General features: G+C 55.3%; 3 protein-coding genes across 7 annotated transcripts in view; 2 read left to right on the top strand and 1 right to left on the bottom strand.

The window, feature by feature from the left end:
* Positions 1-8,611, bottom strand: part of RNF13 (ring finger protein 13) — a 21,588-nt gene extending 12,977 nt beyond the window's left edge. The window contains exons 1-3 of the mRNA XM_082055805.1: positions 8,512-8,611; positions 4,163-4,290; positions 816-896 (exon numbers count right to left, since the gene is read on the bottom strand). Of these exons, the coding sequence (XP_081911931.1) occupies positions 816-896; positions 4,163-4,276 (195 nt within the window). The 5' untranslated portion in view covers positions 4,277-4,290; positions 8,512-8,611. The remainder of the gene's footprint in view (positions 1-815; positions 897-4,162; positions 4,291-8,511) is intronic.
* Positions 8,612-10,141: 1,530 nt separating this feature from the next.
* On the top strand, positions 10,142-13,911 carry COMMD2 (COMM domain containing 2). Its single transcript, XM_082056340.1, has 5 exons — positions 10,142-10,303; positions 10,430-10,507; positions 11,317-11,399; positions 12,609-12,782; positions 13,288-13,911. The coding sequence occupies exons 1-5, from the start codon at positions 10,237-10,239 to the stop codon at positions 13,483-13,485; spliced, it is 600 nt and encodes a 199-aa protein (XP_081912466.1). The 5' UTR covers positions 10,142-10,236; the 3' UTR covers positions 13,486-13,911.
* An 8,321-nt stretch (positions 13,912-22,232) lies between these two features.
* On the top strand, positions 22,233-66,953 carry WWTR1 (WW domain containing transcription regulator 1). Of its 5 annotated transcripts, none has more exons than XR_014184501.1 (7): positions 22,233-22,851; positions 44,276-44,436; positions 55,982-56,127; positions 60,704-60,837; positions 61,353-61,465; positions 63,219-65,588; positions 65,677-66,953. XR_014184501.1 is itself a non-coding variant. In XM_082057218.1 (6 exons), the coding sequence occupies exons 1-6, from the start codon at positions 22,472-22,474 to the stop codon at positions 63,401-63,403; spliced, it is 1,119 nt and encodes a 372-aa protein (XP_081913344.1). In that variant the 5' UTR covers positions 22,233-22,471; the 3' UTR covers positions 63,404-66,953. The 5 variants fall into 5 exon arrangements, 2 of the variants coding, with proteins under 2 accessions (XP_081913344.1, XP_081913345.1); XR_014184502.1 differs by lacking the exon at positions 65,677-66,953 and adding an exon at positions 56,296-56,369 and having other exon boundaries at positions 63,219-63,358; XR_014184503.1 differs by lacking the exons at positions 60,704-60,837; positions 61,353-61,465; positions 63,219-65,588; positions 65,677-66,953 and adding exons at positions 56,296-56,369; positions 57,338-57,831; positions 57,946-58,162.
* Positions 66,954-68,889: the final 1,936 nt, after the last annotated feature.

The following is a 68,889-nucleotide window of genomic DNA, read 5'->3' as shown; positions in this document are numbered from 1 at the left end:
AGCCAAATCACTTAATCGCCCTCTGCTTCTCAAGATAGTCAGAGAACAACTACCCAGCTCTAACGCCACTTCTGCCCATGACGAAACTCATGGTGTGAAAACAAATTCTTCCTGAGGCCCCGTGTGCAGAGGAGATTCGGAGCTACAGGGGCGCTCCCCGCGGCTCGTGGGGGCGCTCCCCGCGGCTCGTGGGGGCGCTCCCCGCGGCTCGTGGGGGCGCTCCCCGCGGCTCAGGCCCTTCTGGGCCGAGTGGGACGCCCTGCGGCCCAAGTGATCCCGCCCTGCACCTCCACAGCAGCAACCCCATCCCAGCAGGACTTCATTTGGAGCACAAGACACCGTAACCGATAACTGACAAAAACCGTGTGTATGTGCTACCTGCACCTTCCCCGCTAATGACACAGGCTAAACTAAAACCACGTTAGTGCATCTGGCATCAGTACTGGCACAAGGTACCGACATCTCATGACATCAACACGGAGAAAGCAACAGTCTGTCAAACTCACTTTGCCTTCGACTCCCAGTCATGCAGCTATTTTAAATGTATTTATTTATTAGAAATGTTCAGCAACTTGTCTCTTACATACAAAAGGTCAGATTACTAAAACTCTCTTCATTCACAGGCAACAGTTCATACCAGATCCTGCCCACATTTGTCTTGCTCGAGCAGTAGATTCATCAGTTCTGTATTTATTTTTCCTCCGTACTAGATTAATTTGACTTTTATCTTTATTATCTCACAGAAGAAGTGTTGAGAAGATACAGTCCTCTCTATATATTCAGGAGATATCTCTCTAATTTATTACTATTTTTACCTTCAGGCCTTCCGCTGGCAGTCTGTACCCAAATCTAGCAGGCAGATCGTCAAAGGTCTGGGTTCCATTCTCAAGGTTATACTAAGAAAAATAAATTTTAAAGAAAATTCAGGTTTGCAACAAGAGAGAAATAAACCACAAGTATAAACAGAAGTGAAATAACATCGTGTAATTTTTTAGACTAAAATCTATATCAGACATAGGACCTAGGTGACCATGCCAATGAAACCACAAAATCGCTTCTTCCACTTGTCTCCCACTCACATGGCGACACATTCTCCTCTTGTCTAGTTCTCAAAACGAGAAGGTAACAGATCTTTCGTTAAGTCATCTATATGTTAGATCTTTCTTTCTACTGTCTACAATTCAAATACCACAATATTTGCAGAAGAGAAAAACAAACAACCAAAAAAGCAAAAATCTGAAGAGCAGAGGGTTTTGGGTGTGGGTTGCTTGTTTTTCAGGTGATGTTTTTTGCCTCAAATTCAGTTGTGTACAGGAAGAACAGCTTTCAAATGGTGGGTTACTGTAGGCAAAGAACAGTCTCCATATGTTAACCCTGCTCAATTCCTGCGATCTCTTCAGTTTTGTTTCGTACTCTGAGCTTTCATTTCGGAACAGAGGAGCCCTGTCAAGACGCTGTACGTGCGCAAGCCTTGCTTCCCCTCGCCGAGTCTGCCTGTCACAGCTCTACACCACGCAGAGTCGACGGACAATCCCCACAATCACAACTGCAAACTGTGTGTGTGCTAACATTTCTCCCATTAAAATTTTAAAAAAAGTCAGTTTTCTGCAAAAGTTGTGAATTATACAGTAACCGACGCAAACGCATACCAGTTGGTAAGTTCTGTTAAATAGTTTAATGACTCAGAAATATTTGTCTATTCATTGTATCATCCGATTGTCCTACACAACAGTGAAGCCAGACACACGTTTGTCTCGGAGGGATAAGACGTTTCCTCACTGCCAGACTCAGAGGGCAGCTCGAACTACAGCACGACGAAAAACACCATCACGAGTTCCCTCGGCTCCTGAGGAGCAGCATGCACAGGAGCTTCCTCCGCAGGGGCTCTCCAGAACGGAGGGCAGGCAGCAAGGGAGCGCCCTCGTCCCGGCAGCCCCTCTGCGCCGCCCCGGTGTGCTCCGCTCTCCGCTCTGGGTCACCCGCGCGGCCGGTGCCGCTCGCTGCCGCCCCCGGTGTGCTCCGCTCTCCGCTCTGGGTCACCCGCGCGGCCGGTGCCGCTCGCTGCCGCCCCCGGTGTGCTCCACTCTCCGCTCTGGGTCACCCGCGCGGCCGGTGCCGCTCGCTGCCGCCCCCGGTGTGCTCCGCTCTCCACTCTGGGTCACCCGCACGGCCGGTGCCGCTCGCTGCCGCCCCCGGTGTGCTCCGCTCTGGGTCACCCGCGCGGCCGGTGCCGCTCGCTGCCACCCCCGGTGTGCTCCGCTCTCCGCTCTGGGTCACCCGCGCGGCCGGTGCCGCTCGCTGCCGCCCCACGCGTCCCGAGCCCCCGCTGCGCGGCTCCTGCCGTCCCCGAGCCCAGCCCGGGCAAGACTCGGCATACACAGACGTGGTGTTAGCCCTATTTAAAGAATAACCAACTGCGCTTCACATACATGTGACAGTACTCCACGCAAACGCAACGCTCCTTTGAGGCTGCAACTACCTGAGAACACAAAAGCATAAAAATACACCCAAGTCACTAACGAAGAAATTCCTTTGTTGGTGAACCAAAGACTTGTGCTGGAATTTTGCTCCCCAAACAGGCAATGATTAAACCATGAAATCGCGCAAGGTCTGAGCTGTCTGCACAGCTCATGCTCCATGCAACGCAGTGTGCAAACAGCCGCTCCTGAGTGTGTCCTGTGCGTCACTCCAGCTCATCCCCAGCAGAGCCCGTGTCTGGTCAGCTCTGCTCCCCATTTCAGTGTGCAAACGCCCGCTCCCCATTTCAGTGTGCAAACACCCGCTCACACCCAGCAGAGCCCGTGTCTGGTCAGCTCTGCTCCCCATTTCAGTGTGCAAACACCCGCTCACCCCCAGTGTGCAAACACCCGCTCACCCCCAGCAGTGCCAGCGAGCGCCTGGTTCAGCTCTTTGCTCCCCACTTCTGAGAGATTCTCAGAATACACCCGGAACCTCCAAATACCCAAGAATAAAAGACATTCTTTTTTCAGCAGATTTTAGAATACTGCACACTGATGCTTAAACACAAAAAATAAACAAAAGTTCCAAAATGCCCTTTTTTTCCCTTCAGGTTAGCGGAGGTTTTTGGTTTGGGTGTTTTTGTTCTCTCTTGTTTTGTGTTTTCGCTCGTTTGTTTGTTTGTTTCCAGTCTTTTCTAAGGGAGGAAGTAGGTTTGTACGAAAAGAGGAAGAATGGGGTTGCTGAGAGAGGAAGGGGAGCAAACCAGGTTACAGCAGAAAAACAGTTCAAAATGTCACAACAGAACAGTGATGTCAGCTCCACAAAGCAATTATCTAGCTGCATTGCTTCTTCACATTTTTATCTACAAAATTAATAACAGAAGAACCCAAAGATCCAAGTAACATAATTCAGCATTCATCAACCCCACATTACGACAAACTTAAGTATTTTTATTTTAACGCTTAGTTCAAATATTTTTCACTTTGTTCTCCTAAATTAATTGATATGACACTAACAGCTCTCCTGGATATCACTGCGACTAGCAGAGAATATGGAGACTACAGTTTATTTCAGTGGCTTAAGCTCTAGAACATCCTCCATCCAACTACACAATATATAAACTTGGTAATAAATAGCCCAGCAACAACATTGCCCCTACTATGTTCATTATACTGCTTATGAGCCTGAAAACTTAAAATTCTACACACTAATAAAATTATTCTTAATGACAGCAGAGATGATCAGCTATTAAATATATATATATAGGCATAACATATACAAAAACTTTACTGACAAGGCTTCTAGCACACACACAAATTATACTACTCACAAAAGACTATTTTACTTGATTTTTATACAATTAACCTACAAAATGGCATCCATCAGCAGAACTTCAGTTGCTGTCTAACCCAAATAACCACGAAATGCTCAGCCAGGTCAGCGTGTGCTCTGGGATGCCTGGCCAGACTGGGCCTGTTTGAGTGACCACGAGATGAATTGGGCGCTTTCCCTGCCGTGGTACCCGAGCTCACACGGTGCATCTGTGAGCTCACCTGAAAACCTGCAATTTAGTTTTTTATGGAGCTACACTGTTAAAGCAAGTCCATCCCAAGCAGACTGGACTGATTCATTAATAGATTAGTTTAAAAGAAGATTCAATTTCACAGAGATTTAATCTATATAGAAAAATATTTATACTTACTGCTAAAATATCTGCCTCCACAGGTAAAAGATTCAGGAAAGCAAATAACTGAACAGTCAAAATAGTGTATATCTGAGTGGCAGACAACATCAGCATTCCTATTGACAACAGCATATTTTATTTAATACCTAAAAAAAAAAAAAGAAAAGAGTCAGGGCACACAGCAAATCTTTTCCTCTGTCGTTTTACTGGGCTAAAACTTACCTTCCAAAGAATCTGCAAAACTGACTTTTGAGAAACTTCTATCTTTAATTCATACCATTATTTTAGAGACAGAAGTCCCTTTTGCTAAGAGCACATAACCGCCATGGAAATACACACACAACACACGAAGATTCAAACAGTAACACCTCACACTTTTGGCAAGCAACAGCAATGCAAGCAGTATACAGGGATGAACATTCCCATTATCTTAATCATCTTTAGACATGCTTAATTGTAATATTCCCAGGCCCCCGGTCCCCGCTGCAGAAACAGCCCAAGGCGGCGAGCGGGACCCCAGCTCCCATGGGCACTGAGGGACACAGGTGAGGAACCCCCCCGGTCCCTGCTGCAGAAACAGCCCAAGGCGCGAGCGGGACCGCAGCTCCCGTGGGTACCGAGGGACACAGGTGAGGAACCCCCCCGGTCCCCGCTGCAGAAACAGCCCAAGGCGGCGAGCGGGACCGCAGCTCCCGTGGGTACCGAGGGACACAGGTGAGGAACCCCCCCGGTCCCCGCTGCAGAAACAGCCCAAGGTGGGCGAGCGGGACCGCAGCTCCTGTGGGTACCGAGGGACACAGGTGAGGAACCCCCCTGGTCCCCGCTGCAGAAACAGCCCAAGGCGGCGAGCGGGACCGCAGCTCCTGTGGGTACCGAGGGACACAGGTGAGGAACCCCCCAGTCCCCGCTGCAGAAACAGCCCAAGGCGCGAGCGGGACCGCAGCTCCCGTGGGTACCGAGGGACACAGGTGAGGAACCCCCCCGGTCCCCGCTGCAGAAACAGCCCAAGGCGCGAGCGGGACCGCAGCTCCCGTGGGTACCGAGGGACACAGGTGAGGAACCCCCCAGTCCCCGCTGCAGAAACAGCCCAAGGCGGCGAGCAGGACCCCAGCTCCCGTGGGTACCGAGGGACACAGGTGAGGAACCCCCCGGTCCCCGCTGCAGAAACAGCCCAAGGCGCGAGCGGGACCGCAGCTCCCGTGGGTACCGCTGCTGCAGCCACAAGCACAGCTGTGTGCAGAGGAGCTCCAGACTCGGCGCCAGCTTCCCCAGAGCCTGGCTGTGTGTGCGCAATCTCTTCAGAACACCGACGTACAAAATATCTCATTCCCCTTATACGCATAAACGTGACCGAGCTAAAAAATCCAATGTTCCAAATTCCAACAGACCCAACAAAACCCACGTGATCCAGTGCACCTCCTGCTTCAGAACACAACACGAGCAAAATAAAGCACCACACTGGTCACGGAATCTAAGCACTTTCATTGCTGAACTTAAAATAATTGCTTGGTCCACAGATGGATGACTAAGTCTTTCTAGCGATTCTGGCCTCACGGCAAGAAATTACTTGAAATGATCCAATATTACTATAACAGTTGAAATAATTCAGGGGCAAGTTTTAAAAGTAGATGGTATGTGCTTAATGTAATTGTTATCAGAACATCTGGATTGCCTCTAACTTATTTTATTGGAGGAATTAAAAGTACTTCACAAACAAAGTCAATTAGGTCATGCAAACCAGTTGTATAACTCTTGAAAATCTCCAAATTCAGGCTTCTCATTCAAACGGTTCCAGGTGGATTTGTTCTCATTTGACTGTAGCTATTTAATTCTGAAAATGGTAAAGAAATCACAGACAAGACTACTACGTTCTCTTTCAGAACCGAGAAATTACTAAGAACTCCTGCCCCACCCTTTGTGGGTGTTTTGAGCAGAAAGCATTGTCACACAATCCAAAGTCTTCAACACTAATTAAAGCAAATAGTTAGATTGGATTTAAACTCACACTAACATGAAGACAGCTAAAATTCACTATTACTAACGGGAAGAAGCAGCTGATATTTTCAAAAACAGTTCTCATGACTCTGACTCGGTCATTTTGAACTACGATGCTTTGTGAAACTTTCTACTAGTTAGCAGAAGTTACATCTACAGAACCTGTAATGAATTATGAAATCCATGAATTTTTCTTTCTAAATTAAGGTTTACCAATTCCTCTCAGTCTGCCCAGACAAAGACGGCATTGGTGAAACAGGAAGGATGAAGAGCAGCTGTTCAAAAATATACCATCATTTTTAATATGACAGAAGCAACAATACACTTGAAACTATCGCAATATTGTAACCAATACAGTAAATTCAGCAAATACCTTAGATCACAGAGAAAGCATTAAAATAGTATTAAGCAAGGTCAGAAAATACCGAAATTAAAGTTGTCCTTGCAAACATGCATGTACAGCGCAGCGTTCCCTGCCAGTTCTTCTGGGCTCAAGAACTATCGCCTCAAATGCAAGCAAAAAAGCCTCATAGTTCCTGAAATTCCACCGCTCATTTGTAGACTGCACTCCTAATGGAACGAGGCAGCTTACAGCAAACAGAAATATAGGTGTATGTAATTAAGGACTATCCTGTAAACCACAGAAAAGAAGTTCAATTTGACTCTGCATTAACCTTCAGCACTTTACACCTGATTTTCCAGTATGCACAGTCAGAGTTCTCCTGAAGTAACTTTGGGCTTTTGAGCGTCTCTTCCCACTGCATCCTGGAACTCGCACTCGGCCCGGGAGCCGCATCCCTCGCCTGAACAGGATCACCAGGTAGAACCGAGAGAGCAAAACCCGGGGTGCTGTCATCGCAGCGCATCTGCGAGCAGTAAGGCGAACGCGGAGCAGACGTACTGTCCTGGAATGGATCAGACAAGGCACTGCCCAGACGACAAGGCAGCAGTGGCACGGTTGTATGTACAACAGAAAATACATTTCTCCTTACACTTTCAAAGGAAGAGGGTACAATGTCCCTTCCCACTTGAAGATAAGGATGGCGAAATGAGCTCGACACACCTGACAACGCACAACAGGCAGATCTACCTGCTGCACCAGACACCAAGAGCGCCCTGCCCACCTCTTAGCTCGTTAACAGCATTGTTTGCACTAATAATGAGGGGTTATGAAACACACAGTGTTTTTAACAGCAATACACTGACTCCCAGAACAGAACAGGCAACCTGACTGGAAAACGTCCTTCTGGATACAGTCGCTCCATCCCGTCAAAATACCAGCTTCATACTGGGTAACACGAACAAGCCTTGCAAGCACATTTAAAACAGATGTCATTAACAAATTACACGGCTTGGGACAGAGAGGGTAAGAATATTCAAAACCTTTGGCAACTATCCACAAACTAAGCTCCAAAAAGTACGTATAAATAGCAAATGTTCAGAAATTTGCATCTCAATCAACTTGGAACATATTTCACAGCAGAAGAGAACACAAAGCAATTCCTTGTCCGCATCATTATGTTCAAGCTTCACCTCCCTCCAGAAAATGTTCTTTCCCCTCCCACTGGTGAAAAGAAACTAACTTCTACATCTGCATTAAACAAACTTAAACTCTATTTTACTGCCAAACAGGGTTAGAATGCTTAGAGCAACCACAAAAAATCATATGAACATACCAAAAAAAAACCTTTGTTCTGCCACAAACCTAGTGACAACCTTCTAAGTATTTTGGGCTGCCATGTCAAAATATAATCAGGGAAGTTCACCTTCCGAAACTCCACAGCAGAGGACGCACAGAAGGCACACAGGTAATGGCAATAATTTTCACACGTATCTCCAAAAGCCCGATGTCTACGGCTTTTTGCATTTCTTGTCATTATATCGCTATGACCTGAATCTTCACCTCTGCCTCCGCACGGCCCGCACAGCCCACACTCGAGCGCGGCGCTCAGCCCCGCGGAGGTGCGGGAATGCGCTCTCGTGTCTTTCCCGGCCCGGGGTGAGTCAGCCCCGCCCCGCCCCGTCCCGCCCGCGGAGCACAACCGGCCGCGCACCGGGGACCGGCCGGCCCGGGGACTCGGCCCCCGCCACCCCGGAGCCGCCGCTCCCTGGGCGCTCGGGGCCCGCCCGCCTCCCTCCTGCAGCGGCGGCCTCGGGCGCGGGGAAGCGCCGGCGGCCCCGGGAGCGGGGCACATCCGGGCCGGGGTGCCCTGGGCCGCACGGCCCCGCCTCGCCGCTCCAAGGGTGGAGGCGAATAAGCGCTGCGCAACGGGGCGACGGGCCCGGCGGCTCCCGAGCCGCCGCGAAGCCGGGCGCCCGGCAGCGGGGCAAAGAACCGCGGGGACCCGGCGAGCGTCCCCCCCGGCGCTCACCTGCGGGCCGGGGCCCGGCGCGGGGAGCCCGGCGCGGCCTACGCCCGCTCCATGGCGCGCGCCTCCGCTCGGCGGCCGCGGCGGAAGTCCCGCCCTGCCGCCGCGCGGCAGCAGCTGCCAGGCCGAGGCAGGCCATTGCTCGCCCGGGCTGTCACTCACCCGGCAGCGCGTGACGCGGGGCGGGCTGAGCAGGCGAGCGGCGGCGCGAGGCTGTGCGGCCGCCCCGCCCGCGGGGGAGGAGAGGCGCGTCCCCGCCGCGCCGCCAGGGGGCGGGACAGCTGCGGCCTGTCAGAGCGCGGGCGGCGGCGCTCTCACCCGCTCCCGCCGTCCGCCCCGGCTCCCGCCGGTGCCCCCGGCTGCCGGGGAGGGCGAGCGCCGCGGCCGCTGCCACGGCTCCCGCTCCCGGCGCGATGTCTGGGCGAAGTCTCGCCGCCCGGGGCCGCCGCTCGGGCCGGGGCCGGCGGGGCGCGCACGCGGGTGGCGGGGGCCGGGCCCGCGCGTGGGGACGAGGGCTTCTCCTCATCAACTTTAGCCGACTCTGCTTAGAAACCCAAACCCGCCAGGGAAACCCGCGGGAGACACGCCAGCTGCCCCTCGCGTCCGCAGAAGCACCTCTGGGCGGGATACAGGGTGTGCCGTCCCCTGGAGAGGACCTGCGGACCGGAGTGACCGCCCGACCCCTCCGGAACAGAGCTGATCGTTACCCGTGACCAGACCCGCCCGCCCGACCCCTCCGGAACAGAGCTGATCGGTACCCGTGACCAGACCCGCCCGCCCGACCCCTCCGGAACAGAGCTGATCGTTACCCGTGACCAGACCCGCCCGCCCGACCCCTCCGGAACAGAGCTGATCTTTGTCCTGTGACCCGACCCACAACACACGCGTGAACGTGATTGTGTTTGAAACGTTTTGCCTTTGCCAAACTGGATGCTGAATTTCAAAGGCAGCGAGGTGAGAAGTGAAGAGCAGGTGAGCAGATGTTTCTCAGGTCAACTTTTGTTTCACCGGGGAGCAAGGATGTAAAAGCCACCAAACCACCGCGATTTTTTTTAAGTGTTTTTTTCCCCTACAGCATGAAATGCAAGAGTACGTAATTAATTTATTAATTTCTCATTGCTGGAATACATGACTGCATGTAAATCAGATGTTCTTTCACCTTATGTATTGGTTTGTCAGCTTCTATCAACCATTCGGGCCCGGGCGGCTCTGTAGTTTCTGCGGTAGCGGTACCGATGGACCGGGAGATCGGTGACTGAGAAGGGAGCGGAGCTGCGCCCGGCCGGGCAGCGCAGCCCCGGGCGGGTCCCTGCGAGCCGGGTGTGCAAAGCGGCTCCGCACGGCACCCGAGAGGCGGATGACAGAGTCACCAGGGAGCCCAGGGCGCCTGCACCTGTGATCTGCGCCATCAGTTCAGCACAGCCCCGTGAGCCGGGGAAGGGTTTCAGTCCGCAGCGGGTACCCGGGGTCCCCGCTGCCCGGCAGTGTTCACGCTGGGCCGCTCCGTTCCCCCGCGGCTCCCCGGTGTGCGTTCTGGCCCGCGCCGAGTCCCGAGCTGCGCCGGCCCGGGCAGGACGCGTTGTGCAGCGGCGGCCGCAAGGCCGGTTCCGGTTCCCGCCGAGGCGCCCGGGCTGCACCGGCGGCTCCTCCGGCCCGGCAGCCCCGGCCCCGCGCAGGCGCGTCCCGGGCACGTCCCGCCCCTTCCTGCGCGGCGGCCGGGCCGGGGCGATGCTGCTGGTGCTGTCGGAGGAGCAGAAGGCGCACCTGGGCTGCCTGCCGCGGCTGGGCGCCGCAGGTCCGCCGGGGCTGGCCCCGCGCCCGGGGGGCGGGGGACGGGAGCGGGCGGGGGGGCGGGGGGCTCCCCGCAGGGCTCGGCCGGGGGGGCCGGGGCCTGCAGCGGAGTCGCTTCCTCTCGTTTCAGCCGTCGGCGAGCTGGGGCGGCTGGCGGTGGAGCTGCTGCGGCGGGGCGCGGCGCCAAGGGCCTGCGAGGCGGCCGCCAGTAAGAGCCGGCGGGGGAGCGGGACGCGGGAGGGCGGACCCGGGAGAGCGGGAAGCGCCGCGGCCCCGGCGGGGGCGCTCGGAGCCGCGGGGCGCTGGGAGAGGGGGGCGGTGCTCTGTGCTGCGGGCGCCGTGTCCCGCCGGTGCTGCGGGCGCCGTGTCCCGCCGGTGCTGCGGGCGCCGTGTCCCGCCGGTGCTGCGGGTGCTCTGTCCCGCCGGTGCTGCGGGCGCCGTGTCCCGCCGGTGCTGCGGGCGCCGTGTCCCGCCGGTGCTGCGGGCGCCGTGTCCCGCCGGTGCTGCGGGCGCCGTGTCCCGCCGGTGCTGCGAGCGCCGTGTCCCGCCGGTGCTGCGAGCGCCGTGTCCCGCCGGTGCTGCGGGCGCCGTGTCCCGCCGGTGCTGCGGGCGCCGTGTCCCGCCGGTGCTGCGGGCGCCGTGTCCCGCCGGTGCTGCGCTCTGTCCCGCCGGTGCTGTGTCCCACGGGGCTGCAGGGCCGCTGTCCCCGCTCAGCCCCACCCGCTGCTCCCCCTGTGCCACTGCAGTCACCGCTTCGTGCTCACACGCGAGCGTGCGGTTTCCTCTGTGTTACGGTGTAAGAAATGGGTTTGGGTTTTTCTCGGATTTTTTGTGTTGTTTTGGGTGGCGGGGTCTCACTTGCCTTTTGATCCACTTACATTATTATTTGAAGGGTGCGCGACCCTCTATTTTCTATGCATGTTTTGCAGGTTAGCTTTGGCTGAATTTCCAGCTTTATGTGTTGATGCTGTGGCCACTTATTAGGGAAATAAAAGGTGGTTGGTGCTTTTTTTAAAGGAAAACTTGACGTTGGTGTTGACACCATTCAGCACTGCGTAGAGGGACTAACATATCTTCTGACTGAAAGCTCCAAGCTTATGGTAAGGACACTTGCGTGTAATAAATTCAGAGATACCCTCGTGAGATGTTCTCTAAACACTTAAAGCTCAGAAAATACTCATGAATGGGGAAAACTTAGATCAAAATTCTTTTAATTTAAAAGAAATGTCCCTTATGCTGTTCTCTTATTGAAATACTACTTCTGTGTGGATTTATGGAATTTGTATTCAGTGCATGAAGTTAAAATGACAACATTTTAATAGCATGTAGCAAGAACCTGCAGTAATTTAGTCCATCTAGAGAAGCTTCCTTCAGGATTGAGCTCTGTCTAACAAAAGTAGAGTGAAGATTTGTTTTCTTGTTCAGCCGCTGTACATGATGTACACGTGCTGTACTAACTCTCTGTTAAGTTTTCCTTACGTTTGTCTGATATGGGAGGTTTGAGAGCTTTTTCAGCTCCTGACATCAGCAGTTTGGGTGGATGTAAGCAGATATTAAAAGAACAGTAGTTGGATAATTACTGTTTCCACAGGAAAGACTTGTTACCTGTAGAGTATGTGAACATGGGGAAGGGGTGCAGGGACGAGTAATTCCAGATTGAACTCAAGCAGGCGCTGTTCTGAAGGGCAGGTGGGGCAGGGATTGAAGTGTTGCAGGATCTCCGCTGGAGTAAGGGGACTTGACTGACAGATAAATTGTGGTGTATTACGGTTGGTCATGGAATATGCTTGTTGTCTGAATGCCTTGCAAAGGGATGGTGCTTTCTGTTCCATAAAAACTGCTTCCACATGGTGAACCAGGCACTGACCTGCGGGAATGGGCTCTTGGGGCCTCTGAGTTACTGTAACATGGGCCCTGAGGTTGTGCAGACATTCAGATCATTTCACACTGTGCACAGTTTGAGTACCGATATTAACATACTGTTGATAACCTGATGGTCGAAATACAAACTTCCTCATGACAAAGCTCAGATGCTTTTTTGTGCTGCATTTTGGTCTCTGATATGAAGGTTTAAATGTGAGGATGCGGAGTATTTTTCTTTTTTAAAAAAATTACCTAAAACTGTTCCTGAAGCTTGTGCAAATCAGCAGTAGTGCATCAACGTGTGTAAATCACTTGAAACATGGATGATTTGTTCGCACACGTTCTGCAAGAAAACTGCACCATACTGTGTGTGTAATGTTTACTTACAGTTTTCTTTGTTTCTCAACAAATAATGTCTGTATTAAGGCCTAAATTGCTATTTCTAGATTTCTGAGCTAGACTTCCAAGATTCCATTCACGTTCTGGGCTTCCCAGATGATCTGAACACCTTGCTGCTCCAGCTGTACCTCGACAGCAGGAAGGAGCTCAGGAGCGTTCTCAGCGAGCTGGCGCCAAAGCTGCCCAGCTACCACAGCCTGGAGTGGAGGCTGGACGTGCAGGTAGCTTCGGCCCCTTCTCGGTATTCTCTGTTGTACTGGACAGTTTCAACATCATCTACAACTGCTAAACAATACATTCATATTATTTCTAAGTCATTAAGGCAGCTGTTTTTCATGTGTTTAAAACTGACGTTGTTCTGTTAGTGCACCAAAGGTAGCTCGTTATGAGAGGAACAGGACGTGTCACCATGCAAAGTATTAATTGCTTGACGAAAACTGAACTCATAGCTCCATTGGCGTTTGAAAAATTTTGGCATGTACTAAATATATTTGGCCTTAGTTACCTCCTCATTTTCAGAAATATTATGAAAGCATTGATTAAAGTGGGTTAGTATTGCCTAATGACAAAACTAAATAATAGACTGTGTTTAATGTGGCTGAAAGGGGTTTTTACACAGTCCTCCAAGCAGGCCCCGCAAACCTGCTGTGAACTGTGAATGTGAAAGTTGGTAACGGTCTTGTTTGTCTGTTCCCCGCTCCCGTCTCGCCTGAACGCCCCGTGCAGCTCGCCAGCAGAAGTCTGAGACAACAGATCAAGCCCACTGTGACCATAAAGCTCCATCTTAATCAGAACGAAGATCAGACGGCCCAGGTGTTGCAAACTGACCCGTCTACCCTCCTGCACCTCATTCAGCAATTGGAACAAGCGCTGGGGGAAATGAAAACAAACCACTGCAGGAGAATAGTGCGCAACATGAAATAGTGTTGAATCGTGGCTGTTGTTGTACTGAGCGCTTTGTGAAACAAGTAAACCCTATGTTCTCAAATACATGTTGAGGAAAAATAAACATCTGGATCAGATGAAACGCTTTCCTGTGCCGGGATCCCGAGCCGGTAATTGCAGGCTGCGCGTCCTCTGGTGCCGACCTCACACGCCTGCCTGACCGAGACAGGCGGCTGGTTTTGCTTCACCTGCACATGGAGCAGCTCAGCGTGCTGTGCTGAGAATTTCCTTAGGGCCAAGTTAGTATAGTTGAAGAGCTTTCCTATGTTAAGCAGAGCTGTCTCAGTATTATCTGAAGCTGCACATTTATTTTTACATTCATCGAGTAGTTTTTCCCCTTGGTTTTGCTTCTGTTTTGAAATAATAATAATAATAATAAACTGTGCTGGCAGGAATTATACCTTACAGGAGTGTGTGTATGAGTGTGTGTGGAGCTGCTGCCCCGTTCCCCGGAGGGCTCGCTCGGCTGGGACGCTGCGCGCTGCGCTGCGCCTTACACCGCGCTCCCACCCTTCCTGCGCCCAAGGGAGGTGCCGTGAGCCGGCGCTCCCGCCCTGGCCCCGCGGGCCGGCCCTGCCGGGCGGCTCGTGCTCGGCGGCCTGGGCGTTTCCGTAGGTGAAGGTGACCTGAGAAATCGCTGCGTTAAAACCGTGGGCTAGGAGGCAGATAAAGGAGTGCTAACTTCTGCTCAATCTGATCTGCGTGTCGGGACGCGACAGTGTTTGTTCCCCTGTTTGGATAGTGTGCTTATAAAGGAAAGCCTAGTTAAGTATTGCAACAGAAGTGGTGCTTTTCCATTTTTAAGCAAAAATGTTTTAACAAATGCATGAGTGAGAAAGCGTCTACTTCAGTAACCTATAGATCGTGGTAAAGTACGTGTTCACTTGTGGATCTGGATTTTACAGTTTTAATGTAAGGTCTAGCCAAAATTGAAGGTGACATCTGAGCTGTATTTAATATCACTTGTTTCTTTTCACGAATTTGCAGTTGCTTTACAGAACCCCTTGAGTAAGCCCTGCAGAGTACAAACAAGTATTCATAACCCATTAAAAACTGTAACATTGCTACTTTTAACCCATTTTGGTTTGAATAGGCTTTTTAAAATTTGTTATGGTATCTAGCCCCTAAAAGTGAACTTCAGTTTGAGGCCATTTCTCTACTATTTTTTTTGAAGTCTGGAAGAGCTGATTGTTGATTTTAATAATGGAAAAAGTGACTTTTAACTTACCACTTAAAAAGCAAAATAACGTTTTGTTTTAAGAGTGGCTAATCAAATCAGATCTGTAGGCAGTGCAGTATTTTCATCTTGAAGCAATTAACAAGCAGAAATTAAGTTCTGAATGATGTGTGAGGAAGTGCAGAGTGTTCGTACGTTACCGTTAGGAACATGCTGGGTATGGAGCGTCCTCGTTACCTCAGCACAGAGCTGTGGTGTCTCACTGCAACGGAGCCGTTCCGCAGAGCTGCCCCTTCTGCGGATGCCGAGGAACCTCTGGGTTTCTCAAGCGAGCAGCTCGTGAAGGGCTCTCGGCACCTGTTTGATAGACCCCCAAACTCAGAAGTTCCTGCCTTGCAGAGTCCCCAGTGCGTGGAGCAGCTGGCAGTCCAGCCAGCTGGAGCGTAAACTAGGTTGTTTTGTGGAAAGCAGAGTCGGGCTCAGCCCGCAGCCGTTTCCGTCTCAACAGATTTGTGTCCAAGCTCATTTTTTCCTGGTCTCGACAGCAGAGGGCAGGAAGTTGTTTGTTAGAATCTCCAGAGGAGCAGCTTTGCTACACAACCGTTTTCAGTGTTTGCCTTCGATAAGAAGGGTTTGTAGTCTCAAGACTCGGCTTGGAATGTACTTCACCTTACGTTTTCCAAACTCATGATCAGTTTTAAATGGAAAACAATAAAACTTAGCTTTTGACACTAAAACATTGCTGCTTGATTCTGCTCGTTAGTTTGCTAAGCCACCTAGCAAAGAATATAACCCTGTACCTAAAGCTCAGGATGGTGTGTTTGGTGGTGGAAAATGTTTCTGTTCCTCGAAGCGCTGAGTCAGCTCAAGCAGCAATGCTCTTCTGCTTTGGGGTGTGCTCTTGTTTGTTCAGTCCTTTGGGATGAACTCCGTGCTCGCTGTCCGCTTTGTCCAGTCCATTGCGTAAGTACCTGATCCAAGTTGTAATCAACTCCCCATCCTTGAGGCATATTTAGACTCTCCTACAAGCTTTATTTTCTTGTACTCTGCTTGTCCCCGTCACTCTTTCTCGCAAACCTTTAACATCCTAGACTACACACTTTTTCACATTTCAACGGGCTAATTCATTAGATGTTCCTTGAATTATCTGGGGAAAACTGTTTTCATTTCAACAGCTGTGGAGTTAGTTTAGGTGGACACACACATCAATCAAATCAGTATCTGAATTTGGGATTAGGCCTACCAGCCTGATTTAAGAGAAAAACCACTAAGATTTTATCTTAACATATTTTGAATTTTCTGTTAAAGATCTGTTTTAAGTTTAGTGCTGTTTGTGAAAGGTCTCCATGTATAGACTCAAAGGCATGAATGGCGATTCTTGTTTCAGTTCCAGTTTTTATAAAAACGCCTGTTTCCTACACCGTGGCTTTGTAAAATCGCCAATGGGCAGTAGGGAGGGAAGGAAGTCAAGGTGGGAGCAGAGCTGTGCTCTTGGCGGCGGGCAGCGTGCGCAGGGCCGGGCTCTGCAGCGCCGCCCCTCCTTGGATACCCTGGCCGCTGGTATTTTCAAGAGGAGTGTAAACCGCGGCAGCTGATTTATGTGCCATGCGGCAGGTTTTAACATCACCAGTAGTTCTACTGAAGATGGAGCAGGGAGCAAACTGCTGTCACGTGCAGAGAAGTGCGGTTTTTACTGTGGTTTTTACCTTGCTGCACCAGGTCCAGTATTTCAGATCTTCCTCATGAAAATCATACAACTGAAACAGGAGGGAAAGCAATTCTACATCTTCCGCTCTTCCCAGGTATTGACATGAGAGCAAAGCAGTTTTTCTGTCAGGCTGTGTCTGCACCCCGCGGTCTCGGGGAACGCTGGAGCCGTTGGCCTGTGCCCAGCAGCCTGTGGCTCTGGGACCCGCCGGGGCTCTCGGACCCACTGTGGCGCTCAGACCCGCCGGGGCTCTGGGACCCGCTGTGGCTCTGGGACCCGCCGGGGCTCTCGGACCCACTGTGGCGCTCAGACCCGCCGGGGCTCTGGGACCCGCCGGGGCTCTCGGACCCACTGTGGCGCTCAGACCCGCCGGGGCTCTGGGACCCGCTGGGGCTCTGGGACCGCCGGGGCTCTCGGACCCACTGTGGCGCTCAGACCCGCCGGGGCTCTGGGACCCGCTGGGGCTCTGGGACCCGCCGGGGCTCTCGGACCCACTGTGGCGCTCAGACCTGCCGGGGCTCTGGGACCCGCTGGGGCTCTGGGACCCGCCGGGGCTCTCGGACCCACTGTGGCGCTCAGACCCGCCGGGGCTCTGGGACCCGCTGGGGCTCTGGGACCGCCGGGGCTCTCGGACCCGCTGGGGCTGGCCCGGGCAGCGGGGACGAGGGGTGGGTCTGAGAGCCCCAGCGGGTTCGAGCGCCCCATCACTTCTTAGGTGACAGCTGGTTTGTGTTGGTTAATGGCAGCAGCAGAATGTTGGAGTAATTGGGATCTGCTTCGAACTGCCCGGCTGGGCTTGAGCAGCTCATACACCCTCTCTATCGGACACAGGACATTCAAACTGTAGGACTCTCCCGAAATATCGAATCTGATTGTAATTAAACCGTTAGCTTTGTTTCTTGGCAAAATCTACATCAGAAAGCCCTCTCTGTGTACACGCAGTTTTTATCACCAACAGAGAAATCTGTATCATACTTTATCCTTCTGCAAGTTACGTTAGTTACGCTAGAAAAAGCGCTTTTCACGCAGGTGCAATTGTCGGCGCCGTTCTGCGCTGTTTCCAGCTGCTCCAGAGTATTTCTCCAGCGACTCGTGTACTTGAGCCCCGCTGGCGGGTCGCTGCTCTGGCACGGCCACGGTGCTCGCGCGGAGCCAGGCTGATGTCACCACTCCGGAGCAGCGCTTGCCAGTGAGATCAGACTGTTGAGCAATTTCTGCTTTTCTTTTTGCATTTCTAGGCTTTTATTTTGAAGCACCAGAGCAGTTTATTTTACATGACTATTTTAGGACTTATCCCACAGACTTGGCCAAAAATGATCTTCCAAATCTGTGTCAAGTAACTGCAAATCTTACAGACTGGCTGCTAGAAACATTACCACCATTTGCACAGATGTGAGCGCTTCCTGGTCGTGTACGTGCAGAGTCAGCTCTGCTAGCAAGCCCGCTTTCCATCCGCAGCTGGAGCTACCGAGGAGCCGGTGACGGTGAGTCCTGCAGTGCTGCGGGGGGGACGCGGCCGAACCAGCCGCTGCAGCACGGTGACAGCAGACGGGACGTGGAGCTTCTCCAGCGCTGCTGACGTGGGTGAGCAGCGCTGGGTGTCCCGCTGTCCGGCTGTGCCACAGGAACCCCTGACACACAGACACTGGGTGTCCCGCTGTCCGGCTGTGCCACAGGAACCCCTGACACACAGACACTGGGTGTCCCGCTGTCCGGCTGTGCCATGGGAACCCCTGACACACAGACACTGGGTGTCCCGCTGTCCGGCTGTGCCACAGGAACCCCTGACACACAGACACTGGGTGTCCCGCTGTCCGGCTGTGCCACAGGAACCCCTGACACACAGACACTGGGTGTCCCGCTGTCCGGCTGTGCCATGGGAACCCCTGACACACAGACACTGGGTGTCCTGCTGTCCGGCTGTGCCACAGGAACCCCTGACACACAGACACTGGGTGTCCCGCTGTCCGGCTGTGCTGCGGGAACCCCTGACACACAGATACTGGGTGTCCCGCTGTCCGGCTGTGCCGCAGGAACCCCTGACACACAGACACTGGGTGTCCCGCTGTCCGGCTGTGCCATGGGAACCCCTGACACACAGACACTGGGTGTCCCGCTGTCCGGCTGTGCCATGGGAACCCCTGACACACAGACACTGGGTGTCCCGCTGTCTGGCTGTGCTGCGGGAACCCGTGACACACAGACACTGGGTGTCCTGCTGTCCGGCTGTGCCATGGGAACCCCTGACACACAGACACTGGGTGTCCCGCTGTCCAGCTGTGCCGCAGGAACCTCTGACACACAGACACTGGGTGTCCCGCTGTCCGGCTGTGCCACAGGAACCCCTGACACACAGACACTGGGTGTCCCGCTGTCCGGCTGTGCCGCAGGAACCCCTGACACACAGACACGGGGTGTCCTGCTGTCCGGCTGTGCCATGGGAACCCCTGACACACAGACACTGGGTGTCCCGCTGTCCGGCTGTGCTGCGGGAACCCCTGACACACAGACACTGGGTGTCCCGCTGTCCGGCTGTGCCGCAGGAACCCCTGACACACAGACACTGGGTGTCCCGCTGTCCAGCTGTGCCATGGGAACCCCTGACACACAGACACTGGGTGTCCTGCTGTCCGGCTGTGCCATGGGAACCCCTGACACACAGACACTGGGTGTCCCGCTGTCCAGCTGTGCCACAGGAACCCCTGACACACAGACACTGGGTGTCCTGCTGTCCGGCTGTGCTGCGGGAACCCCTGACACACAGACACGGGGTGAGTTTTTGGCCAGCGCGCTGCGGCTGGAACGGGTGTCTGAGCACTCATCTGCTGGCCACGTTCACAGGGCTTTCTTGCCAGCAAAATGACATCAACTTATAAACCAACATGAAGGAAGCTGACGGGAGGTTTTCGGCCTGTGCGTCCATCAGAGGCTGGCTGGCTGGAGTGCTGGCTGGGGAGCTGTGCTGACGTAGCTGTTCTGTGAAATTCGGTAATGTACACCGGGTCTTTGTGTTAAATAACCCACACCGCGGCTGGCTCCACAGGATGTGCTGTGTGTGCGTTCTGAGGTGCCAGCAAACAGCCAACAGACTGTTAGCTACCTGAGAAACAAAGAGCTGCGAAAGCACACCGCTAAAAACCAGAATCTTAAGCATTGGCCCCTTTGTTAAAAAACACATTTGCTGAATTAGACCTTTCCAGAAGTCCCTTGAAAATGAGATTACTACAGAACTATTAGCAAGAGCATAATGTACAAAAAAGTCTGCCAAACAATACTCAATTGCCACAAGTGCAAATAAAAATTATTTGCATGGCAAAATATTATGGTTTTTTTAAGTGTAAATGTGTGTGTATGATGTACCCTTGTATAGTGGAACTTCATGTAACATGTTTACTGTTCCACTGCATTCTTTGTTCTCCATTGTTTAATTTGCAGGAATATAAGCTTTTTATAGATGGCTCCTCTTCACCAAAGGGTGTGAAAGCAATTAGTTGTAGTTAATGAGCATTCTCTTTGCACAGTGCACACTCCTGGGCTGCGCTGTGTCGCGGTCACTGTGTTACCCAGACAGCGGGAGATGTTTCCAGGGAATCCTGAACTGAATGAAGCAGCGATAAGGAGGCGTTCTGTGTCACGTTTCTGGTTTATCACATAATCCAAGCCCACTGTGACGAAGAGTCATTGTCTTCCAGGGGCTCAAACATACTGAATCATTTTCTATAAAAGCTGGTGGTCACATCCTATTTTTGTGTCCAAAGAAGGAAGTTACTGTTTTCTACACACAGGATAATAACAAGAATACTATGAGAATTTATCCTTGGAGTTTCAGTCCCTTTCCCGTCGGTGTCCCGGGCAGGCGTGTGTGCGCTCACGCGGGCTGCGGGACACAAAGAGCCTGGGACGGGCCGTGTGAACGTCACTCGTGTTCACACCCCTGTCTGTGCGGTACCGCATCTGCGCACACGTTGATCAAATCCAAAGGTTTTAAATAAGGAAACTGCAGGAAGAACCCCGTGTAACATCGCAGAGCCCTGGAGCGGGCGCTGCCACGAGCACGGCGGGCTGGGCCCGGGACAATGCGGGGGACCGAGGAAGCGGGGGAAGAATGGCACAAAAGATAGCGCGGAAACCTGCCGGGGAAGGGAAGCACGAACGCGTCTCGGGAGCACTGCGTTTCCTGGCCAGAAACACAGAAGATGGGGAAAAACAAACCAAAACAACACAAAACCCACAACTCAACAAAAAGGAAGGAGGAGGCCTGCCCAGCCAATGGAAACACGGAATGTCAGGAAAAATGAACGACAGGGAAAATTTGCTGAAGCAAGGAAATTGGGTAATGCGCAAACAAGATCTGTTCCACAGAGCTACCTGATCCCAGTCCAGAGGCACAGCTTAAACTGTGATCTCAGAATCCACGTTACCAACATTAAATGTAACACCGACCAAGGGACAAAGGTTGTTCAACAGCCAGGTCCAAGTGCTCAGCTGAAGAGGCAAAATGAAGTTCAGAATAGTTCATCCTTCTTCTTAAGAAATTAGTAAGAAACAAGGTCAGGAAAAAATTACTTACCTGAGACTTTTCTAATGTAGATTCCCGTTACTGAGGAGGATGTACCCTTGTCAATCAGCATGGCCCGGAGTCTGCCCAGAATGCAGGAACGTAACTAAGAAATGCATTTCTAAAGCCATGTTGTGTGTTCGTATAGCCAATGTGTCAGGTCTGCATGTCACAAAAATTCTGTGTGCAGTTTTCTATCGTAAAAACCAGCACTGCAGTTGGAGAGTGAACAATATCATTCTTTATAGATGCAGCTACTGAATTTAAGCAAATTCTGGGTCACATCACCATTCGAAAGTTGTTTTGAGTGCACCAAAAATTAAAATATAAAAGACTTTTTTTTTTTTTAAGTGTGTATTTACTTTCCAGAAAGCCTCAGGAATGCATTTTTATGACAGCTGTGCCTCGTAGCACGGATGGAACAGAGGACAAGTGGTTGTGAACAGGCAGGCAGGACAGCCCCACAGAGCTTCTCAGCTCTATTGCAATACCACCCGTGGACAGTGAGTTGGAAAGATTTATGATACAACTGCACTGAATTCCTACCTGTCAGCCAAGGGATAAACCTCACCCGAACCACACAAGTATTGTCGTCCATGTCACCACCAACGCGTCTCTCCTTTTTTCCCCATTATGTGGCCCCTATTGCCACAGCATCACTAAATCACGCTATGAAGCTTGTATGCGGATGAATTCAAGATTCATTTTGCTTCCAGACATGACGATCACCCATGAACTTCCCGAATGATGGTTTTAAAGCGAAGCTAATGAGGCCGACAGGAATTCAGTTGCACCAGGAGGAGCAACGCTCTCGCTTTCCCGAGCGCTGAGCCAGTGCCTGCGGCTGCACGGACGGGACGGGGCGGCGGCTCCGACACCGGCCCCGCGGCTCCGACACCGGCCCCGCGGCTCCGACACCGGCCCCGCGGCTCCCCCGGGGCCTCCGCAGCGCAGCGCTCCGGGCTGGTGGCGAGTGGGGCCGCGGCCAATGCGCTCTCCGGAACGGCCTGGCCGGCACCCCTGGGCGGCCTCCCCAGGCCCGATAACTTCGTGCGGGACGGGGCGAGCGGTGTGGCGGGAGGGACGCGAGGAGCGACCGGCGGGCTCTGAGGGACACCGGGCAGGCCGGGCCCAGCCCAGCCCAGCCCAGCCCAGCCCAGCCCGTGGCCCCGTCCCACGGCGGTTCCGAGCGCCCCGTTTCCGCGGCAGTTGCATAACTGCGGGTGGGGCGGGGGCGGGGGCCGGGCCGCCGGGGGCGGGCGGGAGGGGCCGGCGCGGGCCCGGCCCCGCCGCTGCCCGGCCCGGGGGAGGGCGCCGCGCTGCCCGGGGCTGACGCGCCCGCCCCTCGCCGGCCGCCCGGGACACCGACACCGCTGGCGGGCGCAGAGGCGCTCCCGCTCCCGGACAGCCGCCCGCCCGGCTCGAAGGGCACGTCCTCGGCGGCGGCCTGTCGCGGGGCCGGCCCCGCTCGCCGCCTGGCCCCGGGACGCCTGCGCCCGCCGTCGGGACCGACGGGTGGAAGATGAATCCCGCGCCGCCGCCGCCGGGGCAGCAGGTGATCCACGTCACGCAGGACCTGGACACGGAGCTGGAGGCGCTTTTCAACGCGGTCATGAACCCCAAGCCCAGCTCCTGGAGGAAGAAGATCCTGCCCGAGTCCTTCTTCCAGGAGCCCGACTCGGGCGCGCACTCGCGGCAGTCCAGCACGGACTCGGGCGCGCCCCCGCCGCGGCCCGCGCAGCACGTCCGCTCGCACTCCTCGCCCGCCTCGCTGCCTTGCGCGGGCGCGGCGCCGCAGCACGCGCACCTCCGGCAGCGCTCCTACGACGTGACGGACGAGCTGCCGCTGCCGCCCGGCTGGGAGATGGCGCTCACGCACACGGGACAGCGCTACTTCCTCAAGTGAGTGCGGCCGCGGGGCGGGGAGCGCGGCCGGAGCTGCTGCGCTGCGCGGGGGCTCGGCCGGAGGGCGGTTGCCGTGGCCCGGTCCGCACCCGGGAGCGCGGTCGGCCAAGCTGCCCGTGGACGGGCTCCGGGGCTCGCGGAGAGCGGCGCGTGGGGCGCCGGGCCGAGCGGGCGGGAGCTGCGCCGGGAGGTGGCGGGGGGAGCGCCCCGGAATGAGGGCGGCGGGGGCAGCGCCCCGGGGTGAGGGCGGCGGGGGCTCCGGGGGCAGCGCCCCGGGGTGAGGGCGGCGGGGGACTCGGGGCTTTGCAGGTCCGAGGCGGGTGCGGAAGCCCCGGGGCCACTCGGCCCCTCGCTCCCGCTGCGGTGGGAGGCGGGAGGCGCTGGAGGCGAAGCCGCCGGGCGGCTGCCAGAGCCCAGAACCGGCCTGGAAACCGACTTTGCGGATTTCTTTCCTGCTTGGCCACACGTCCAAGATTCAGAAACTAGGTTTTTAAACATAAGTTGAGTAGCAGTTGTTCCAAGGTGTTTTCCGGCGTGGGGGACAGGACCCTGCGTGTGTGTGACCTGCTGAGGTGACACAGGCTCCGGTGGAGCCGCGGCCGGTCGCGCTGTCCGGGCCGGGCTGCGCTGCGGGGCCGCCGCGCTCGCAGCGGGGGCGGTGTCCAGGGCCGGAACGCGGGGCTGCACAAGTGGTGTGCGCTGTATTTATAGCATCCATATCTTCAGGGACACGGGAGGAGCCTTCCTTATTTTAGTGACAGATTTTGAGACGTGCTAACACAGCTGCCTGTCCCTTCTGGCCAGAGTGTTTTATTGATGACGTTTGGAATTTGATTCAAAGCACTTTAATAGGCCTGAAAATAGGTAATAATTGTAACACGTGGTAAGCAAACAGTGCCTTGTTTTAGGAGATTCTGTTACCTCTGCTCCAGGTTAACTGCAGATTAACTGGCACTGTACTAACCCGGTGAATACGCAGTGACAAAATGTTTGCCAATGAAATAAAACATTGACTGAGGAAGCATCTGCCCGGGGATACGGAGGAGCCGGGCTGCGGGGGATAGGGAGGAGCCGGGCTGCGGGGGATACGGAGGAGCCGGGCTGCGGGGGATACGGAGGAGCCGGGCTGCGGGGGATACGGAGGAGCCGGGCTGCGGGGGATACGGAGGAGCCGGGCTGAAGGGGATACGGAGGAGCCGGGCTGCGGGGGATACGGAGGAGCCGGGCTGCAGGGGATACGGAGGAGCCGGGCTGCGGGGGATACGGAGGAGCCGGGCTGCGGGGGATACGGAGGAGCCGGGCTGCAGGGCATACGGAGGAGCCGGGCTACAGGGGATACGGAGGAGCCGGGCTGCGGGGGATACGGAGGAGCCGGGCTGCGGGGGATACGGAGGAGCCGGGCTGCGGGGGATACGGAGGAGCCGGGCTGAAGGGGATACGGAGGAGCCGGGCTGCGGGGGATACGGAGGAGCCGGGCTGCAGGGCATACGGAGGAGCCGGGCTGCGGGGGATACGGAGGAGCCGGGCTGCGGGGGATATGGAGGAGCCAGGCTGAAGGGGATATGGAGGAGCCGGGCTGCGGGGGATAGGGAGGAGCCGGGCTGAAGGGGATATGGAGGAGCTGGGCTGCCCGGGCTGCAGGAGATCGAGTGTTTACTACAGCCCCCATAGTCCCGAGAGCGCAATCTTGAGTTCACATAACTGTGTGTGTGTTCAGCCATCATAAATGGCATATAGACAATGCATGGTAGGAGTCCGGGGAAAGGCAATGTCCACTGTTTAGAAAAATGAATAAATGCATAATTTACATGATTCTATCATAATTTTTTTGCCTTGTGGCTTTGGAATCTCCAGAGGATTACTCAAGAGCCCAGTCTTTGAATTCCTCTGCACAGAGTTTAGATTTTCGCCTCTTGTTACACTCTGAGTTACCAGCAAAGCACACAGATACTTCTGATTTCTTTCTGCATTCTGTATGTTGCTGTATATGATTTATAATACCGGGTCCAAATCTAGGAGATTTTTATTGACCTGGTTCATCACCCGAATGAGAAGATGTCGTTGCTCCGCACTTCGTGTGTGTTGCTCTCAGTAGAGCAGCCGGCTGATGGGAGCGCTGTGACAGATCATTCGTAAATCAGTATTTCATATACGTTCTTGCTAGGGCTTGGCCAGCAGGTGTTTTCAGATACCTCTGGCTAAAAGTTACGCACCATGATCTCTGTGCCTTTGGTGTGGCCGATCTCAGCTCGCGCCGTTTCGCCCGCCTGCCGCGGTTCTGACACACACACGGTCTCCAAGCTGGTGCGTTTTTGGGTGGAGTGACAAGAACCCGAGTCCTGTGCTAAAAAACCGCTATGGATAAAAACAGAACTTTTCTGACTTCTGTAAAAATAATTGGAATAATACATTTGTATGTATAACATATTTATTTATACCTCAACGCTTTGGGGAGTAATACTTACCTATAAAATAATCGCTTATTAATTATAATATTTGGAAAGTGATAGAGTGGTTTTCAGATGAAAACAGAATTTCCTGCAGAAATTGAAGATTGCTTGTGGGTGTAAAACTACGTGCAATAGCACGTAGGGCTCAATCAGGTGATGTGCTCGAAACTCCTGTTTGGTCAAACCGGGCACACAAGGTTACATTTTCCCATTTTTAAGGCCTGTCTGTCAGAAATAAAATGCCATTTGTTGTGAACTCAATGATAAACATTTGTTTGTAGTCATCAGCAAAAGAAAGTTGAGAAGGAAATTAAGAGCAAGTAGCCAAACCAGTCCCGTTGAAGACTTCGTGGTCAGTTGAGATTTCAGACGTGGTGTGTGTTGTACGTAACCGTTTCCAGGGTTCCAGCCTGGGGCAGGGCTGGGTTCTCAGCCCGGGCAGGGCTGGGTTCTTAGCCCGGGGCCGGGCTGGGTTCTCAGCCCGGGGCAGGGCTGGGTTCTCAGCCCGGGGCCGGGCTGGGTTCTCAGGCCGGGGCCGGGCTGGGTTCTTAGCCCGGGGCAGGGCTGGGTTCTCAGGCCGGGGCAGGGCTGGGTTCTCAGCCCGGGGCAGGGCTGGGTTCTCAGGCCGGGGCAGGGCTGGGTTCTCAGGCCGGGGCCGGGCTGGGTTCTCAGGCCGGGGCAGGGCTGGGTTCTCAGCCCGGGGCCGGGCTGGGTTCTCAGCCCGGGGCCGGGCTGGGTTCTTAGGCCGGGGCCGGGCTGGGTTCTTAGGCCGGGGCAGGGCTGGGTTCTCAGCCCGGGGCCGGGCTGGGTTCTCAGCCCGGGGCAGGGCTGGGTTCTCAGCCCGGGGCCGGGCTGGGTTCTTAGGCCGGGGCCGGGCTGGGTTCTCAGGCCGGGGCAGGGCTGGGTTCTCAGCCCGGGGCAGGGCTGGGTTCTCAGCCCGGGGCCGGGCTGGGTTCTTAGGCCGGGGCCGGGCTGGGTTCTCAGGCCGGGGCCGGGCTGGGTTCTCAGGCCGGGGCCGGGCTGGGTTCTCAGGCCGGGGCTGGGATGGGTTCTCAGGCCGGGGCCGGGCTGGGTTCTTAGCCCGGGCAGGGCTGGGTTCTCAGCCCGGGGCCGGGCTGGGTTCTTAGCCCGGGGCAGGGCTGGGTTCTTAGGCTGGGGCCGGGCTGGGTTCTTAGCCCGGGGCAGGGCTGGGTTCTTAGGCCGGGGCAGGGCTGGGTTCTTAGCCCGGGGCAGGGCTGGGTTCTCAGCCCGGGGCAGGGCTGGGTTCTTAGCCCGGGCCGGGCTGGGTTCTTAGCCCGGGGCAGGGCTGGGTTCTTAGCCCGGGCAGGGCTGGGTTCCTGCCCACGGGCGCCATGTCCCGGGCGGCTGTGGCGCCGTGTCCCGGTCGCTGTGGCCGAGCAGCCGCGGTTCCTGCAGAAACGCTCCAACACGAGCAGCCGGGACCACTCCACCCCGTAGTTAAACGCCGGGCGCAGGCTGGCGAACGCGCGGCAGCGGTATCTGAAGCATTCTTCTGTGTGCATGTGTGGAGAAAAATGTGAGTGTGATTTGTTTGTGATAACAAGTGTTTCTGGGAAGACAGGCAAGTGGAGATATCAGCTGCGTATCGATCCACGCGGAGCTGTGTACACATGTTCTGGAAAAAGAATTTCTCAAGTATTGCTTTCCAGCAGTTTGTTCTTAGGCGGCGCAGCCTCCCATTTCAGGCGAGGAGCGAGGTGTCGATGTTTTCTCGGTGTGTGCAGCGCCTCCCGCTCACACTCCGGTTTGTTCCAGGAGGCAAACGGGACAGGAAGGGCCCGGCCTGGGCCCCGAGCAGGCTGGGGACACTGCTGCCACTGTCCCTCTGCCGCAGTGTGGGCTTTAAAGCATTGAGGTGAACATTTGCCATACCAGGACGTATTTGCCAGTAAATCCTGCTCTCGGGGAAAGAAGATACTTGCTTTCAATGTTTTATTTGTCTGACTTGTTCAGATTTTTTCCTGCTGGTTTCTGTTGGTGAAGAAACTCAATTTAAGACATGGTCAGTTTGATATTACTGAGCATGTTCAGCAGGACGAGAGGGGAAGAAAAGTAGTGTAACTGCTCTGAAATGTTGATTTTCTGAATGTGTCAAAACAGTTAAAGTGCTCAAATAATTTCCAAATAGAGCCTTCCCCTACAGCCATTTGTGTTAATTCCTTAGGGGTTGTTATGATTTTATGTTGATGATGTGCTTGGCGCTGTACCGGATTCGTAATACAGATACTTCCCCACCTTAATCCACATTAATGGGTGACAGCTGTCATACATCCACCTCATATTATGAGGTGAAAATACAATGGTTTTATGCATTAATTATTAGAGAAGAGTGTCAATTAGCATATTTTTAGAAAGATGTGTATAGAATAGATACAGGCTACCACGAAAACATTTCTCTGGCACCATTGGAAAGGGTGTTGGCTGGGGGATTCCTGTGCTGTTCTCTCGCCGTGGCGCTGGGGAGCCGGGCTGGGACTGTTCCCTGTCTGGGTGCTTGGGGTGAAGCTGAAAACGGTTTTACCCGGAATTCCGTCTCTTTGCCTGCGCGGGTTGTCACAGGACAGCAGCTCCTTTGCAGCAGTGCGCTTGGTGCTCTGGGGCTGGCGTGACTAGCAGATACAGACTAAATGGAAGCAATTAAATACAAAGGAAATGTCACGTGGACTGGATTTCAACATACAGACTTGTGGCATTTTCCCTTTCCATTCCAGAGAGAGAGGGGTGGCTGTGATGTTGGGTGGAAGTGTCTGTCGGGTTTTATTTGGGGATTTTTTTACATTGATTAAATCAAAGTCCAGACCTAGCACAGGTTCTACTGCTGTGACTGTAGCATGAGCTGCTGGAGAGTGTTACACTGGGAACACTGCGCCGGAGCAGAGCCCTGTCCGCCTGTGACCGCTCTGCGGGCAGGTGGGGCTGACGCTGCAGCGAGGAGACACACACAGGAGACACGGGCTCGTGCAGAGAGCTGCACGGGTGTCCGCGATGAACACGGGAGACACTGCGCGAGTGTCACCACAGGTCACTGCGACGTGGGGACAGGCGCGCAGGAGGAGCCGGCTGCCTGCTGCGCCCTGGGAGCCATCGCGCGGGCATCGACGGCACCGTGAGCACAACGCACACACGTGTGCAGCACCGTGAGCACAACGCACACACGTGTGCAGCACCGTGAGCACAACGGCACACGTGTGCAGCACCGTGAGCACAACGGCACACGTGTGCAAAACTGTGAGCACAACGGCACACGTGTGCAGCACCGTGAGCACAACGGCACACACGTGTGCAGCACCGTGAGCACAACGGCACACGTGTGCAGCACCGTGAGCACAACGCACACACGTGTGCAGCACCGTGAGCACAACGCACACACGTGTGCAGCACCATGAGCACAACGGCACACGTGTGCAGCACCGTGAGCATAACGGCACACGTGTGCAAAACTGTGAGCACAACGGCACACGTGTGCAGCACCATGAGCACAACGGCACACGTGCAAAACTGTGAGCACAATGGCACACACGTGTGCAGCACCGTGAGCACAACAGCACACGTGTGCAAAACTGTGAGCACAACGGCACACACGTGTGCAAAACCGGGAGCACAATGGCACACACGTGTGCAGCACTGTGAGCACAATGGCACACACGTGTGCAAAACTGGGAGCACAACGGCACACACGTGTGCAAAACCGGGAGCACAACGGCACACACGTGTGCAAAACCGGGAGCACAATGGCACACACGTGTGCAGCACTGTGAGCACAATGGCACACACGTGTGCAAAACTGGGAGCACAATGGCACACACGTGTGCAGCACTGTGAGCACAACGGCACACACGTGTGCAGCACTGTGAGCACAACGGCACACACGTGTGCAGTACCGTGTGAGCACAATGGCACACACGTGTGCAGCACTGTGAGCGGGGTTTGCACCAGTGCCCGGTGCAGCCGGTGCTGTGTACTCACGGTGTCACCACTCACGGGGACACACACGGCGGGGTTTGCACCCGTGCCCGGTGCAGCCGGTGCTGTGTGCTCACGGTGTCACCGCTCATGGGGACACACACGGCGGGGTTTGCACCCGTGCCCGGTGCAGCCGGTGCTGTGTGCTCATGGCGTCACCGCTCACCGGGACACAGGGGCACACACGGCGGGGTTTGCACCCGTGCCCGGTGCAGCCGGTGCTGTGTGCTCACGGTGTCACCGCTCACGGGGACACACACGGCGGGGTTTGCACCCGCGCCCGGTGCAGCCGGTGCTGTGTGCTCACGGTGTCACCGCTCATGGGGACACACACGGCGGGGTTTGCACCCGTGCCCGGTGCAGCCGGTGCTGTGTGCTCATGGCGTCACCGCTCACCGGGACACAGGGGCACACACGGCGGGGTTTGCACCCGTGCCCGGTGCAGCCGGTGCTGTGTGCTCACGGTGTCACCGCTCACCGGGACACAGGGACACACACGGCGGGGTTTGCACCCGTGCCCGGTGCAGCCGGTGCTGTGTGCTCACGGTGTCACCGCTCACGGGGACACACACGGCGGGGTTTGCACCCGCGCCCGGTGCAGCCGGTGCTGTGTGCTCACGGTGTCACCGCTCACCGGGACACACACGGCGGGGTTTGCACCCGCGCCCGGTGCAGCCGGTGCTGTGTGCTCACACTGTGCAGCTGGGGAACGTAGGAAAAGGTCAGCATTGCTGAGCTTAGAAGAGCAGAATTTGGTGTGGGAGTTGTTCACAAAAGGGTTTTCAGCTCGCTCTTGTTTTTGACACTACATTTTCCGAGTCATCTTGGGCATTTTACTCCATCTCCTGCATACATTTAAACAGAAATGTGACTGCTTTTGCCTGACAGGTTAGGAAAAGATATTTTTTGAAAATATCTATGGCTGAATTGCATAGGCAGATGTGAAAACCCAGGATTTGATGTGATGTGAGGTTAATGTGAAAACTGTGGCCTGATTTTACTGGTGAATAGATGTGTGTACGCACAGCCCCAGCTGCTCCAACTCCCGCAGCCCCGCCAGCGGGAGCCGGCGATTCACTGATCCCGCCACACGGCACGGGGTGGGCTGGCCTGATCCTGACAGCCGGGGTGAATTCTGACAGCCGGGGTGAATTCTGACAGCCGGGGTGATCTCTGACACCTGGGGTGAATTCTGACATGCAGGTTGAATTCTGACATGCGGGGTAATGTGTGACCTCTGGGCTGGTTTGTGACACGTGGGGTGGTTTGTGACACGTGGGGAGGTTTGTGACACGTGGGGTGGTTTCCGACGGCCGTTCCCTGGGTGCCGACTCCTGCAGCCCAGGGTGATCTGACAGGTGCTGCCGTCACTGTCCCTCGGCCCTGACATCAACCAGATACGAGATTATCATTTCAGGACAAAAACGACTGTCCTTAGCGGTGCCGGGGGCTGTGCTCTCTGTTCGTGTCTTACATTGCGGCGTTTTCGTTTTTGTCTGCTACCGAAAGACTCCATGGCAGTGGAGAATCAATGAAATCGTGACACCGCAGGAGGGTGCACGATGTAGAACAGAATAGCTAGAGGAAAAGTTATTCCTAGTGAGACTATTTGCAGCTTATTTGAATTGCAATGTTACATGACTTAGCTTGTGGTTGGACTCGATGTTCGTAAGGGTCTCTTCCAACTGAAATGATTTATGGTTGATATTTAAGAGAAATAAGGTTCTGCTGAAGGTTCAGCACAGAGTGGTCAGTACAGGTGTGTGTGTTGTGAAAGGAAACGTCCCGGTTTGGGACTCGGGACGTTCCCAGCATTCAAAAAGTCTTCTTTCTAAATTCTGCCAAACGTGAAAGCAGAAAAATGCTGAATCAGTAACCATATTGAAAGAAAAAAGAGGGGCATAATTCCAATTAAAACCTCCCACATCTATTTGTGAAAACTCTGGAGCTGGTGATTTCATCCGACTTCGATTATCCTCTATTTACATTTTGTTGGTTTTAATATGATTTGCTCTAAGTTCCCTCCAAAAACAGATGAAGAGTGTAAAAAGCTCGAGGTTGTTGGGGCAGCCTCGTCCGGGCTGCTGTGGGCAGCGGTGGTGCAGTGGCGGTGGTGCGGCGGTGGTGCAGCGGCGGTGGTGCGGCGGTGGTGCAGCGGTGGTGCGGTGGTGCGGTGGTGCGGCGGTGGTGCGGCAGTGGTGCAGCGGCGGTGGTGCGGCGGTGGTGCAGCGGCGGTGGTGCGGCGGTGGTGCAGCGGTGGTGCGGTGGTGCAGCGGTGGTGCAGCGGTGGTGCAGCGGCAGTGGTGCGGCGGTGGTGCAGCGGTGGTGTGGCAGTGGTGCAGAGGTGGTGCAGCAGTGGTGCAGTGGCGGTGGTGCGGCGGTGGTGCAGCGGTGGTGTGGCGGTGGTGCAGTGGCGGTGCAGTGGCGGTGCAGTGGCGGTGGTGCAGTGGCGGTGGTGCGGCGGTGGTGTGGCGGTGGTGCAGAGGTGGTGCAGTGGTGGTGCAGTGGCGGTGGTGCGGCGGTGGTGTGGCAGTGGTGCAGAGGTGGTGCAGAGGTGGTGCGGCGGTGGTGCAGCGGTGGTGTGGCAGTGGTGCAGAGGTGGTGCAACGGTGTACAGTAACTTCAATGTACAGTAACTTCACAACCAACCTGGCAGTTCCAGCCCATGAAGTGTGAGGAGGGGGTGGCTCTGGGCACGGCCGAGCCAGCACTCACCCCGGTCTGTGCGGAAACGTCACTCAAGCAGTCGCTGCAGTGGCTGAACTATTCACATCGCTATGTTGATTTTCTTCCCGTGGTGGCCTTGCCCTGCGGACAGAGGGGTGATCTAACGCTGATCCCTGGAGTTCTGTTCAGTGGTACCAGCAGCGGCATCTGCCGCCTCCCGTGAGCCGTTTGGCGGGAGCGGAGCTGCGGTGCCGCCCGGTTGCGGGCGCGGGGCCGAGGTCCCGTGCTGCTGTGCGGCTGCGCCTGCGCCGCGCCGGGACGCGTGTGACACTCGGGGCGTGGGGTGCTCGGCGCTGCAGAGAGCGGCTCTGCCGAGGGCCGGTTGCACTGGAGAAGAGGAGCGATCCTGTTCCTGCCTGCTCTGCTCCTTAAGGAGTGCCTCAGGTGTGCGAGACCCACTGGATCATCATATGGAGACGCTTGTGTTGATTTGCTTGTCAAATAATTGCCCAAACTTCGTCATTGTGATTGATTCTGATATTTGGTGCAGTATATTTCAGTCTAATACTCAAAGCATTCATTACATTTGAAGGTTTTGACATGCAGCTTTTTAGCAGTTACCACAGAACTTTGTTGTACCAGAGAGCAGTACATTGAAAGGTGAGAGAGAAGCGTGAACTTGCATGTAAATACATGTGGCTGCAATCAAGACAGATGAGCGCTGTCAGTTTGCATTCTGTGGACACAGGCGTACGTGTGCCTGTGTGAGCGGCGCTGGCCCGGCCGGCTGGCTCTGCGGCAGCCTGCCCGGCTGGCTCTGCGGCAACGTGCCTTCCACTCAGGATATTGTCTCATGAGCGCTTCCTTTTTCTGCCAGGATGGCCCTGCCAGAACAATCTTTGCAGGAGTCCTTTTTATCTTGGAGAAACAAACGTCTGATTCATTTTCCTAGAAAAAACAGGAAGCTGTAAAGAGGACAGACCGAAAAAGAAATGCATACTGTTACTCACAGCCTATAAAGCAAACTGGACGTAACTTTGTTGGATACTGAGGGGATGTTGCAGTTTTACTGTTTTCCTCATATTCTCCGAACCTCATGGGAAGGGCAGTTTAAGATGAGCTTGTTGAAAAACAAAATCGAAGCAGCACCTACACACATGAGAGCGTCACCTGGAGCGGCGGGCGCAGCGGTCGCGGTGGAGCGTGGCGCGGTGTGGCACGGCGTTCTGCCGCAGCCGGGCTCGCCGGAGCCCAGCGCAGTGCTCCCGGGACCTGCACACGCACCCGGTGTCCGGCCTCTGGGCTGCTGGAAACTGCCGGGGACACTTTGCGCCTTTGAAAGGAGAGCGGAGCACTAATGGTCACACAGTGCAGCCACTGCGTCCCGGGCCGTCACCGGGTGGCGAGGTGTCGGCCCTTCGGTGTGTCAGTGTCACTGAACTGGTCCCGCGTGGTCTGCAGTCCCGGGCCGTCACCGGGTGACGAGGTGTCGGCCCTTCGGTGTGTCAGTGTCACTGAACTGGTCCCGCGTGGTCTGCAGTCCCGGGCCGTCACCGGGTGACGAGGTGTCGGCCCTTCGGTGTGTCAGTGTCACTGAACTGGTCCCGCGTGGTCTGCAGTCCCGGGCCGTTGGAGCTGCGGCTCCGGGTGCCTGTTGCTCAGGACGGTGCAACTGTCACCTCTCCAGGAGAGGGAAGTCCCCCGGACACGCTCTGCTGTGTGTTGCTGCCCGTGGCCGCTGCTGCTCGCCCCGGCGCCCGGGATGTTCCGTCGTTCACTTCAGCAGCGATGGGACGGGGGAGTTCAGCAGAATGCCCATGTCTGGATTATATTTTCAATAAAAATATTAAGCATTTGTGTAATGGGTTAATAAGAGTTGGTGGTTCTGGCTCTCACTAACGGAATACTGACTGAAATCAGTTGGAGTGTTGGGTTAAAGTCTGCAGGATTTGGCATCTGAGAGAAAACAGTTGATCCATATCTGGAGGGATGGTGGCTCTGTAGAAAGATGGAAGAGAAGTGTGATTATTCATCAGAAATGGTTCATACAGCTGCTCGCAGACCCACAAGGGTGAGGCAGCGCTGCACGATGCAGGGATGCGGACTGATCCCCGTGACTGCCGGGCGCAGCGGCGGCGCTCGCCGCGACGGGCCCTGCGGGCTGGGCCGGCTCAGCCCCCTCCGCCGGCAGCTGGGGTGGTTAAAAGAACCTTGTTCTCAGGTACTTCACAGTGGCCAAAAAGAAATGAACTTCTGGCGAACGAGATACAGACAGAACATTGTGCTATTGCAACTCCTTTCTGTGGGAACATCTGTGCAAATCACTGGTTCTGGGAATAACCACCATTATTTCTCTGACCACAGCGCTGTGGCCGCCTGGTTGCATTGAAACTCCAAGTATGTTTGTTTCCGCGGACGCCACCACTCTCTCGCTGGGTTTGGTGGTCAGATGCCCCTGCACAGTGGGTCCCGGTGCAGCTCGGCGGCCGTGCAAGTTCCCGTGCCCGGGCAGTGCCGCTGCAGGCCAGCGAGGCGCCCGCCCTGGTGGGACATGGCACCGCGGCACCGGTGCTGACACGGCACCGTGGCACCATGGCACTGGTGCTGCCACGGCGCCAGTGCTGCCACGGCACCGTGGCACCATGGCACTGGTGCTGCCACGGCGCCGGTGCTGACACGACACCATGGCACCATGGCACTGGTGCTGCCACGGCGCCGGTGCTGCCACGGCACCATGGCACCATGGCACTGGTGCTGCCACGGCGCCGGTGCTGACACGGCACCATGGCACCATGGCACTGGTGCTGCCACGGCGCCGGTGCTGCCACGGCCGCGCCAGGCTCAGGGTTCGGCTGCCCCCGGCCCAGGGTGTGCTGATGTCTCCCGCTGGTCTCCAGCCGTGCTGCCAGCTGCCTGCGGGCACGTTTAGCTGATTCCTGCGAACTGCATGGCTGGCAACTCCCTTCTTTGGAAGCAGAAGCCAGGCGTGCATCCTACATAAAGATCAGTGGCACTTGAAACTTGTGTACAGCTTGCAAGCAATTTAGTGCCTGGACAATTATGACTTCTCAATGCATCTTTTCCCTCCCCCTCCTTTGTTGTTCACATTTACAGTAACCAGGCCTGTTAGCCTCATTTTTTCTGTAAAACTTCCTGCTGCTCTGTTAGCTCCAGTTTTATTTCCCTGCGCAGCCATTATTTTCACCTCTCTATTTTGACAGCTGAAGCTGTCTAGTTGTGCTCTTGCACCTTACTTCCCCATCTTCTTGCCTACCTGGGACGAGGAGCTCACAGTTAGTAAGGAGCTGGGTGCCCCGCGTGTTCTCCTTCGCGCCTCCTCACCGTGGGCCGTGCTCCCAGCCCCGCGGCGCCGCGGCAGCTGTGCCGGGCTGCGGGTGCCTCGGGCGCCTCCCAGCCCCGCGGCGCCGCGGCAGCTGTGCCGGGCTGCGGGTGCCTCGGGCGCCTCCCGTCGGGTCCGTCCTTTTCTAGCGATGGGCGATTGACACTGAAACTGTGTTGGCATCTGTAGTTTTCCTCCAGCTTTGAGGTTCCAAACGTGTCTCTCATAAAATGAAAGAATTCATAGTCTGGCTGTCTGATTTGTGGGCACAGTTAGGCAGCTGTATATTCAAAATCCCTAATTTAAGATAACATTTGGTTGTGGGTGACAAACCTGTCTTATAAATTCCAGGCCTAAAGTGTTTTATTTTGCGGCTGAGTCTCTCGAAGCCAAGCGCCCGCATAGTTAAATGTCTGATCGCTTTGTACGTCGTTCTCAGCCCAGGGCACGTCTTGCTTGTCCACATTTACACAGAAATCTTAAAAAGACAGATTCTCTTTCAAACAGCCGATGTTTGACTGGAATGTTCCCACAGTGTCAGCGCTGGCCGCAGCTCCTCGTGCCCGGCTGAGCCCCATTTCGAGTTCTGGCCTCATTTGAAGCTCCGCGGTTGCGTGCGGGAGCAGCAGAGCCGAGCTGTCCCGCTCCTCAGCTCTCGCCGCCAGACCTTGCGTCTTTACTTTGGAGGGGTTTTGTTTGGGCAAAGACGTGGTCTCTTAACCAGATCCTGCTTTTCCTCTGTTTTTCGTGGCGAACGATCCCGTTTCCCAACCGTTTGCAAACAGGGACTGTCTGGCAGGATTTCCTGGATACGCAGGACTTTGAGATTGTGAAAGGCCAACGTTGCGAACCCTGGCAATCTGTATGGTTATTTGTGCTGCCTTGTCTTCCATGGGAACTAATCAGCTCGTCAGATGGAAGGCAGAAGTGGGGTCCAACAGAAATTCATTGCTCGCTGATCACCTCCACCACGAAAAGTAACCCTTGTGAGCAGGACACCTTTGTGTACTGGCACCTCCTGACCTTTGTGTTCTGACACTTTCTGAAGAGCTGCAGCCGATGTTTGGGAGTGCAGTTTGGTAAAGGTCTCGTGAAGAGGTTCTTCCTGCCCGGTCCCCTCTTGGCGCAGCGGAGCGGGGGACGGGAGCTGCAGCGCGTAACCCCCGAGGTGCGGCTGGGTGAGCTGGGGCAGCGGCCGACCCGGCCGGGAAATGCGCCACGTCTTTATTAAACCTCTTATATTCTGAGCTGACCTTCAGAATGAAAAGCAAGGGGCTTTTGATGTTTTAAAAACGTGTAAACCCACAGACACTGGCAGAAGTTCAACCAGGTCCAGTTTGTTTCCTGTGAGTCAGTTCACTGGAAGAAGTGGTGGGATTTTTCACTTGTAAGGGATGGAACCCTTGAAATGTTCCCATGTTCTGAGAACCCCCGTAAATGTGTAACACGGAATAGCAGGGAGGATGTTGGTGAGAGATGGGTCTGCCATTGCTTTCACAGAGTCCATCGGGCGCTGACGGTGACCCGACCGTAACCCGTTCAGCAATGGCTGTAACCCCACGGGTATCTCTCACAGCGCAATGTTTGGTCTTCAGGTTGTTACTAAAATAAATATGATTTTAAAAGAGTCACAAATATGTCTCTTTAAATACGAGTGCTACAGGCACTCCTCAAGTAAACAAAGGCATTAATGTCATTATATGTTGTATACATTAAAAAAATCCCATAACAATGTTCTATAGAACATACCCTTTTTTCCTCTCAAGAGTTGGGATTTCATCCAAATTCTGAAGGGTAAGTTGTCCATAGAGCTCAGAGGGTGTTTTGTTCCCTTTGTGTGAGCGGGTCAGCGTTAGCCGGGCGCCAGCGCGCTCGCAGCGGGGCGGCGGGGACGGGGCGCAGGACATTCCTCCCCGCGGCGGACGGAGCTGAACCCGGGGCGGGGAGGAGCCGCTGGCCACCGAAGGAGTTATTTCAATTAGTACTCAGCACAGGGTAATAAATATTCAAACACTTCTGTAATGTTCCAGCTTCCAGATTGGAAATTACGACGGACATGCAGTAGGAGAACAAAGTGCGTGGTTCAGTTTAATAATTACATTGTGTCTCCTTGTTACAGCTTCATGAAATTTTCATGAAACATTACCCGTGTCTGAAACAGCAAGTGCCGATTGTACCAGCTGAGCCCTGCAGCCGCCACTCCGACCTGCGGCAGCAGTGAATAGTTAACTCTTGCACGTTAGTTACTAACTGCTGCACTTTCAAAGAGAAGTCATCGGGGGACGCTGCACTTTATATGTGTTTGTGCGCTTTGAGTGATGTAAGATAAAATCTTACTATTTCCAACTGTTGAACAGTGTAAGTGAAATCAACAGCACGCGGCTTTAAGCTGCTCAGCCCAATAGGTATTTTCTCTTCACGTGTATAGGCGGCGCGTGTGACCTTTTGCAAAACACTGTTAACATTTTGGCTTTGAGTAAGGCCAGCTTTTTTGCTTTGCTGGTGAGCAGTGAGTAATGTCAGCAGATAAGTAAATGCTGAAGTGGGAAGATAGCCGTTGTGAGGACATGGCGGGCAGGGTGCGCTGGGTGCGCTGTGCAGGGTGCGCTGTGCAGGGTGCGCTGTGCGGGGTGCGCTGGGTGCGCTGGGCAGGGTGCGCTGTGCGGGGTGCGCTGTGCAGGGTGCGCTGGGTGCGCTGGGCAGGGTGCGCTGGGTGCGCTGTGCTGGGTGCGCTGTGCTGGGTGCGCTGGGCAGGGTGCGGCGGGTGCGCTGGGCAGGGTGCGCTGTGCAGGGTGCGCTGTGCAGGGTGCGCTGGGTGCGCTGGGCAGGGTGCGGCGGGTGCGCTGGGCAGGGTGCGCTGGGTGCGCTGTGCTGGGTGCACTGTGCAGGGTGCAGCGGGCAGGGTGCGCTGGGTGCGCTGTGCTGGGTGCGCTGTGCTGGGTGTGCTGTGCAGGGTGCGCTGGGTGCGCTGTGCTGGGTGCGTTGGGTGCGCTGTGCTGGGTGCGCTGTGCAGGGTGCGCTGGGTGCGCTGGGCAGGGTGCGCTGGGTGCGCTGTGCTGGGTGCGCTGTGCTGGGTGCGCTGGGTGCGCTGTGCTGGGTGCGCTGTGCAGGGTGCGCTGGGTGCGCTGTGCAGGGTGCGCTGTGCTGGGTGCGCTGTGCAGGGTGCGGCGGGCAGGGTGCGCTGGGTGCGCTGGGCAGGGTGTGCTGTGCAGGGTGCGCTGGGTGTGCTGTGCTGGGTGCGCTGTGCTGGGTGCGCTGTGCAGGGTGCGGCGGGCAGGGTGCGCTGGGTGCGCTGTGCAGGGTGCGCTGCGCTGGGTGCGCTGGGTGCGCTGGGTGCGCTGTGCAGGGTGCGCTGTGCTGGGTGCGCTGGGTGCGCTGTGCAGGGTGCGCTGTGCTGGGTGCGCTGTGCAGGGTGCGCTGTGCAGGGTGCGCTGGGTGCGCTGTGCAGGGTGTGCTGCGCTGGGTGCGCTGGGTGCGCTGGGTGCGCTGTGCAGGGTGCGCTGTGCTGGGTGCGCTGTGCTGGGTGCGCTGTGCAGGGTGCGCTGGGTGCGCTGTGCAGGGTGTGCTGCGCTGGGTGCGCTGGGTGCGCTGGGTGCGCTGTGCAGGGTGCGCTGTGCTGGGTGCGCTGTGCTGGGTGCGCTGTGCAGGGTGTGCTGTGCAGGGTGTGCTGTGCAGGGTGTGCTGGGTGCGCTGTGCAGGGTGCGCTGTGCTGGGTGCGCTGTGCAGGGTGCGCTGTGCAGGGTGCGCTGTGCAGGGTGTGCAGGGTGCGCTGTGCTGGGTGCGCTGGGTGCGCTGTGCAGGGTGCGGCGGGCAGGGTGCCCCGCTCCCCCGCGGAGCCCCAGGGCCACACGTGCCCCCTGTGTGGGCCAGGGGAGTTCTAGCAGTTCTTCGCACTACAGATCAGGTAACACGTGTTCAGAAATGTCTGGTTTTAGTAGAAAATGAAAATGTTGCTGTAGATTTCCATTCACCTTTCCCGTTCCTCCCTCTGTCCGAAGAGGCCGAGCGCAGCTGGATCTGAGCCAGGCGGAGCCTACGCCAGCCGTGTCACAGTGCGAGCTGTTGTGGCTGCAGGGCGCTGCTGGACGGAGCGGCCGGATCCTGCCCTGCTATTGCCAACCTTTGTCTCTGTTTTCTTGTCACTAGCGGTCCTGGGGCTGCAGTGTCCATGAGATCGCTGTGTGAATCCAGCTGAAATAGCCAGCAGGGCCTGTTTCCCGAGTCCGGCAGGGTGACCGGCTGTCCCTTCGTTGCCCGTTGGGCTGCTGGGCTGGCACAGGAGCCGGCAGCGCAGGCTGTGTCCGTGGGCCACCGGCAGCGGAGCTGTGGCCACCACACCGTGAGACCTGCTGCCCGAGAGAGCGATGGGCCACCTGCTCCTGAACGTTCCGGTGCGATCTGCCGAGACCGAACTCTGACCTTACACCGCCTCGCGTGTTGTTCGTGATTTAGAACCACGCAAGAATAGAGTAGACTTTATATCCGTGCCTTTGTTTCGCCTGCAGCAGCGCGGGTGTCCCATGGTGTGTCCCAGGGGCTCGGGATGTCCCGTCCCCTGCAAGGACAACGTCACCCGCTGGTCAGTGCGCCGGCGCCCGGTGCCTGTGCCCGCAGCGCAGCCCTGGCCGGGGCTCGGGGTCCGCGCTGTCCGTACACCAGGGTAGCTCATCCTGTCCGGGTTCTGCTGTGCTGCCGTCGCTACGTTTTGTTACAAGAGCTCATTATTTCAAATGTGTCTTCATAGACAAGATGAGACCCATCTAAAAATAAGCGTACGTTCCACTTGTATGTACGAGAAAGAAGGCGATAGCGTTCTTCTTCAAGTACCTGACCTATCAAGAACCAGACCTATCAACTTTTCTTTATATGATGTTGGAAGATGCCAGGCTAACGAAATGAAAATGAGCGGGTTTTCCTTTGTTATTCGCGGTACTTGTCCCGGGGCAGTGCGGGGGCCGTGCCGAAGCGGCGGCCATGGTGCGGGGGGGCCGCTGCTGTGGGTCCTGGTCCCTGCGGATCCCGGCCCAGCTGACTCGTGGTGCTGGTGGTCAGAGGCCAGGCTGAGCAGGTCCTGCTCGGGAGAGTGCCCGAGGGGGAGCCGCGGTGGGCGCGTGGCCGGGCGGGAGGGCCAAGCTGCTCTGGCGTGCGGGCGCGTGGCCGGAGCTGCTTTAGACCGGCTCGGTGTAACGTGCGTTTCTAAGCCATCGGAGGCTGGTACAGAGCTTTGCTGCCGGACCGGTCGTGGTGATGGTGACCGCAGTGCTGCGGGGCCTGGCTATGGCTGCGGTTTCACCAGCACCTGCAGTGCCGTGAGCAGGGTCACACAACAGACTGGGATCTCGTGGCCCTGAGGTAATTTTCATAAACTCAAGAAACTTTCCGTCTGTTTAAAAGTGTGTCTGTCACATGGTGTGGCACGAGAGCACGGTGAGTGGACTCTTACTGGGGACAAGCTCCTTTTTGTCCCGTGTTTGTTTAGGAGGAGCGGAGGACGGAGAGCAGAGGTTGGGCAACGCTTTGGCTGCGCTCGCGGAGGCGTGGACAGGCTCCCGGGCGAGCGGCGGCGGCGCGGTGCGCAGCGGTGCCCGGGCGCTCTGCCGTTCTCCGCCGTTCTCCGGCGCGGCGCGAGCCCCGGCCCCGCTGCGGCGCTCGGTGACTCAGGACACGGGGCGGCTGCTGCTGCTCTGAGTCACCAGCTTCCCACTGGCCCTGGAGCAGCTTTGCTTTGATGTGGCTCTGTCCAAAATCCACTCTCAGTCCCTGGGCCAAAGCCCTGACAAAGGACCCCATGCGAGCGCTGCAGCGTTAGCCAAACTCTGTGTTGTTTCAGGTGAGAGCACGCTTACGGAAGAATGTATTTAAAATTAGTTACTTCTCCTCAATTCCCCTTAAACTTTTAAAAATTAATATATCTGAATTTCCTCATACTGGAAAGAAAAGGTTTTAAACTAGAATCCGCTGAGATCCCTTTGTTGTTGGGGTTAGCACGAGGAGCAGGAGGGTGAGTGGGCTCCGTGCCGCTGCTGGTGGAGCTGAGCTGAGCTGAGCCGAGCCGGCGGAGCTGAGCTGAGCTGAGCTGAGCTGAGCTGAGCTGGTGGAGCTGAGCTGAGCTGAGCTGAGCTGAGCCGAGCCGGCGGAGCTGAGCTGAGCTGAGCTGAGCTGAGCTGAGCTGAGCTGAGCTGAGCTGGCGGAGCTGAGCTGAGCAGAGCTGAGCTGAGCTGAACTGAGCTGAGCCGAGCCGAGCCGGCGGAGCTGAGCTGAGCTGAGCTGAGCTGAGCTGAGCCGAGCTGGCGGAGCTGAGCTGAGCTGAGCTGAGCTGAGCTGAGCCAGTGGAGCTGAGCTGAGCTGAGCTGAACTGAGCTGAGCTGAGCCGAGCCGGCGGAGCTGAGCTGAGCTGAGCTGAGCCAGCGGAGCTGAGCTGAGCTGAGCCGAGACGAGCTGAGCTGAGCTGAGCTGAGCTGAGCCGAGCCGAGCCAGCGGAGCTGAGCCGACCTGAGCTGAGCTGAGCCGAGCCGAGCCGGCGGAGCCGAGCTGAGCTGAGCTGAGCTGAGCTGAGCCAAGCCAGCGGAGCTGAGCCGACCTGAGCTGAGCTGAGCTGAGCTGAGCCAGCGGAGCTGAGCTGAGCTGAGCCGAGCCGAGCCGAGCTGAGCCGAGCTGAGCCGAGCCGAGCTGAGCTGAGCTGAGCCGAGCTGAGCTGAGCCGAGCCGAGCCGAGCCGAGCCGAGCTGAGCTGAGCCTCCACGCTGGCTGGGCTGGGGCCGGCAGAGCCCGGGCTGGAGCGTGGACAGCACCGGCCCTGGGGGCGGAGGCAGACCAGGTACAGCGGCGGGACGGAGTCAGAACGTCCCGGTGTTCTGAAACCCGGAGCTGGTCAGATCCGAGCGCGCGTTGCGGTTTTCCTGCGGCCAGCACTGTTGGGATGCCGCTCACCTCTGGGCGGTGAAATGCCGTGATTTGGGCAGGCGGGGGCACTTAAACAGCTTGCTGGGTGGTGTTTTTGGGGGGTGCTGATGTGCCTCCTTCGAGCTGTACGTGTTTAATTTCTCCAGTCTGGGGAACAGTAGCAGCCTCCAGCTAAGGCTTCTCAGAAGTCTCGTTTTCAAAGCTTCTCGTTTGCTACGGACACCCCCCGTCGGTCTCATCTGAGAAACAGAAGCTGAAAGGAATCTTCTCTTTCCTCCCTGCTTGCTTCTGAAACGGCCTGCTCTGGCACTAGGATTAGAGCAATAAGAAATGTAAATATTGCTTCTGAAAAACCTGAAAGTCAGAATTGGAATATATATTTTGGGGCTACTTTGTAATGCGTTTGAATATTCCTGAAGTAAGAATCTTATGAAAACAAGTCTTAGAAGTTTGCCACGATTCTACATAGCAGTTTTTTCTACTTCATAGTGAAACTTCAGCATTATAGATCAGGCCAGAGATCTTTACGTGTGGGGCTCCGTTGCTTTGTGTTCATACCCACGTAATGGAGACACGTGTCTCCAAAGTGCAGCCAAGACGCTTTCACTGGTTCTCGCCCAACCTCTCAGGCCGTCCCTTTGGATAACGCGTGTGGATGTGAACAGAAAGTGGCAAGCAATAGAAGAGATAATACAGATGTATGATAACAGCAGAAAATAGTCATAAAAGAGCAAATTCTTGAGATTTAGAGCACTCATGGAATTAGTATTTTTCAGACTTGTAATGACGCTGAGTTTCAGCTTCATCTTTGGTCGAGCGGTCGGTGCAGTGCTACCTGGCACAGGAGTCTGTTCAAATGTGACCAGCACTGCTCATCCATGGACATTTAAAACCGTTTTATTGCTCCATGCTCTGTTCTCCTCCCCCCGCCTGTCAGGGGAAAGAGGAAAGGAAAGATTACAAGGGAAACTGAAAAACATTATTTAGGTATTTCTGGAGCCATTTTGTGAGAAACTTTAGAAAGTGAAAATGTTATTGGCATTTAAAGAAAAATACACAAAGATTGAAAGTGTAAACTGGCAATGATAGAAACTTGGTTTTTTGTTAAGGGAAGTGGAAACTTCTTAAAATTTACAGAAACAGAATACGGCTCTTAGGACTGAAGGAAAGGTGTTTCTGTGGTATTTATGAAGTATTAACTTAGCCAGATTTAGTGTAACGCATTATCTTTCTGTATAGGTGCTGCTACACCAGAATTCAGTGTGAAGTGATTTCTATCAGTCTAATTCCATTGACGGAGCGGGTGAAACTGACACACAGTTCGGTGCGTGGGGGACGCTGGAGCAGGGGTTAACTCGGTGTGTCTGCGTGGGACCAGCGCTGAGCTTGGGTTCCGGAGCCGCGCGGTCCCGCTGTGCCCGGCTCCCCAGCAGCGCGGTCCCGCGGTGGCGCAGGATTTGGCCTGTGTCTGGAGCTTTGTTCTCCATCCCATTGTTGCGGGCGATGTGATGTGTGCCAAGAAGAAAATCCTGCTGGGATTAGTAGTTCTGGAAAGAATAAAACAAGGAACAGCTGGATTGATACGACCCCAGATAAGGGTATTTCAGCTTCTCTCCATAGTGTTTTTCTTTCTTGTGTACAGATACTCATTGCAGAGCTGAGTAAATGCTCCTCGTTACAATGAGATTTCACACGTAGGAGCGGAATTGATTTTTGCGGGGTGGAATAAGCAGTGGCAGCAGGGTGTGGTTTCCCAGCCAGAAACGCTGCTCCTGGCCACCGAGGCTCCGAGTTGCCTCTCCCTTCCTGCTGCAGCCCCGCGAAACGGAGCAGAGCCAGAGGAGCGCTGGCCACGCGGCTCCATCGCCCAGCCCGGCCGCACTGTCCACAGCGTTCCGCGGTGTCCAAGGACAGCGCGAGTCCCCGCGATGCCGGGATGGCACCGCCGGGGAGCGGCACCGCGCTGGGTCCTGCCGGGGCTGCCGAGAACTCACTGCGTCATGACGTTATGTGTAACCACGTATATAATATACTCGGGTAGTTTGTATTAAGTTTGTGTTTTATCTTTTCTTTCTCAGTCACATAGAAAAAATCACAACATGGCAAGATCCTCGCAAAGCTCTGACCCAGCCGCTGAACCACCTGAGCCAGCACCCGGCAGCCAGCTCCCCGGCGCTCCCGCAGAGGCCCATGGCGATGGGACAGCCCGTGGCCCAGCCCGTGGCCCAGCCCAGCCTCGGTGAGTGCCGCGGTTCGGTTCTGCAGAGGCCCATAGCCATGGCCCAGGCTCGGTGAGTGCCGCGGTTCGGTTCTGCAGAGGCCCATAGCCATGGCCCAGGCTCGGTGAGTGCCGCGGTTCGGTGCTCAGCACACCCATGGCCCGGCCCAAGCTCGGTGAGTGCTGCGGTTCGGTTCTGCGGAGGCCCATGGCCCGGCCCAGGCTCGGTGAGTGCCGCGGTTCGGTGCTCAGCACACCCATGGCCCGGCCCAGGCTCGGTGAGTGCCGCGGTTCGGTGCTCAGCACACCCATGGCCCGGCCCAGGCTCGGTGAGTGCTGCAGTTCGGTGCTCAGCACACCCAGGGCGAGCCGCCTTTTGCTGGTTGGGCTGCCAGATCATTTCTGCTCCAAGAAGGGAGCTCTGGTTCTGCCATCGGCCAACAGGGTGTTCTCCGCTTTCCGTACTTTTCCCTGTGTACACTGGCAGCGCGTGAGTCCGTACTGCGTGAGAAGTTCTGACATATCATGCATTTTATTTTAGACCCTCCGTGACAATTTTTTGGTGCAGTGTTGCCCATACAAACCCAGTTTTTCCCGTGTTTTCCATCCAGAGGTGGTGTGAAGCCTCTGCAAACCCACCTGTGCGAAGCGCTGTAGGTGACAGGTGTGCGCTCGGTGCCCTGCGCGGCTGCAGCTCAGAGCCCGCAGCTTTGTGACTGCCCTGTTCGTTCGCCATGGTGCTGTGGGGTGGGTTTGGGTTCTTTTCTGGGGGGAGGGGGGAGCGGAGCTCTGAGCCAGGCCTGGCTGAGCCAGCACCACAGACACCGGAGACGTGGGAACTGGACACCCGGTCAGGACGCTCCTCTGGCCGTAATTCTGTAACTTCTGCCCTAGCGTTTTTTGGCACTGTAGGAAGCAAAAGAAGGTTTTCTTCTGAAGATGTGCCACTTTAAAGGATTTGAGTATTCCAGGTCTGCATACTGGTCTGCGCTTCAATTACTAACACATGTGCTTTCCTCGCTGTGCTCTTGGGAGACGATGGGAAACGCGGTGTGCTCTGCGCAGCCCGGCGCTCGGCTCGCAGCTCCGTCAGCGGGGCTGCTGGAGGCGGACACGGGCCCTTACAAACGTGCTGTTCCAGCACAGCGTGTGGCCGGGTGACACCAGGCCACCGTCTGCCTGTGCCTGACACAGGGAAACACGTAGTGACCGCTCTCTGAGATCAGAGGACATGCCTTGGAAATTCTGCTGGTCTTCTCCTTTCCACACAGCAGATGCTGGTTTGGTAACCTCAGCAGGGTTAGATTTCTTACTGACATTTAAAGCATTACTTTTAAAATGTTATACAACAAAGGCATCCGAAGGTATTTCTTTCTTTGATGCATCTTGTTAAATGTACAGAAAACTAATACCTGCTAGGCAGGTTTCTGTGCCCATTTACACACCGTGACTGAATTCAGTCAGGTGTCATGAATAAAAAGGCAAACTTGTCCCCGAGACCGACAGCACATTGTTCCGGGTGAGCTGATGTCCGGCCTTGTCCCGTCTGCTGCTTCTAAACGCTTCACCTTGGTCGTTCTCCTAGGGGAGCTCATGGTGGAGACGCTAAGGAAAGGGCAACCTTAACAGGAATCTTTTAACTATGTGTTTTCCTGTTGGAATGCAACAGGGAAAATGATCAGTCTCTGACCGTGACAGCCAGAAACACTGTATTTCTTGCAGAAACACTGTATTTCTTGCATTTCATAAGTGTTCTGTAAATCCCATTTACTGTGGTGCCGAATCTGCGCATGGATTAGTTCCCCACCGTTCTGAAACGTGGTCCTTTTCAGCTGATGGGTGAAGTGTTTCTGATGGGTACAGTGTTAGCGACCCATTGTCACCCCGCTCCGCAGCCGTGCTGGAGCCCCAGACCAGAGGCAGGCGGGTGTGTTGGTGCGCTTGCCTGGGATCGGGGTGTCTGAGCTGGCTCTCGGGCTGGCGGGAGCAGCCGCAGCGCCGGGGCTGGTGATGGGCCCAGCCCCACGGCCCCAGCTCTGCCCCACGGCTCGCTGTGCCCCACAGGCCAGGCCCAGCTCTGCCCCACGGCCCCAGCTCTGCCCCACGGCTCGCTGTGCCCCACAGGCCAGGCCCAGCTCTGCCCCACGGCCCCAGCTCTGCCCCACGGCTCGCTGTGCCCCCACAGCTCGGTGTGCCCCCACGGCTCGGTGTGCCCCCACAGCTCGCTGTGCCCCACAGGCCAGGCCCAGCTCTGCCCCACAGGCCAGGCCCAGCTCTGCCCCACGGCCCCAGCTCTGCCCCACGGCTCGCTGTGCCCCACAGGCCAGGCCCAGCTCTGCCCCACGGCCCTCGCTGCTGGGACGAGGCTGTGGAGGGTGGTTTTCGGCATGTGTAGCATGATTTAGGGGGAAAAATTAGATCCTTAAAAAAGCTTATTTTGCAACAATCTTTAATTGAATGCTGCGTGTTTTGTAGTCTGTTCAACATTGTGCAACACTCAAAACCATTGTTATTTTCATCCTGCTTTCTTCAGACTGTTCTAAAAAGACGTATTTCATTTTGTGACAGTGCTCTTCACCGACTTGGTGAGCACAATCTGGTCTTCATTTAGATGTTTTTCAAGTTTAACAGTTTGCAACTTATTTTGACATAAAATAATAAACCCCTCTGATAGTAATTATGTTTTCTATATAAATTATCTTGAATGTACATGCGCAGTTTCTGTAAAAAGCCTGTGCAGAAAGGCTGGGTTTGCTGAGGGTCGGCGTGCACCGATCCGGAGAGTCCGGCCGCGGTAGCTCCGTGTGTCAGACTCCAGATGAAGGGCTGTCCGAGTCTCGCCCCGTTTCTGTGCCCGCGGAGGAGGCGGCTCCTGCTGCAGCCGCTGCTCCGGCGCGGCCCCGCGGCGGCACCCGGGCCCCGCGGCGGGACGGCTCCGGAGCGGGACGCGCCACGCGCTGCACGGCCGCGTCCGCACGGGCGGCCCTTGTGCCGACCACCGTGTCACAGAAACTCATCCGTGAGTCTCACCAGCACGGCCGCGTCCGCACGGGCGGCCCTCGTGCCGACCACCGTGTCACAGAAACTCATCCGTGAGTCTCACCAGCTCCGCTCTCCGCAGCATCACTAACGATGATTTCACTGGGTCTGGGTACAGCCGGGGGTTGTGGCGCTGCCTCTGCTTTCGTTTCTTTAATTGGCCAGGAAATGTAACCAATAAAACAGTGCAATGGTCCTGTCTAAGGGCAATAAACACATGAAGCAAAGTTTCCATATCCTGCTGTGATTAACGAGGTGTAGCTGCTATTGTTTGAGGATGATAACGTGCGGTTCTGGTGACTGTGTCAGGGTGAGTCTGTGGAGATAAGAACGCAGACACTCCGCAGTGTTTAAAAACAGGCGGGATGTGTTTTTGGTGATAACTGACGTGGGTGAAATGCTGTAGATGTTGCACGGCCTGGCTCGTGTTGGCTGGGAATTTGGCTACAAATCTGTAAGCTGGAGAGGAACGTGTTTTTCCAGGGGAGCACTCACAGGGGAACTGCGCAGGGACACGCGTCCTGTTCCAGGCCACCTTTCATCACTGGGTGTCCCGAGAGACGTGGGCACCATTCGTTGTGGTCAATGTGAATAACTATGGCACCTGCTTCTGGCTGATGGAGTAACCCTGACAGAGAGCCGAGAGCGCTGGGACTTGCACCTTCTGCGGGAGTGAGAGTTCTATGACGCGGCTCCGGAAAAGAACATGGGGGGTGGTTATTTGCAATTAAAACCTCTGAGAAGTAATTTATCAGCCAGATCTCAAATGGAGTGTTTATTTATATTTGAAGGACAGTGGCTAATAGTTTTAAACACCACCACACCTTCAGTATCAGGCAAATTAAATCCAGATATCTCCAACAGTCTGGCCAGTCAGAAACGCGGGAGGTCGGTGTGTTGGGAAGAGGTGGGGGTGTTGTTTCCAATCCCGGTCGTTTCCGGTGTGAACACGGGGCGCTCCTGTGCTGGCAGCGTTCCCCTCGGGCAGGTCGCCCAGCCGCGCCGGGGCAGCGCCAGCGTCCTTCTCAGAGCTGCGGCGCTGAGACGCAAGGCTGCAGATTGCATGAAACGGAGGTAAAAACAACAGATTTAAACAACAACCGTCATCAGGAATTGGTCGTTAGCACCCAGTGGAGCAGCAGTTGTTACTGATTTGTTGTTAAAAGTGCTTACAGAGCAAATCTTGAACCTTTTCAATAACTTCTGCTGAACCATTTGATGCTGCACCCGCAGGTTGTTCATTTGGGTCACTGAAGACAGGGAAGTTAAATGAGACTATCACAGAGCTTAACATTCGAAACTGTTGAGCAATTTGTGTAGAGCTGTTTCCAGCCCAGGAATCTGAATAAAGGAGCCTCTGTGCCTGGGACGGCACAACCTTTCGGTTTAATGCTTTACAGATTTTTGGAACGAGACGCAGCAGCGCTGAGCAGCCGCGTTCTTTGCTGACCTTGTTGGAAGGCCGATGCTGTTTCTGGGAATCGGTGAAACAAGCAGCTCTTTGTTGGCAGGAGTGGAGGGAGAGAGGGAGGGGAGCCTGCTCTGATTTTCTCGGTGTCGTGACTGAGTCAGAACCGTAATATGGCTGGGCTGTTCTTTCTTTTGAAGCTCGGCAGACGTAGTTTCCCGTCAGAGCGCGCTGCGCGCCACCTGCCGCGGGCGGGCTGCGGCGGCACGGGCAGACCCCTCACCTCCGGGCGCTGGGCGGTGAGTCTGTGCACACGGCAGAAACAGCTCGCGCCGCGTGGGTTGGTTCGGCAGGCTGCGGAGCCTCTCGCCCGCAAAACCGTCCTCCCTTAGCTATATCCAGCAAAGTCATCCGCAGACGGGTCTCCTGCAGTGTCGGGAAACCCAATTCACTAGGATATCGTGATCAATTTAAAAGCAAACAAAAAGATTAACATATTTTTTTAAATTTTTCATGTAACTCCCAAAAGAAAATTACACGGGTCGAACTTGAGACGTCAGCTGAGTAGTTGTAATTCATGGACCGCAGTGGAACTGCGGCCACAAAGTCCAGGTTTGGAACATCGCTCCACATTTTTACTGCTCTTTCGAGTGGGGAATTGTGCAATGGCTGTTTACCAGAGACACCGGCTCCGCTTGGCAAAACAGATTTGCTTTTCCCCAAGAGATGTGAGCTCAAGCCGCCCCAAGTCTGTCTGCTTGCACGGCGAATGCTTGTCACCTGCTGGCTTCCATCCTGTCGTCTCCTTTCAAGGGCAACAGCAGGTTTCAGTGTTTTCTGTCTTCCCTTAGAAAGGCTGCGGTGGGAGTGCCGAGCAGAGCTGGAGATCGCTGGAGATCAGCTCGTTTTCCTTGGTGCCTTTTGAGCTGTCCCCAGCAGCCCAGGGCTCCTCGGGCTCCCCAGAGCCGGTAAAATGTCACGGATTTATTAGATTTATTAGAAATAAAAACTTTCTATCAAAAGATTCAAACTGAGTAGTCCAGTCAGGGCATGAACTGAAAGGGAAAGAAGAAGGAAATCACTTGAAGTGATGGTAAGGTTGGCACAGTTACATGGGAGACCAACCTGACCACAGATGTTACTGGTGTTTATTCTGTACAGAAGGTGTCTGAAGGGTGCAGGTGGTGACGTGTAAAGCACGCGGCATCCGGACAGGAGCTCCGGCGCACCCACAGGGCTCGTCTGTGCCGGCTGGGCGGTGGAGCTGGTGCAGCAGCAGCCCCTGTGTCCCGGAGCTGTGTCCCGGAGCTGTGTCCCGGAGCTGTGTCCCGGAGCTGTGTCCTGGAGCTGTGTCCTGGAGCTGTGTTCCGGAGCTGTGTTCCGGAGCTGTGTTCCAGTGTTCCAGAGCTGTGTCCTGGAGCTGTGTTCCAGTGTTCCAGAGCTGTGTCTTGGAGCTGTGTGTTTTCCAGAGCTGTGTTCTGGAGCTGTGTGTGTTCCAGAGCTGTGTTCTAGAGCTGTGTTCCACAAGCCCTCACGTGTGAACTGCTGGTGTGGAAAAGCTCTAAAACTTAACACATCAACTGAAGGCTTGCCCATGATTATTTCAGTGCCTTCCAGCGGAACCAGTGTGAAGAGCATATTGCGAATCTGCCGTGGTTTAATTATTCCTCAGCTGGTTCCCGGAGTCAGCTGGTTTGTTACTGTACGTGCAGCATTTGACCCTTCGATGTATTCTTAGAACAGCTGAACGGAGCAGTTCTCGTGGAGGGCGCTGCAGAATGCCCCAGGGTTTCGTTTCATGTTGTTTCTGTAATAGATATAAGCAAATGATCACCTAGCGGTCTTAATGTTTTATACTCTTTTTATTTCTAGTTAATATTTGTTCTGAGCTAGGTGACATTAACTTAATGTGCCTTATGTGTGTGTGTGCACATACCCAACAACTAGATTTGACTTCACAAAAGTAGACCACGCGAGTCCTAAATTTGCCTATAGGACATTATAATGGTTTCACTCAAGAACAAGTCAAGTGGACGGATGCTGTTATGCAGCTGGTAGGATCAGAACCCGGGCCTTAGCATCTGTGTGTTTATAAACTGGTTTTGAATGAACCTGAAAAAAGAAAATGGATTTCATCACCTCCGTGCCCTCCCGCTCCCACGCGGGTGGAACTGGGTGGACCTACAGCCTTTTCAAACCTCGAGGGTGGAAAGCGTTTTTTTTGGCAGTGGAATGGGGTTTTTTGGTTGTTAGAAATATGATCATGAACTTACAATGTACTTGACTCGTCGGAGGTTCTGCAGCCCGATGCCAGGCTGCGGGAGCGCTTACCTGCTGCACTGAGCTGCCGCGCCTCTTGGTGTGTGCACCAACGCACAGTGGTGCCTGAGAGAAAAGGCATTTACTCCAAGATACAGTTTGTTCATCAAAATACTCTGTGTCCTCATGAGGAGTGACTTGGAGGGTTATGTGGCACCATAGCTCAGGGAGACATATTTCTCAGCATTTTCGTATTGCCTTGTTCTTTGCCTTCTTGCATGTGTAATTTCAGCTGTGCTGCCACGCGGGCACGGGTCAGCGGGTGTTGTACCCAGCAAAGGCAGCACGCAGCCGTGGCAAACGGCGCTGCAGCTGCCCGGGCGCGTCCCGCGCGCCGTTCGGCTGTTGATCTTCACCTCCCGGGCCTGGGTCTGTCCCTCGCCCGTGCTGCTCAGATGAGAGCAGGTTTCTAAGGAGAGCTTACTGCGTTGTGCTAACGCTTCAGCCAGCCTGGATTCTTAGCGTGGTTGCTCTATTCACTCGACCATTGACATGCCAAAAATTCAAGCACATGCTTATGCATGCAAGAGGAGTTAAATTCCTGCCTCAGTGCTTGTGGTCCTGGCAATTTGACACCAGATTTACACTGATATAATTTATATAATTGCACTTAGAATATTTCTTGCTTATTCTAATGTGTATAAGACCAGATTGACTGTATCTTTAGATGTGGTTCCACGTATTGTTTCCCCGTGCGGAAGTGGTTTGTTCCGCGCGCAGCTCTCACCGCCGCCCTTGCCCGCCCAGCGCTGCGCTCCGGCCCGTCCGGGCTGACGAGCTCACACGCCGCTGCTGGCCGTGCTCCGTCCGTGCTGCAAACGGCTTGTTTGCCCCCGACTCCCACGTTGGGTGCACGTAAGCGTTTTCATGGCTGCCCAGTTACTTTTGCTGGGAACTGATGTAGCCAGCAAATATCTTCCTTTTATCCGCAGGCAATTTTTAGTGTGCTCTGTGGCCACAAAAATGCTTCTGCCAGCTGGGCGAGGGCAGCGCGTGGGCAGGACGGGCAGCTGGCGCGGCAGGACTGACAGACGCAGCGCTGCGGTGCCACGGGAAGCCTGCTGCCGTGTGTGTGGACACGGCTGCCTGCCGACCACACATCGACTGGGCCCCCAAGAGCTTGCGCTGCTGCGGGGCTGCTTGTGACTGGGATTGTGTCTTGAGCTGGGTTTGCCCCTGAAGCTCAAATATCCTGCAGCTGCACTCCCAAGTGGTCCCGCAGTCTTTATGTGCTGGACCTGTGCGATACCGGATCACAGAGCCGTGGAACCGTTTTGGTTGGAAGAGACCCTTAGGGTCGCTGAGCTCAGCATGTGGCGTGTGTGGGTATCACACGTTTGATCCGGCGCACACGTGTGACGGTGCTGGCTGTGCCGGGCCCCTCGCGGCACAAACACGTCCAGGTCTGGGAGGATCGGAGCTGAGCTGGGATTTCAGTGCCCACGCGGTAAAAGCGATGAGAGAAAGACAGAAAGGAACACAGAAATCTCAGTGCTTCAGACAGAAAAATATTGGATCTCTTCTAGAAAGTATTTTACACCTGAGATGTTCTTGTTAAAAGAACTTTGTTAATGATGCTGTTGCCCTATTAGTGAAAGAATCCTTGCAAAAATGTCAGTTAATTTTAAAGCAGTACACGGCTACCACGTGTAATCCAGACTGGCTTTAGGTGCTGGGCGTGTTTTTCACTGGGAATGCGGGGGTAGGGAGGGAGAAGGAACGGTTTGCTCTGCGCCTCACAGACGATGTTGTTCTGCTGCTTGGCTGGGAACGGGTGCATTTTGGTCGAAGATAAAAAGGGGGTGCAGCAGAGGCCGTGCTGTTTCCCCTCTGTCTCATTTTCCTCCAGCATTTCCCAAGCTCACTGCTAAGAGGGAAACATTTCTCGAGAGCAGGGTGGTTGTGTGTCCATGGCGAGCGATTCCCGTGGTCGTGTGTCCATGGCGAGTGATTCCTGTGGTCGTGTGTCCATGGCGAGCGATTCCCGTGGTCGTGTGTCCATGGCGAGCGATTCCCGTGGTCGTGTGTCCATGGCGAGCGATTCCCGTGGTCGTGTGTCCATGGCGAGCGATTCCCATTGTCATCTGTCCATGGCGAGCAATTCCCATTGTCGTCTGTCCATGGCGAGTGATTCCCGTGGTCGTGCGTCCATGGCGAGCGATTCCCGTGCTCGTGTGTCCATGGCGAGCGATTCCCGTGGTCGTGTGTCCATGGCGAGTGATTCCTGTGGTCGTGTGTCCATGGCGAGCGATTCCCGTGGTCGTGTGTCCATGGCGAGCGATTCCCGTGGTCGTGTGTCCATGGCGAGCGATTCCCGTGGTCGTGTGTCCATGGCGAGCGATTCCCATTGTCATCTGTCCATGGCGAGCAATTCCCATTGTCGTCTGTCCATGGCGAGTGATTCCCGTGGTCGTGCGTCCATGGCGAGCGATTCCCGTGCTCGTGTGTCCATGGCGAGCGATTCCCGTGGTCGTGTGTCCATGGCGAGTGATTCCTGTGGTCGTGTGTCCATGGCGAGCGATTCCCGTGGTCGTGTGTCCATGGCGAGCGATTCCCGTGGTCGTGTGTCCATGGCGAGCGATTCCCGTGGTCGTGTGTCCATGGCGAGCGATTCCCATTGTCATCTGTCCATGGCGAGCAATTCCCATTGTCGTCTGTCCATGGCGAGTGATTCCCGTGGTCGTGCGTCCATGGCGAGCGATTCCCGTGCTCGTGTGTCCATGGCGAGCGATTCCCGCTGCCGAGGGTGCCAACCGGCTGTTTCAGCTGTGAGCGTGGTCACCCGTGACCGCGGAGCACCACAAAGACTTGGCATTTCTTCCATACCAGCGCTCTGAATAAAAGTGCCCGTCCAACAGAAATTCTGCTCTGCTTTATAGTTTCCGGATTTAAGCAGAGAAGATCGTGTTTGTTCAGTTCACACCAACAGTGTGAGCAGCATTGACCGAGCAGCATCGTTCTGTCTGCAAGCGAAAGGCTTGCGCTGCTTTACATGGGTACGAATCGGGTTTGGTGACAAACAGTCCAGTTTCTCACCTGCCGTTTGTGGAGTTATTCCCCAGATGGACCTTTTGAATGTCCTACCGAAGTGGCGAATTAAGGATTCGTTTCCCAATCTGAATACCCCTACAGATAAGGTTTCAGGTGTTAATCAGATGTGCAAAAGACTATTGTGGTTTTCTTTGTAAAACATTGACTATACAATATGGTCCTTACATATCCAGAATTCACAGGAGTTACAAATCCCTCTGTTGTGTTAAATCAGGTCTAAAATCAGACACCTTAGTCTCTAATTTATTAGACCTTTCTCATTTGCTGCCTTACCTGAATGATGTAGCTCCTGAGAGGAGCTAAGGCAGGCCTGAAGTTGGCATCTTTTTTAGGTTAATTTTATACAGGTTTGTATTTAAGAGCTCGTTAACTTTCCTGATATAGCTGCTTTAAACGCGCAGTGAGTCTGGGCAGTTCTTCCAGTACCGGATTGTTAAGGACTTTTGCTGGGTTTGGTGGCGAAGCTGGTACCCGTGTGGGTGACCCGCGGTGGCGCTGCCGCAGCGCGGGCTCGCCAGCCCGGCACACGCGGGCTGGGCCGCCGAGCCGCCACGTCTGCCCCGCGCGCCCGGCACCCGGAACCGCTGCGCTGGCCCTCGCCGCTGCGCCTCTGCACCGGCGGTGAGCCGGATTCCGTTCCATTGTGCTTTCTTTGCATTTCATCTGCTTGGAAAAATCAGGTGAAAGTATGTTAAGGGTATTAGGGAAAGATGTAGTATCTGATAGTTTTCCGTACCTTTTTAATGTGCCGCTTTCGCACCCTCTGCCAGTCCCGCTGGTCAGTGGGTCTCATCAGATGCACCTTCTCTCTTCATTACAGTTCTCAGGCTGATTTTCGTTATTGTGGTGTGTGAGCGCCTGTGAGGTGAGGAGTGCTTGACACGCTGCTGTGAAATACAACAGCCATGCCGGCATTTACGGATGAGTGCGCAGCGCTGCGGCTCGTCCGTGTTGGTGAGGGGGTGACAGCCGCAGGAGCACAGCTCCGCGGTTGTGTCCCACGGGAACACCTCCCGCTGCGGCTCGTCCGTGTTGGTGAGGGGGTGACAGCCGCAGGAGCACACCTCTGCGGTTGTGTCCCACGGGAACACCTCCCGCTGCGGCTCGTCCGTGTTGGTGAGGGGGTGACAGCCGCAGGAGCACACCTCCGCGGTTGTGTCCCACGGGAACACCTCCTGCTGCGGCTGATCCGTGTTGGTGAGGGGGTGACAGCCGCAGGAGCACACCTCCGCGGTTGTGTCCCACGGGAACACCTCCCGCTGCGGCTCGTCCGTGTTGGTGAGGGGGTGACAGCCCCAGGAGCACACCTCTGCGGTTGTGTCCCACGGGAACACCTCCCGCCTCTGCGTCGTTGAAAGAAGAGTGCGTTGCCTTCTTAGGGGTGGAAACGCACACAGTGCTCATTACTTATGCTGGTAATTATTTGTACAGTCATTAATTTAGATCCGTCAATAAAGCAAACATTAAGATTGGCAATTTTTTTACTAGCTTACTGCATATTATAGACACACACTTGTAGAGGAATTTTCCAATGAAAAACTTGCATGTCATTTAGTAGATATCCTTCGGTAAATATTTGAGCACACCAGGGTGACTATAAATACTTGCTGTATTATATGCATTCATGTTTTATGCACATAGGAAATACCAAAACCAATGTATGAAGCCATTGCGAGTCCAGGGCTTGCGGACGGGCGGGCGCGTCGGCCGTCGCAGCGCAGCGGTGCTAACGGTGTGTTGTGCCCGCAGGTGCGGGCCCGGCGCAGAGCCGGCCCCTGCTGGCCCTGCCCCGCGCGCTCACCGCGCAGCAGCAGCAGCAGCAGAAGCTGCGGCTCCAGAGGATCCAGATGGAGCGGGAGCGGATCAGGATGCGGCAGGAGGAGCTTCTGCGACAGGTAACGGGGATACTGCTGGATTTTGTGCGAGAGACTTCGGTTCAACGCGTCCGCGTTTTTACTGGGTACAATTGGTAGCTCTGTCACTTTATGGCAAGATTAACTGTTGTTTTGCGTAACGCCCACCAAAAAGCTAATATAAACATTTCATGTTTTTCTCTGCACTAGCACCGAACACCACAAAACGGCCGTCTGTCAGGAGTCACACGCTGGCTGTCCTTCTCACCAGCTGTAGTAGTAATGTAAGGAACAAATTCTGTTCTGCACCTGTGTGTAAATGTGGAGCAATTGTCACTGATCAGTTTGCAGTTTCACTTGGTTTGTGTAGCAGACCGTGTTCACACTTCACTGAAGGTTAAGGCAGAACACACAGAGTTGCTCTTGACTCTGATCCCAATTCTATAACTTGCATCCTTGGCCTTTGAATGAAAATAAAATCACATTTACATCTTACATGAATACCTCTGATTTGAAGATTTCAGACATGGGTCTTTGTGGATATTTTGTTTATTGTTCTACTTCTTAAGTTTCAGCTCTATAGAATGACTCATGTTGTACAAAATAGATACGTAACTTCCTTTACATTGCCTTAAGGAAATAGGAAGTTTTAACAATTGTGTTCCTTCTGTTAGGGACAGCTCCACCGGTGACGTGTCTCGCATGTCACATTAATCAGCTGCCTTAGAGGAAATAACCTATTTCTCTCAGAAGCAGCATGAAGGACGCGTCTCCGCAGCCTCGGAGACGTTGTGGGTGGCGCAGCAGGGGACGCGGGCGCGGTTGGACCCGCGGGAGTGAGTCGGGGAGCCGGACGCCGGAGCAGGGGGCGGGGGACAGGTGCTCCCAAAGCTTCCTCGTCTTTCAGAAAATCACAAATGAACAGCCGGCTTTTTGGTTTTCTCTCTGCAGACTTTGAATGTCGGTTTTACTTGTTGGGGTTGTGCTGCTTGTTATTTTGTTTCTTTTGTTTGTTTTTTTTCGGGTTTTTAAGCATACTTTCTCAGAATTAATTGAAGAGAAGGTCTTTAATGTTTGTAATTATTGAGAATTTGAGGGGCTCTTTTTCCATGCTTTTATTTCAGAACAAATAATTTTTAATTGCATTTTACCAAAATATCACTTTTCAAAAGCAGTAATAGACATTATTGCAGTCACCAAATTAAAGGTTACCAGAATTGTACTGAAAGGGCTTTGTTTTCTTCATATACAGAAAAGGCAGTTTGCTGCGGGTCCGTGTGCTCCTACCGACCTCTGACAGCAAGAGTGTCATTGTGCTTTTCTCGCCGTGTCCAAAGCAGTGTCAGGTGTCGGCGGTCGCACCTGCAGCCGCGCGGCGCCGCGGGCGCGGAGCAGCGAGCGCGGGACGGGGCCGCTGCCGGCGCCGCCTGTGACAGCCACGGGGACACGGTGCAGACGGGTGTCTGACGGGTAGAGCCGCACCAACACTCAGAGTATTTGTAAAAACACCTTACAATTATATATTTGCTTCCTTTATATCTTTTTACTCTTTTACCTCTAAATATATGTATAAAAACTGTAAAAAATTGCTTAACCAAAGTCATTAACAAAAGTTCATTAATACATTTCGAAACTATACAGCACCATCTAGCTGCATTTGGGAAAAAAAAGGCATTAAAATGCCATGCTTTTGTAGCTCCTGCGGCAGCACTTGCCTGTCTTCATGCGGTCACTCCCGCGTCCTTGGTGAGTATCTGCATGCACCGCTCCACGTTAAACAAGGGCCCAGCGCTCTGCGGAAAGGGTGAAACACAGGTGTGATTCCTTCGATGTTCCGAATTTTTTACCTTCTCCTGTCAGGGCCGAGTTTGACTTTCCTGGTTCGGCGCCGAGCCTGGAAGCTCTGCAGACACCAGCTTCTGGCGCCCATGTTCGGTTTCCATCCCCTTCATTTTTGGGAGCTGCACGCTGACCCATGACCTGTGTGTGCAGAACTGTTGTGTGTTGAAGGTGCTGATCTCTGCCCTGAGCAGTGACCTCGGGGCTTTAACTTCTTCCCTACGGAGAGTTCAGAACATAGCAGGGATGGGCGTGGGATATCTGGTATGGGATTAGTCATAATTGTCATCGTGCTAAGAACATGTTTAGCTATTTTTACTCTCTTTGGCTCTGTTCTTGCTTCGGGACAGGAGCAAATTAAGGTTCCAAACAGTTGTGCCATTACCAGCAGGGCTGGTTTCCCTGCACTGCTGGCTGCGTTTGCCCGTAACCCAGCGCACGCACAGGCCTGAGCAGCTGAGCCGTGCTGGATGGAGCCCCCAGTGCCACCCTGCGCCCGGGTTTGTGTGAGCTCCACGTTACATACAGCAGGGCATTATCACTTTGCATTACGAGGGTTTTCAGAACCCGTAGAGCTCCTGAGGAACAACATATTTCCCACCCAAGGCAAACAAGGTGCAGAATCCACCCGTGCTGTCAGGGGGGTGCAGTGGCTCCTGCCGTGACCGTCACCGCGCTCCTGACGCGGTGAGCTGTGGGGGGGGCAGGCTGAGCCGGCTGCTCGCCGGTGCGGGGCTGGCGCTGCGGGGGAGGCGGCATCCGCAGGGCCAGCTCGCTCCGGCGCAGCAGCTGCCACGGGCACGCCGCGGGCTTCCCGGCCATGGCGTTCTGGCCTGTGTGTCCTCCTCTACGGCTGCAGACGGGGTGCACACGACTGCAGACGGGGTGCACACGACTGCAGACGGGGTACATATGACTGCAGACGGGGCGCACACAACTGCAGACAGGGTACATATGACTACAGACGGGGTGCACACACTGAAGATGGGGTGCACACAACTGCAGACAGGGTACATATGACTACAGAGGGGGTGCACACACTGAAGATGGGGTGCACGCAGGAAGGGCGGCACTTCAGCAAGCCCTGTGGCAGCTTCTATTTCAGCGTTTCCTCGCTCGGTTTTGTTATCCTCAAGAGCGTTCGTTTTCTTTCTTACTGAAAGAGAAGAAGGATCTGCTTGCTGGTCAAGAGCCTCCTGCAAGGGAAGCGGCCGGCGGTGGTGTCGGTGAGGAACCTGGGCCGGCTCTGCGGGGATGTCCCGGCGCTTCTCCGTGCGCTCAAGCGCCACCGTGCACCTTGTCTGGGAGAGAACAGGCACAAAAGGCAACGCTTCCATCAAGAATCTTCAGACTATTCGTTCTTAACACATAGTAAATAATCACACCATCTAATGTAAATTATTCTTTATCTGTGAATAGATAGATAATATGATCATAAAGGAAACATTGTATTAATGGGCACCAGTATATGTTAATTCCCAATGAATAATTGTTACATTATTCATGAAGAGACCAGACCGATCCTCCTCAATGAGGAAATAAATGGAAAACGTAGCAAAACATCATATTCTATCTTCAAAAACATGTTAATCTTTTCTATAGTACATTCAGTAGAGAAAGTTTTCTACCTGGATTTAAATGAAATATTTCCTTTGCTTATTTCGTAAAGAAAAAAAAGGTCGTGTAAACTAGGTAAAACCAGATAGAGCTTCGTTATTTTAAGATCTCAGGATATTTGTCTGGAAAGCTGAGCAGCCTTTGCACAGACCTGCGTACCACTAGATGTCACGGTTGGTTCACTGAATTTGTCTTCCAGAAGGTTCGGAAACAGGTTTCCTTTGGCTCTAGTTGCTGAGGTTGGTGTATGTGAGACGGTCATTGGGCAGATGCCTGTTACCAGGCAGAGGGTTCATTCTGCAGATTATTGGGTCAAAGTCTTGATTTCAGTGCTTTTCTTCTAACATATTAAGTACTCTATGGCTGCAAGTGATATTCTGCTTCGGTATGTAGCACATGATGTCATGTGGCAGCAGCTCCCACAGTCTCAGAGCCCGGTCGTGCTCTCTTTGCCCCAGTTTGGGCCGAGAGCGATTTCACTGAAGCTGTTAGACACGCGGGAGGCCCGGTTTGAGCCTGTGGGTTTTCAGCTGCTCTTGCTGCCGCTGCAGCTCTCAGAGCTCGTCCCCGAGCAGCGAGGCGCAGCTGCCGCGCGACGTGGCGCGCTGTCCCGCGGCCCACGGGCGCTCCACGCCGCTGTGACGAGCCGTCGGTGGACGGTGAGGTGACACGAGCCGCGTGCGTTACCACACGGGCGGCTGGGTTTGGGGGATTCCCTCTGCGGGCAGCAGGCGGTGGAGGTGCGGTCGCTCTGCAGGCACGTGTGCTCAGTCGGGATTCGGGATGAGGCTTTCCCCCCGCCGGCGGTGTGCAGCGCGCCCGTTGCTGTGAGCGCTCTGGGGTCTGCGTCATGCGGAGCGCGGGCAGGGCGGGGGCGAGCGGCGCTCCGGAGCGGGACGGGCGGGAAGCCCTGGCAGCAGCTGCAGGCGGGACGGACAGACGGACGGACGGGCGGGCAGGTTCTCGGGGCTGAGCCAGCACGGGGGTGTGGAACACGCTGTCAGTCTACATCCTGATTTTCTTCACACCAACATAAACAAACAGTCATCAGTTCTATTGTTCAGCATTACTTGCTAAGCAAGGAGATGTGTCTGTGTGACGTGCTCTCCTGTCGCGGTGCCTGCGAGCGCTCGGTGACCGTGCGCTGTGTGTCTGTCCGCAGGAGGCCGCTCTGTGCAGACAGCTGCCCATGGACCCGGACGGCGTGGGCCCCGTGCAGACGGCGCTGGGCGCGCCGGCCCTGGCGCAGGACATGCGGCCCCTGGCGAGCAACGGATCTGACCCTTTCCTCAGCAGGCAAGTCCACGGCCTCTTCGTTGGACAGACGGTCCCGTCGCCTTCTCTGCTCTTGCAAGCTGTGTCTCTGAAGTCGTGTCCTCATCGTCTTCTTTTATAACTACTGTGAACAGGGGGGTATGGCCGAGTCACTGACCTGAGATCTTTTGGTTTAGAAAAATCAAAGAAATGGTAACGGCTCGTTTTAATTGTATTCTAGGTGTATGTAGAAGACTCCAGGTAGAGTATCATTACCAAAGTATAAATAAACTCAGGGTTTTTAGGCTATCAGAACTGGTTTTGCCTGGAGACCTATATATGCATGTATTTCAAAATTTAAGAGTGGGCTCACTTTGGTTGTTTTGTATTTGGGCTGATGTAACATGACCACATTAGTGTCCAACAGCTGAGAATAAGGCTTAATGACTCAGTATTTAATGTCTGAGCTACTGTGCTGTCTGTTTTCAACCAACGCGATCGGGGACCAAGTCTAACAGAACGTGTTTACTGAGGCGTTTTCGTGTTTCGACTTACAGCGGCCCATACCACTCCAGGGAGCAGAGCACGGACAGCGGCTTGGGCTTAGGATGCTACAGCGTACCAACAACACCCGAAGACTTCCTCAGCAACGTGGATGAGATGGATACAGGTAGAATACTCTGATGTAGCTTAAAGTGTTGTGGTATTAATAACTTCGTGTTATAACCAGTAGTGTTTTGTAACTGCATGACCGAACGATAATCTCCCACTCTCCTATGCAAGAAAACAGACCAAGACTGTGGGGGAAAATGCCTAAAAGGTCCTTAGTGCCTAGAAGGTTTCAGCTTTCACTTAGGTCCAGATTCAACCCTTTTTACCTTAGCCTGATATTAAACAAAGTAAATGAAAGCTGGAAAATGTGAGCCTTAATTGGTGTGTTCACACCATTGTCCAGGGTAGGAGGAGTGCAGATCTGGTCTTAGCTTACACTCTTGGTACACTCTGTGTTTTCCAGCTCTGGGAATCAGTCTAGTTAGTAAGTCTCTTGCGATGGCAAAGCTGGATTTCCCTTCTAACAGAATGTATTTAGCTAGTGTAGGTTTTGGTATGTATTTTTGTATATCAGTGTCCTCGTGGTGTTTGTTTAAAATACTGAAATCAGTTACTAAGAAGTCAACAAGTTCCTTTCCAGATACTGAAACTCTCAGCCCTTCCTCACCTAAACTTCCTTTTGAAGTCATCAGAAGTTCCCAATGGTGCAAAGGCTGACAGGCTCCTCTCGTAAACATTTCCACACGTGTTGTTGTTCATGTATGAGAAAGTAATCCAATACTGCAGAGCTCAGCTGCTCTAAACCCTTTCACAGTTGTGTCCTGGCCAGCGCGGGGCTGCAGGGTTCCCGCAGGGTGTAGTGCACGCGGTGCACACGAGTGTGCTCAGCACCGCGCTGCCTCCCCGCGGTGCACACGAGTGTGCTCAGCACCGCGCTGCCTCCCCGCGGTGCACACGAGTGTGCTCAGCACCGCGCTGCCTCCCCGCGGTGCACACGAGTGTGCTCAGCACCGCGCTGCCTCCCCGCGGTGCACACGAGTGTGCTCAGCACCGCGCTGCCTCCCCGCGGTGCACACGAGTGTGCTCGGCACGGCGCTGCCTCCCCGCGGTGCACATGAGTGTGCTCGGCACGGCGCTGCCTCCCCGCGGTGCACACGAGTGTGCTCGGCACCGCGCTGCCTCCCCGCGGTGCACACGAGTGTGCTCAGCACGGCGCTGCCTCCCCGCGGTGCACACGAGTGTGCTCAGCACCGCGCTGCCTCCCCACGGTGCACACCAGTGGGTCGGCACGGGGCTGCCTCCCCGCGGTGCACACCAGTGGGTCAGGACGGCGCTGCCTCCCCGCGGTGCACATGAGTGTGCTCAGCACCGTGCTCCCTCCCCGCGGTGCACACCGGGGGACAGGATGGCGCTGCCTCCCCGCGGTGCACACCAGTGGGTCAGGACGGCGCTGCGTCCCCGCGGTGCACACCAGTGGGTTGGCACGGCGCTGCGTCCCCGCGGTGCACACCAGTGGGTCGGCACGGCGCTGCGTCCCCGCGGTGCACACCAGTGGGTCGGCACGGCGCTGCCTCCCCGCGGTGCACACCAGTGGGTCGGCACGGCGCTGCCTCCCCGCGGTGCACGCGGTGGCGTCACCCGAGCTCGCTGCAAACGGCCCTTCGTGCTTCGAGAGCAGGGCCGGGGTACGGAGTTGGCTCTTGCAAAAAGGCGCATTCCGCAGGCACGCGTGGTTTTGAGGTAGCGTTTGCAGAGGGCAGCAATGCTCACAAGTGCATATGGGGGAGTCTAATTGTTGTATCACTTGTGTGGTTTTAAATTGCTCACAAGAAGAGTTTGGTATTTCAACAGTTGTTCTTTGCTTTTCCTAGGAGAAGCTATAGCACAGCCGACGATGAACATAAATCCACAACAGACACGTTTCCCTGATTTCCTCGACTGTCTTCCAGGAACAAATGTGGATCTCGGGACTCTGGAGTCGGAAGACCTGATCCCGATTCTCAACGACGTGGAGTCAGTTCTCACCAAGGGCGAGCCGTTCCTCACCTGGCTGTGATGCGCCGGTTCGGCCGGCCCGCGGTTCAGCCTGCCTGTTCCTCTCCAGATAGACGTGGGATATCTGGGGATCCTCGAGAGATACTACTTACTGCCTTAATGACTTTTGTTACATCAGCTGTATGGTCAGTTTAATCTCTGCCTGGACTTGATTTACATTAATTTAAATGTAAAATACATCTATATATCTAAATACATATATGCATAGGTATTTCTTCCTCTTTAGAAAAAGCACACTACTTTATACAACTGTATAGTCCTTTACCTTTTCAGACCAGGCAGAAACGACTCCAGGACAGAGAGGGTGGTGTTTGTGCAGCCCTGACGATGCCCGGGGACCCGTTAACGTCACGGGGTCTTCATGATTCACCGCGGTTCACTGCGGCTCCTTGGGCTCGGGAGGCGTGCGCACCGTCAGAGCAGTTATTTCTATCTTATTACTGTCAGAAACTTTTTTTATCAACTTACTTAAGCTTTAAAAATCCTTTTTTCATTCTTATTAACAAACTGTACTGTATAGAATACAGATTTAATCTGATCCATATCAGCCATAATAGTTCTTATTATATATTCGTAAAGGCACACACGGTGCTATTGCAGTTTCTTTTTTCAGTATATTACTGTAAAATAAATAACTTCCAATCCGAAAGTACCAGAACGGTTTAGCAACATTTTTACACAACAATATTGTTGCGAAATAAACCAGGCTGGTACTGACTGCTGCCTTTAAAACAAAGCAATGCATTATAAACAAGCATTTTTTAAAAGCTCTTAGATTTTGATGTTTATTATCTGAAGCACTACAATTTTATAAGTTAACACATGAACAATTTTTTATAAATATACAATCTGTGGCAAATATCTTAAATGCAAAAAACTGCTTTTAAAATCAGGTTTGAAAAATGTGGCACAAGTTGTTTGTTATATGTAGTGGGAGAAGACCCTCGCTCAGACTGTTTGCAGTGCTGTTTCTAACTGACAGTGTCACCTACAGGTAGTTCTACACCTGGCGCAGGACGTAACTCACCCAGGGCAGCGCTGTGTCCCGGCTGGGGACACCGCTCGGTTCCCCGCTCTGTCACCCGCTGTCACGGTGTGCAGGACCTGTGTCCCGGCTGGGGACACCGCTCGGTTCCCCGCTCTGTCACCCGCTGTCATGGTGTGCAGGACCTGTGTCCCGGCTGGGGACACCGCTCGGTTCCCCGCTCTGTCACCCGCTGTCACGGGTGTGCAGGACGGGCCGTGCTCGGGGTGTTTCTGCCTGTTGTGTATCCTACAAATGTTTTATCACAGGGTTGGGACTGAGGAGGCATTGAGGACATCAAGCTTGCAGTTCCCCTGCAATGCAAATGAAGTCCTCAAATATTTTGAAATTATGTTATTTATAATCTAGGAATTTAAGCTTTTTATATTGAAAAATATGTATTTTTATGAAAGGCATTAAAACTTTTCTCTGAGCTTAGTCCAGGCTCTGTGGAGAGGAGACGTAGCGCTCGGGGTCGCTGTGTCTGGTAGCACCAACCAGGCTCTTGCCGCCGCGCGGAACTCGGGTCGCCAAAGGCTCCTGTTCTGGTTGGGGCGGGCAGGTGGAAGGTCAGACGGGAGGTGATGGGATGTGGAGCAGGTTTGGGAGAAAACGGTTCTGCACCGAATGTAGATCCGCGCTGGGAAGGGTGGTTGCAAATAGGGAAACACGGAAAATGAATCACCAGCGTGCAGTAAAAATGTAATGCAAGAACTCTGTACAATGAACTGCCCTGTCAGGGATGAGCTGCTGGGTGTATGAGACAGCAGACGACGGATTAAAGAAAGCACACCCCTAGTTTTTAAAAGAGATGAAAGTCAAAGAGCTAAAGTCGGAAAGTTTTATTACATAGGGAAAAGTAGTTCTTGTTTTGTTCTGTTTGAATAGAAAACGAGATGTGACAGCAGAGCTGTGTCTGCACAGAATTTCATTACTGAATGGGCGTTGTGTTCCTTTTTTTCTTTCGGAGGGGTTATTTGTTTTTCTCATCTTGGTTTTTGTTTTGGGGCGGGTGTTGTTTGTTTTTAGTTACTCTTCCCAGTGCTGTTGAGACAGCAGGAATTTCAGCAAGCGGGACTGGGCAGGGCTGCCCAGCGGCGCTGCATGAGGATCAAGGTGTCTGGTGGAAGGGCTGCCGGCCGGGGGCCAGCGCCGGCCCGAGGTCCGTCTGCGGTGACGGCACCGGCAGAGCCGGAGGCGCCGTTGGAGCTGCAGGGGGTCTGCCGGCTGGGGGCCAGCGCCGGCCCGAGGTCCGTCTGCGGTGACGGCACCGGCAGAGCCGGAGGCGCCGTTGGAGCTGCGCGTTGGCGGGAGCTGCAGGGGGTCTGGTGCGGGCCGGGGAAACGCTCAGCATAGATGGTGCTGAGAAAACGCGGTCTGTTCATTTGCTGGTAGGTCTGTGCCATTGTAGATCTGAGTTTTGTTGTTCATACAAGATATCCCAAGCAGATCCGGTCTCTGCTGGCGTGATCGAGTGCTGACTTCTGTCTGTCCGTCTGTGCCCATTTCACCAGCTCAAGGCTTCTCAGTTCTGCTTCGCAGTGAAAACTGATGCGGTTTTCCAGTAAACTCACGTGTGCATCAGAATTGTGAAGCTACAAACTTGGTTCCAAATCCAGTCGTGTTCCAGGTGTCGACTGTCTCAGTTCAAAGACCTTAAAGAGGTAACAGAAGCAGGCACTGTGTTTCCATGTCACTTCGCTGATGAACAGCAGCAGCCCGGGAACGGGAGGGCTGGTCACACCAGCCTCCGGTGCCGGCGGCTGCGGGACCTGGGCCGGGACTGACCCGTCACGACCGAACCGTGCTGAGCCGGGGGAAAAGTGATTCTTACACTGCGAGTTTCCGTTTTTGTAATGGGGAGGATGTGTCAAGTGCAGCAACAACGATCTCTGGGTTTTAAAGTTCTTTTTTTCAAAAGCTTCTGGCTTTAAACAGGCTTACGGTAGAACTTGTAGGTGTTCAAGCGTATGTGATCCTTATGAAACTAAATTCATTGCTGACAATATTTCACTGTGCTGCTTCAGGTTTTGAACGTTTAATAGATGTCCCGTCTGCCTGTAGGACACGTTAAGGACGGGGCCAGCTGGACGTGGTGCTGAGCCATCGCCGAGCTGGCGCACGAGGCTCTCGGTGACGGGACGTTGTTAATTACCCTTTGTATTCTGGTAATACTGTCAGAATGTGACTTGGGCAGGGACTGGGTTCGACTTTTTGACAACAAATGCTGTTTTGGGGAAGGGAAGGATTTAAAAGTCTATTTTAAATACAGAAAAATGGAGGTGTTCAAATAAACATGTTTCCTAATACACTACATCCATGTACATGCTAGTACTTTAACTTTTTTATTTGTGTTTTTCATTTTGTTATATGACATGGGAGCATTTAATTTCTACTACCTTGCAACATATTATATGTATCAAACGCAATCGGATCAAACTGTTGTATCCAGCATTTGATTCCGTTTGGTTTTTTTATTTCTTTGATCTTGTACATGAAAAACAAATATAAATGAATTTAAAGATTTTGGGTGCGCATTGGTTTATTGAATTGTGTCCTTTTCCTTCAGAGGGTTTCAGTGTGTGCTCCGGGAACCGCGGGAGGCTGCTGGAACGAGGCGCACGCATCTGTGCAAGAGGCGCGTACGTTTTGCACTAAACCATGAGCCCTCGGCAGACGGAGCGGTTACTGCCGCACTGTGTGTCAGGCTGTTGGCAGCTGCCGTGGCCACGAGCGGCGGTGACGGTTCCACGGGAGCCGCTCACGCGCTCCCCGGCGCCGCCGTCCCGCGCCGTTCACAACTCGTGGACACAGTGGTTGTGTGACACCGTCCCTGCGGGCGGACGAGCTTGCACCGAGCCCATGGCTGCTGTCTGTCTCGGGACTGCACCGCGGCGGCTCCGCGCCCCGGTCCCTGAGCCGAGGGCTCACACCGCGCCCGAGCAGGCGGCTCCGCGCCCCGGTCCCTGAGCCGAGGGCTTACACCGCGCCCCAGCAGGCGGCTCCGCGCCCCGGTCCCTGAGCCGAGGGCTCGCACCGCGCCCGAGCAGGCGGCTCCGCGCCCCGGTCCCTGAGCCGAGGGCTCACACCGCGCCCGAGCAGGCGGCTCCGCGCCCCGGTCCCTGAGCCGAGGGCTCACACCGCGCCCCAGCAGGCGGCTCCGCGCCCCGGTCCCTGAGCCGCGGGCTCGCACCGCGCCCGAGCAGGCGGCTCCGCGCCCCGGTCCCTGAGCCGAGGGCTCACACCGCGCCCCAGCAGGCGGCTCCGCGCCCCGGTCCCTGAGCCGCGGGCTCGCACCGCGCCCGAGCAGGCGGCTCCGCGCCCCGGTCCCTGAGCCGAGGGCTCACACCGCGCCCCAGCAGGCGGCTCCGCGCCCCGGTCCCTGAGCCGAGGGCTCGCACCGCGCCCGAGCAGGCGGCTCCGCGCCCCGGTCCCTGAGCCGAGGGCTCACACCGCGCCCCAGCAGGCGGCTCCGCGCCCCGGTCCCTGAGCCGCGGGCTCACACCGCGCCCGAGCAGGCGGCTCCGCGCCCCGGTCCCTGAGCCGAGGGCTCACACCGCGCCCCAGCAGGCGGCTCCGCGCCCCGGTCCCTGAGCCGAGGGCTCGCACCGCGCCCCAGCAGGCGGCCGCTCCCCGCTGCGGCAGCACGCGGGCCGTTCCCGTGTCAGCCATTCTAACGAACCGCTGCAGTGCCCCGGCGGCTCGAGCCGCGGCCGCGGGCTCTCCCGGGGCCGGAAGCACGCGGAGCCGCGCGCGGGACGGCCGGGCCGGGCACGCGCCCGCGCGAGGCCCCGGGCGGGGTCGGGAGGCGGGGTCAGGGACGGACCCGCCCCCATCCGCGCGCAGCCTCGGGCGGTCGCGGCGGAGCCGCGTGCAGCTGCCGCGTGCCCGGAGCGGGCGAAGCCGCTGGAGCAGGTACGGGCCGCGGGCGAGGCTGAGGGGGCGACGGCTGAGGCTGAGGGGGCGACGGCTGAGGGGGCGGCGGGCGAGGCTGAGGGGCGACGGCTGAGGGGGCGGTGGGCAGGGGCTGAGGGGGCGGCGGGCAGGGGCTGAGGGGCGACGGCTGAGGGGCGGCGGGCAGGGGCTGAGGGGCGACGGCTGAGGGGCGGCGGGCGGCGCTCGGGCCCGCGGCCTCTCCCAGCGCCGCTGCCTCGGCCGGGCTGCGGGGGGAGCCGGGAAAGCCGCTGTTCCGGGTGGGCGCCCGGCGGGAGGCGCCGCCAGCCCCGGGAGGGAAGCGGCGGTCGGACCCGGTCCCGCCGCAGCCGCGGGACCCGACGCGGGCAGCAGCCTCGGAGCCCCCCCGGCGCTGTGCGCGCCCCCCGGCGCTGTGCGCGCCCCCCGGCGCTGTGCGCGCCCCCCGGCGCTGTGCGCGCCCCCCGGCGCTGTGCGCGCCCCCCGGCGCTGTGCGCGCCCCCCGGCGCTGTGCGCGCCCCCCGGCGCTGTGCGCGCCCCCCGGCGCTGTG

This window comes from Streptopelia decaocto (assembly GCF_964273445.1).
Source record: "Streptopelia decaocto genome assembly, chromosome: 6".
In the NCBI taxonomy this organism is placed as follows: domain Eukaryota; kingdom Metazoa; phylum Chordata; class Aves; order Columbiformes; family Columbidae; genus Streptopelia; species Streptopelia decaocto.
This window is presented reverse-complemented; position numbering and strand designations above follow the sequence as displayed.

What these genes read in the sequence shown, in the direction of transcription:
- COMMD2 (XM_082056340.1), top strand. Translation starts at nt 10,237, where the DNA reads ATGCTGCTGGTGCTGTCGGAGGAGCAGAAGGCGCACCTGGGCTGCCTG. An exon ending in GGCCTGCGAGGCGGCCGCCA is followed by an intron (nt 10,508 to 11,316) that starts GTAAGAGCCGGC and finishes CTTTTTTTAAAG; the next exon opens with GAAAACTTGACGTTGGTGTT. An exon ending in CTGAAAGCTCCAAGCTTATG is followed by an intron (nt 11,400 to 12,608) that starts GTAAGGACACTT and finishes TGCTATTTCTAG; the next exon opens with ATTTCTGAGCTAGACTTCCA.
- WWTR1 (XM_082057218.1), top strand. Translation starts at nt 22,472, where the DNA reads ATGAATCCCGCGCCGCCGCCGCCGGGGCAGCAGGTGATCCACGTCACG. An exon ending in GGACAGCGCTACTTCCTCAA is followed by an intron (nt 22,852 to 44,275) that starts GTGAGTGCGGCC and finishes TTTCTTTCTCAG; the next exon opens with TCACATAGAAAAAATCACAA. An exon ending in CGTGGATGAGATGGATACAG is followed by an intron (nt 61,466 to 63,218) that starts GTAGAATACTCT and finishes TGCTTTTCCTAG; the next exon opens with GAGAAGCTATAGCACAGCCG.